Source organism: Xyrauchen texanus, chromosome 29, assembly GCF_025860055.1.
Source record: "Xyrauchen texanus isolate HMW12.3.18 chromosome 29, RBS_HiC_50CHRs, whole genome shotgun sequence".
Lineage (NCBI taxonomy): Eukaryota > Metazoa > Chordata > Actinopteri > Cypriniformes > Catostomidae > Xyrauchen > Xyrauchen texanus.
Window position 1 is genome coordinate 32,188,067 of NC_068304.1, and position 72,089 is coordinate 32,260,155.

The window sequence follows — 72,089 nt, forward strand, 5'->3', positions numbered from 1 at the left end:
GGAAAATACGACAAAGGGGTTTACCGTGATAACAGACACCTGTGGAGCACATATACCAGTACAAAGTAATTAGTCCCCATAGTGGGTCTGATCTGGAATTCCTCTACCGAATTCATGAGCCAGAGGGCTAGGGAGGAAGGACATCCAGGGAGCACACGTTTTGTGAGCTCGCCTGGGAGCAAGAGCGCACGTGTTTTCCTCAAAGGAGGGGAAAGGAGCTATGTGCAAGTGGTACAGCCGGTCAGCTGTTCCATATTACAGAGTTCTACGTGCTCAGTCCACTGCTCTACAGATGTCTGCTAGAGAGGTGCCTTTGGCCAGTGCCTACAAAGATGCCACACTCCTCGTAGAATGTGATCAAACTCGCAAGGGGGTGGGCACGGCCTGGGTCTGATAAGCCAATGCAATGGCATCAAGGACTCAGTGGACAAGCCTCTGTTTGGAGTCAGCGTTCCCTTTCCGCTGTCCGCCAAAGCAAACAAAGAGCTGTTCGTAGTATCTAAAGCTCTGTGTGCGGTCCAAATAGGTACATAAAGCATGCACCGGACACAGCAACAATAAGGCTGGGTCTGCCTCCTACTAGGGCAGCGCTTGCAAGTTCACTACCTGATGAATGAAGGGGGTCGTTGGAACCTTGGGCATGTAGTCCGGTCAAGGTCTTAGGATGACATGAGGATCTGTCGGACCGAACTCCAGGCAAGTGTCGCTGACAGAGAATACTTGCAGGTCCCCAACCCTCTTGATGGAAACGAGCGCAATCAGGAGGGCTGTCTTCAGGGAGAGGCTTTTAGCTCAACTGACTCTAGCGGCTCGAAGGGGGCTCTCTGAAGGCCCGAAAGGACAACAGAGAGATCCCATGGGGGGAACAGGCATGGCCTGGGAAGATTCAACCTCGGGCACCTCTAAGGAACCTGATAGTCAGGTTGTACTTCCCTAAGGACATACCGTCCACTGCGTCGAGGTGAGCCAATATAGCGGCTACATAAACCTTCAAGGTGGAGGGGGACATCCACCCCTCCAGCCTCTCTTGCAGGAATATGAGCACTGACCAGACCGTATACCTCTGTGGGTCTTCAGATCGGGAAGAACCCTAATTTGCAAACAAACACCCCTTTAGGGCACAAAGCTGGTAGAGGAAGCTCTGGCTTGGGTGATTGTGTCTACTACGGCTGGTGGTAGACTACTTAGATCTTCCGCATCCCATCCAGGGGCCAGACGTGGAGGCTCCAGAGGTCTGGGTGCGGATTCCAGGGGGTGCCCCAGTTAGAATTTTCCAGGTAAGTGCTGTTGGAAGGAGCGTGAGATCTGAGCACGAAGTCTGAGTGGGCCAACAAAGGGCTACAAGAGTGATTGTTCCTCGCCCTCCCTGGCCTTCCACAGGGATTGTTCAATTAGGCTCACTGGGAGAAATGCGTACTTACGCAGCCCCCGGGGCCAGCTGTGTGCCAGCGTTTCTGTCCCGAAGGAAGCTTCCAACAGGGAGTAACAGAGCGGACAGTGGGAGCAAGAAGAAATCTGAATAAACAGATGCACGATTCCCTCCTTTTATACACGTATGTCTGGGGGAGGGACATGCAATTTCTGTTCGCCAATTTTCATTGGCCTTTTTTCAAGTTCAGAGGTTACCGAGGCTCTCAGAAGAGACGCCTAGTGTCACTACAATTGACACAACATCGAGAGAGTGACAGAAGGGGAACAGTAAGAGTATAGTGGAGTCTGTAGCAGTAGTACTGACTGACCTAAATATAATCTCAAAGGATGACTTCAAAGCTGCATGCCGATCCTGACCAGAGCTCACAGAACTCCGTACCCAGATACAGACACAGTGGTTGACATGGAATTCAGGTAACCATAACCTCAGAGCATATTATCCGATTTGAGATTAACTCACTGATTTGTGTTATCAAAGTCATTCACCGCCTGATAGTTCCACAGACAATGAGAAATGTATGATAGATCTTGCTCATGAAAGCCACCAAGGCATTGTTCGCACTAAACAATGCCTCAGGAAAATGTACTGATGGCCTAAAATGGACATACAGACAGAATCTTATATCAAGCATCTGCAGACAACATGATAAAAACTCAGTTAGTTATACTGATCCACTCACACCTGTTCCCCTTCCAGATGCATGTGAAAAGGTGGGCATGGATATTGTGGGACCCTTTTAACTCCACATGACTGTAGATATGCAATCACTCTGGTGGAATACTATAGTAAATGGCCAAAGGTTGCTTTTTGCTCTAAATTAGATACATCTGCTGTAATTAAAATGCTTACCTCAGTCTTTAGCCGAGAAGGAAAGGAAAGATACACTAAACCACTGACAGTGAAGGAAAATTCAGGACCAAATACCTATCTGCTGGAGGATGGCAGAAACTGTAATGCCTCTGGCCTCTCAGCACTTCCAGACTGTATTCCTGTGGCAAAGCCAGAAGGGCAACAGAGAGACTCTCTTCATTCCTCTGGGCATGTGACTGCTGGCACTACGTTCACATGAACCAATAGACATAGAATCCCTCCTGCATGGATGACAGATTTTGTGACTTAAATTTGATTTTGATAAGTGCAGAAAATTGCAAGGTTAAAATCCTTCATTCAAATGAAGTGTGTCTAGTGATAGAAGCAGAGTATCAATAAATGTTTATCTTGATCTTTCTTCTTTAAATGTGATTTTCAAATGTGGTGCCTGTTGTTAAAGGTTCAGTAATAACATAGGACATTGTATTTTTTTTAAAGGGGGAGATTTGTGTTCTGCTTCTATTACACTAGCCCTTTAAGAAGTGGGCACAAGTACGCATGCTTCAGGGTAAGAAAGAGAGAAAGCACAATGTACTGTCATGTTGAAAAGAGTTCAGTCAAGTTTGATTTTATTACAAAAATTTGTTTTTTTTTATCAAATATCTTTATTGATTTTGCTCAACCAATACAACAACTATACAAAAGGACAAAGCAACATTTTAAATAAACATCCAAAATTGTAACAAATTTGTGAATCTTTCTAAATAATAAACCTTATGAATGAAAATGCGTGCACTGTGATTTCAGATCAGATGGGCTCGGTCTTAACTCAGTTTGCGGCCTCTGTTAATTGTGCGCATCTGGGCTTGTACAAATACAGCTTCACCTGGTAAGAAAAACGTGATTCATCTGACCAGGCCACCTTCTTCCATTGTTCCATGTCCAGTTCTAATGCTCACATGCCTATTGTAGGAGCTTTCGGCGGTGGATAGGGGTCAGCATGGGTACTCTGACTGGTCTGCGGCTACGTATCCCCAAACGCACTGTGTGTTCTGTCACCTTTCGATCATAGCTGAGGTTTTTTATCAATTTATGCTACAGTAGCTTGTCTGTAGGATCGGACCAGATATATATATATATATATATATATATATATATATATATATATATATATATATATATATATATACATACTTTATATATTGTATATATTAAGGCCTCGCTAATTTCAGCATCTTATTTGGCATGTTTTTTAGTATATGTGTCCAGATAACAGTAGTTGAAATTTTTTAAATAGTGTCTTAAGATTCCTGCATTCTGTTACACTTTGTCCTGCTGTTGAGGAGTCAGGGGTCATAATCAATTGCACTTTTTTTTTCTTACTTGCTATTTTATTTTATTTTTAATTTGTTTTATGTTAAATTTTAAGCCCTAAATTATGATTACTAAAGTACTAAACTTTGGTGCATAACTCTTCCTGCACAGTTTTTGCAGCAGATGTGTATAATATCCCAAATACGGCTTGTTGAGGAGAGATGTGCTATTCCTTTTCTAAGAGATCTTACCTTTTTCACATGGTGTACAACAACAGGAAAAAAAAAAAAAAAACTCCCATAGACTTGATTGAAGTAGAGGGGGCTAGGGTCTTTAGACCACCTATTTTCCCCTTAGCAACCACCAAGAACACCCTGGCAACTGCATCATGATGCATCATAACTTTTGCATGAGCAATCACCACTCACATGTTTCTACAGAATATGTGTATTTATCTCTGACTGCTGTTACTAAACTCTGATTTAGGAAATCAATGACACATACCTTCTGAATTTATTTATGAATCTCTTTTCTCTTCTTTAGCTTTTGATTTTTCGTTTGATACATGCTTTATTGTGTGTCATTTTTCTTCATTTTTCTTATCTTCCTTTGTGTAGAATAACGTGCGGACCATCCCTGATTATGCCATATGTAATTAACGAAATGTCAGCTGCAAATATAAGCACATCTGACAGATACATGATTGTTCTCCTTACATAATTTCAACACTTTTGTATGTTTCATGACAGTGTGTAATTCTGGGCTGTGCCATGTTCTTTTCTAGAATTACTGCACGTAGAGTAGACGAGGAAAAGACATATTACAATAGGAAATCTCAAGATGAAAGACTTGTTGTTAGGAAAAAACTATACAGACAATCTTTTTACATTTGACAAGTAGTGGGAGTGGATGGTAAGGACTTTAACTCAACTCTATTTTGGAGCTCCTTCACTGTTCAGTTAGTTCATGTTGTTTGAACATTTATAACACAACTATGTAAAAGAGTTAGAGCTAGAAAGAGAGCGAGAGTGAGAGAGAGAAGTGTCAGGCATCAAGAGCATGCGTTGAAAGAAACACGATGGGACATAATAACAAATCTCTGGCTAAATGAAAAATTCAGATAGAACGAGGCGAACGCAAAAACTCAGAAGTGTTAATGTCTCAAATGCAGATTTTTCCTCAGAGGAGGCCTGACATGTTTGATTGATTTCAGACCAAAATGCCCAGCAGACTGGCAGCTTTACTCTGGTCTTAATATTTATGGCTGTTCTTCAGTTACCCTCACAAAAGTTATTTTAAAATGCACAGTTGTTAAAATTGAGCATTTCATGAATTATATGATAGCCGGAAGCACTTACATGGCAACAGTGCTCAACAGCAAATCTAGATACCTTTCCAAAGAAATACCTTTTAAAAGCTCTTAAAGCCTCCATATCTTTGGCTGAATGCCGGCTGTCCCTATTATATCTCACTAGCTGCTCTCCATCTGCCATTTGTGATATTCAGATAAGATCTTCTTGTTACGTATTTGATGAAACACTACAGCTGTGAAAGCAAATGGTTTTCATGCTACAGCAGATCACATGATATTAACTCGGCTGCCAGTGAAATAGTATAGTCACACTGGGCTTCAGCAGTTACTGGCGATGTTAAGAATATAATATTAACTTACAAGTTACAACTGAATACTGCACAGTATACACTTCTCTCTGTTCTTGTTTGTGCGTTTAACTATTTCTATCTAAATTAGCTGATTTTGAAAACTTCAATGTGGTTTAATGTTGCATATGACCTCATCATATGACAACAAGTGGCATCCAGTTATCACCTTAGAAATAAAACTGTTATTTTATTATTTAATTCAAGTTAAACCTTTAGATGTGCCATCAAATAATGGGTTAAATGAAAAGTTTAGTGTATTGCATTATATGATTCAGTCCTGTGTGCTGTGTGCTTATTCAGAAATACTGCACAAATAGTGAATAGGTTGTCATTTTGTTATTTTGAAAGTAGCTAATGAAAGCACCTTTAATACTGCATTTCCAAATCTAATATTTGGCACAACAAACTAGCAATCTGACATTTAGAATGCAAAAAGTTTTCCGTCTGAACATGAAGCTAGAATTACAAATAATTGCACATCAGCTCTTATGATGATTATGTTATTACAATGCAACTGGATGATCTAATACAAAGGGCAAAGTTTATTCAAGTGGGTGAATTATTTTTAATGGCAGCTTCAGGCTGCTTGCTATTAAGGGTTCAGGTTTCATGAGAAAGAGAAGGAGTGAGATGTACTGGTGCAGTGACCCACGAGCTTCCAGGCAGTCCGGGAGACACATGAAGGTGCTGAGGGCAGAATGTAGTTATGGGAGCTCTTTGGATAAACAGCTTAGTTATATTAAAGCAATCTTCAGTGCTAATCACTCTGACAAGAGGGAACTGGATGTGCATATGCACAACACACATCTGAAAATAAATAGTGGTTGAGACTGATTATCCCCATCAAACAGCCTCATGATAGCAAAATGGCAGGAAATCAAGGTTGGAATGATTGTAGTTTGATTGGTCCTTGAGGTGGGAATAAGACAGCTGGGGTGAGATGCAGCTAGAGAGGGAGAGAAGATGAAAGAAATCACACCAAGAACATATCTCCTCAGACTTACCAGCAGATTCAGAGTCATGCCACATCACATCAATAAAAGGGACTACAACTGACAAATGTATTGATAACTATAAAGAGGTAGATCGCTAGATTGTTTAAATGATTGATTGATTGATTGATTGATTGATTGATTACTTTGTTGATTGATTGATTGAAAGTTTGATTGGTGTATTGATTGATTGGTTTGTTGGTTGTTTGGTTTGTTTATTGACTAATTAATGATTGTGTAATTAATTGACTTAATGTTAGTTTCTGAATTGGTTGGTTTCTTATTGATTGTTTGGTTCATTGTTTGTTTTTTTTATTGATTGATTGATTGATTGATTGATTATTTGCTTGATTGCTTACTTGATTTTTATAGATAGGTAGGTTGGTTGGTTGAAAAGAGTACAAAAAGTAATAATAATTATTTACTGTTTGCTGCCTATAATAATTTAGGCAACAAATAAAATACATTTTTGGCTTCTCTTTAACCCTACTAGACTGTTCGGTCATTTTTGACTGATTTCATTTTTGTTTTCCCAATCTGATTGGTTCAAAATTTGGGTTACTTTATTTAAATATGCAATCTAAGAGTCTAAGTGGTCATAAAAATTAAAAAAAAAAAAAATGCAACACCTTTGCTGTAAGTGCTCAAAATTGACCAACCATAGTAAATTAATGGGAAAGACCCTAACACAAAGCACTTTTTTTAACGTGTTGAATACAATCTATATATCAGCCACAATGCTGAACAAACACACATAGAAATGAAGGGGTGAGACTATAAAACATCCAGAGTGCAAATGATTCACACACGCACACAAACTCTTACACAGAGAGTGTGCATGAGAGAGAGAGAGAGAGAGAGAGAGAGAGAGAGAGAGAGTGAATGAATGAATGGGTGTCACACATACACACAAAGAGAGAGAGAAATAAATGGGTGCCCCACACACACACACACACACACACACATCCAAGGTGTTGACTATTTTTGAACAGCTTAGGAGGGTTAAAGGTATTATGACACTACAAAATAGATTTAATGATAAACTAATCCCAAACTTATTTTATCTCAAATTTTCAACTTTTTAAAGTTGCTCTATGTCTATTCCCTACTGCTGGCATAAAACTGTCTACACCTGTTCAGAACTTTTATGCATTCTAAATTAGCAAAGAGATATCAGCTACATCAAATCATGGCAGCTTCATAATGATGAGAAATCTCACTTTTAAAACCCAACTTTCATCTTTGTCCCACTTGTGAGTGGATAAAAAACAAAACAGGGGAAAGGAGAGAGAAAAAAAAATTAACATAGAGTTTAAGCCTCATCTCTACAGACTGTAAAAATGTGATTTGGTCTTGTTTTCATTCTATTTATCTTGCTTTTTTTTTTTTTTTTTCACTGGATAATGTTATTATTACACTATATGAGCGTTGTCATCACTGTGGCCCAGTTTCTACAAAGCACCTACACCCACACAACCTACACCAAATAGATAAATTATGGCCCCATTTTTGTACAAACACATGGAGACACACACACATGCATTATAAAATGTATCTAAAAGCTTTAAGACTGTGTGGGCTTGCACAAAGGAGTCCTTCCTCCCACGGCCAGTAGAGAGAAAAAGAAATCAAGCTGACTCAAAGAGCCTTCCGAGTGCCGAGGGGAAGTAGGGAATCATTTCCCCCCATCGTTACAATGCAATGTGAGATTACTGTTGGGACCCTGGGGCCACATATTCTCTCTCTATGAGTGCCGGAGAGTGGGGGAGTCCATGATTTCTGTGTGTGTGCATGTGTGTGTGTGTATGTTAAAGTGCACCAGTGTTAATATCCACTTTTCCACCTACCTTAAAGCTTCAGACCATACATCATCCACTTCTACTTGTTGCTTTGACACTTTCATCATGAAGATGTTAGAGAGATGTGGGCCTGCAGGAGTCAGGCTGTTCAAGGGAGCAGCTTTCATCTCCGGCGCCCTCTGCCTGCATGAATCAGCCCCTGAACGAGAGGGAAATAAACTGAAAGCTTTCTGCAGTAGTAAGAATGACAGGGAAGGCTTTTTGGGGAGGGTGCAGCTCATGATGGACATATATTTTAATCCTCTTTTCATTTGTTTGGTTCTGGTATAAAACCAGATAATCTGAGTAACTGAACATGTAGAGCATGAAGAAATAGTCAGACAGCAGGTGAAATGGTAGCAATACTCAAACTGTTTTGTTTCTAACTTGAAATAGACCAGAAAATCCTTATTTGGGACTCAAGGTCTTTGGCCACCGTCATTATTGTTCACTTTTTCTATGTACTCTTTTTCTCTCTGATCCATGTGAATTTTCCCAATTCCATCAGTGTGCAACTGTGTGTGTGTGTGTGTGTGTTTGTGTGTGCTTGCTTTTGATTAAATCCAGGGCAAATGCTACCGCGCACACAAAAGCGAGGCAACGGCAAGGAAATCTTTCAATCTGTCGACATGGCATGATAATAAAAAGCCATCCATCAGACCCATATTGGCAGGAACAAATTGGGTTGGGGAAACAAAGACAGCCTGGTTATGCCTTTGCCCATTTGTGTGAGAGTTTTTACGAGAATGTTTGTGAGCGTGTGTGTTTATGTGGATGCTCCCGTTTTGGAATAGTAGGCAGAGACAGGAGAGGTGAGAAAAGCTCTTTCCTGTCAGAGGCGGAAAAGCAATAGCGAATTGAGTTTAGCACAGAGAATGCAAAGCGGTCACACCAGCTTAGCCATTAGCCGAGGTGAGCCCCATGCATGAAAGTGGAACATTAAGATTTCTCCAGCGTCGGGACTGACATCTCTAACGCAAATGGGTATGTGAGTGTGTGTGGCGCAGTGCTATTTTCATAAAGGTTGCATTTGAACATTAAAAAGTGTAGAATAAGACATAAGGCTGACACATGTCCACACATTTCACAACATTTTGCCATGAACGCTGGCTGTCAAACATATTTCACAAGAACTTGTTTGAAAATCTGGATATCACTGAAACATTTTAATATGTTGCCCTGTATGGATTTTAGGACTCATCATTTCTAAAGTCTCACATTAATTTGCTTTCATTGGGAAAACTAAATTAAAGATGCCTAACAAGTCTTGTGTACAGGGATTCATGTTCTAATCCTCTTTTTCCCCATTTCTTTATTTCCATGAACCATTCTTTTGGCTGTATTTCCATAAAGCTTTGCTTTGGCTGTACTGTGTGCCTCTAATCCGAGCATAATTCCTGCCACATGTCAAACAAGCAACAACTCCTCTGCCCTGTAATCTCTGAACATTTTCCCTGTCTGTAATCCAACTAAGCTCACATTTAACCATGTGGTCATCTGGCTGCCTGCACAGTTGCCCATTTTATCATCTCCCACCACAGGCACAGCTGGGTATCCGGAGTCCTGACAGTTTTTCTGCTTAAAATTCCTGTGTACTTTGATGCCGTCCTGCCCTGGCCTAACACTCTAATCCAGTCCAGTAGTCCAAATCAAGTCAACTGGTTCTGGAGTGAAGGAATGAATTAGATTTCTGTACAATGTAACCTCACCCTACCCCAGGCTAAATGTCTCTTACTTCCTCTTTACCCTACAAAAAAAGTTAGTTGTTGAATTTGTTTTACAAAACAATATTTTGTGACTAAGTATTGAAGTAGTTCCTATAGGTGAAATGTCCAGTGTAATGCTAAAAGTGTGTTGAAGGTTTTAAAGGTTTATGCTCTATTGAGTTTTAAAACAACAAAACCTACTTAACCCTAAACCCTAAACCTAACTGATAGTGTCATAAAAAGCAAACGTGACAAGGAAAATTACCAAAAGCATAGTTTGGGGCAGGACTATATTATTATTATTATATATTTTTTTTTATCAATGGCAGACAGGGGAGCAGTTAAACTAAATGAAAATACTTTTGCAATCCGTTGACACTTCAATTCTTGTCTTACTAGTTGAGAAGAAATCACACACTTCATCTTTAAATGCTTTTGTTAGTGTTCTCTCGCGTCATCACTTCTTTTTTCCCTTTTTTGACACGTCTCTTCTTTAAATGTAAATTTACATTACATGTCACCTGCCAAATCATAAAACAATTACTGAATAATTACATACAACTTTTGAACAATGGGTATTTTTGAGGTAAAATAAAAAAGTGAATAAAACATAACCCACCAAACAAATTGGTACAACCTATTTATTTTATGGCATTCTGTGCAGTTGGACAGTGGATTACTTCCATTTCACAGGCAGGTGGGCACCTCAGCACAGTCCAGAGGAGGACAGAGGGAGCAGGACGTTGTAATCATGGAGGGTGAGAGGCGATGGGGTGGGACTGCTCAACCAAAACACTTTTACAATCTCTCAGGACAGAAGAAAACCATTAAAAGTCAGTGTGACAGGGAAAGAAACACCTCAATACAGTGCTAGAGCAGTGCTTGAAGTTGCCCAATACTCACTGGTATGACCAACCAGCAATTCTGCACTATTCTCTGAACAGTACCAGAACATTTTCTTAAATAGTGACAGCTCATAAACTGTCGGTGCTCTGTTTTGCTAGAAAAGACTAGACAAATTAAGTAAAAGTGTCTAATGCATTAAATTAATTAAATAAACATTCAATATCCATCCGTCCATGTGTGCACTGTGCTATCCATGTACTGAGCGCTATTAAGTAGCCATGTAATAATTGCTCTTAATGATGGTGTTGGTTATCTGCGCTGTGAGATGGGCAATCGAGGTGTGATTACATTCTGTATTCTGTCCTGATGGTGTGTTCTCAGCGCCAGTAGATTAGACATGATGTGATCATGTAATGTTGTACATGCCATTACAGTAATTAATTAATGCTTATATTACTGCTGAACCAGCCAATATATGATATTTACAGCTAAATTTCCATTGACCTGGTGTTTTGTGATATCTGATGTGTTTTAATATGTTGTTTGTAGAGGGGTGTCATGCACCTGTTTATTTACGTGAAATTTATTTACCAGTCCTAACACACTTAAAGGGATAGTTCACCCAAAAATCATTATTTACTCAACCTCATTATATCCCGGTGTGTCTGACTTTCTTCACCACACATTTGAAGAAAAATAGAAAAATATCTCTGCTCAGTAGGTCCTTAAAAGGCATGTGGATGGTGATTCCTCTTTTGAAGCTCCAGAAATCACAGTCAGAATAAACATCATTGATAAGACACAAGCTGTTAAATTAATGTCTTCTAAAGCGACACAATGCTTTTGGTGCAAAAAATTTAAGTACTTTTATTTTCTACTCTAAATCATGCTTCCGTTCAGCAGCAGTAAGTGCATATGACGTAATCGCATTGGCATGTTCACATGAAAACTGAGGCACAAGCGACACAGCCGGAAGTTAAGCACTGTTAACAAGTGAGAAAGAGGAACCCTGTACAGCAGCTTGGTTGGTTTTGATTTAGATCTGTTTCTTTACTCACAATGGTGCTTTGTGTGCTTACTCTGGATGTCTCAACTGAGTGGAGAATGTGAGATTACATCTGTATCATGGCAACATGAATACATCGCACAAGAGACCGCTTGGACTCCACATTCTTGTGAAGCTTACCCGAAGTGTTGGATTAGTGAAAAAGTACATAAATATGTATCTTTTTTCATACCAAAAGTGAGCGTATCATTTTAGACATTAATTTAATCACTTGAGTTGTATTAATGGCATTGATGCTGACTGTCTGTGACTTTTGGAGCTTCAAAAGAGAAATCACCATCCACTTGAATTTTAAGGACCTACTGAGCTGAGATACTTTTCGTTTTTCTTCAAATGTATTCTGGTGAAGAAAAAGTCATGCACACCTGGGATATCATGAGGGTGAGTAAATAATGAGATAATTTTCATTTGTGGGTGAACTATCCCTTTAAAGCCTTTGGACATGACAGTTACCAGCTCTTGCAGCATTGTATGTATCCTTCCATGATTATACATATACATGTAATCCATTCACTACTGAAAAGTATCGATAAATAATAGTTTAATATGACATAAAACTGTCTATTTTACCCAAAATGTGTGTGTACTGTGTATATTTATGATCATTAGTGTATTGCGGCATTTCTCTCGCGTCACCTGTATTCAAATCAGTTGTGAGTCAAGTCTCGAGTGCGCTGTGCACGAGGAGCGCTACTTGAATGATGCACGGAGCTGCCACCTATGTAGAGCTTTCCAAATCGCTCTCTTATGAGACATTGTTTCAATAAGGATAATGCCATAGAAGACAGCTGTCTATGTAGGCAGGAGACAGCAAGGTAGCTTACTATGTTTCTGAACAGACCCATTGTGTATATATACAGTATATATATATATATATATATATATATATATATATATATATATATATATATATATATATATGTATGTATATTCAACTACAGTTACAGTCCTTGAATTTAATTGGAAAAGGGGTGTTGTAGAGATTTGATATTTTATATAAGAGCACTGGGACCCTTCACTGGTCATATTGTGTCTAAAATGCTAGCTACTTGATATAACATTTTTGTTCATAAAAATATTGAATTAAACCAATACAGCAAACTGATATTCAGTACAACAGCACTATTCCTCATGTGAAATATGTCTTTAATGTTTTCTCATTTACAATTGCATGGCAGGCATCAGCCCTCATTACTGTTTTATATATGTGGTGAAACTGCATATTTATTATTACCACAGAGCCTCTAACCATTTATTAACCATTCATTCCGTGAACATGACAGGAACATGCCAGACATGTAATTCTGCACCGTAGTCCCAAGACCCTGAAAACACCAGAGAAAAGAAAATTGGATTCTGTGAACTATTTGAGATAGTTTGGATATTTGTTAAAAGCTCTTGTTCTTTTGTGTGTCTCTAAGGAATGCTTGGATTCATATGCTGTTGTCGTTGCTTAATTAGCCGAATTCCCAGGCTGAGGTTGCCGAGCAAGCCACCTGTATGGTAAAACTAAAAACAGACATGCTTTTTGGCGTCCCCTCCCTCAGCGTCCCATGCTCATCACAGAGTAATGCCTGCTCAGCTGGGATTGACTGGCATTTACACGGAGAAGGGCAAAAAACAACAGCAGTCGTGTAAACACCCACTCACATAAACAAACTCACGCACACACAAACAGATACATTCCTTTGACAAATGCTTGCACATTTACATTCACATCCTCACAGACATTCCCTCGTGCTTTGTGGAAAATGACATCCGAATAACAAACAAATCAAACTAATTCCTCGCTGGGCTGTTAAACACAATTAATTAAGAGCCACAATCATTCACTAAAATGAAACCTTAATCAGTTTTATGGTATTTTTGCACAGATTATACAGTACATTTCAAGGGATTACATGTTACTAACATAAAAGAACAGCTTGTTGTCCCGCTTAACGGTGGTAAAGTAAAGCTGCTGATATAATTTGTTATTTGGAAAAAGCAGCTATACTCTAATTTCAGGAGATTGCCATCTGCTTATTTGATTTTCCTCGTTCAATTCTGGTTTGGCTTGGGTAAATTAAAGAGCACCCAAGTCTAAACATAATTTTAGAGACTGCATTACAATCTAGCAAAAAAAAAAAAAAAAAAAGGCCAACAATTAATTTGAGGTATATTAGGATCAAAGTTTGAAAACTGGTTACAGCCTCTCCATTATAATCCTATAGGCCACAGCGAAATATTTGTTAAAAGGTGCTGTGCACTGTAGTATTTAAAGTATTTTACCATTTAATGTCCTTAATAACATCTAAATTAACTAGTTAATCTAATCTATCCTCCTTTCCATTGATCACTTTACACTGGTGCCTAAGCCCGGGAAGGAGGAGGGATACGCCGTAGTAGAGTTCTCACCACTACTGTCCACCCAAAAGGAGCAGCCGTGGCCATCTGCCGGGGGACGAGGAGCCCAGCCGCATGAAAGAGGACGATGGCCGCCGACCACGAAGGGAGAAGGTTGCTCCTAACCGAACGCCTGGAGCAGTCAGGGGCGGAGGAGTTCCCTACCAGCCGCTGAAACGCGGTGGGGTTTAAGACCGCCGACAGCGAGCGGGGAGGGGCTCACTGCCGACCGCCTGGAGCGGGAGAACCGCTGCCAGGGGCGGGGGAGACCCCTTCTGTTCCCCGAAAACACGGCAGGCCGTTCCGTCCGCCAGGGGCTGGAGGACTACCTCTGATCCGCCCGGAGAGGCGCGGCTATCGTCCGATAGAGGGTGGAGGAGCGGCCGAGGAACAAGCTGCAGCGTATCGGAGAACTGGCGAGTAAGAGTTTTTTTAGTCTCCTCTCTCTCTCTCACTGTCGCACTGCGTTGGCCTTTTCCCTGTTTTAAATTTTAGAGTGTTTTTTTGGGGGGTACTACACTGTTACAGGAAGTACCCCCCCATTTTAATTATTTCTGTTTCCCTCCCCTTGTCCCCTCCATAGTCCAGGTAGATGGGGATGACCTGCCGGCAGACTAGGATTAAAGCACGCCCTCCCCCAAGGAAAGGGGGGGTGGTGTACGTCAGGCCAGGGGCTCCCCAGCCTGAGAGAACGAGGGAGGAATGTGGCAGGTGGAGGGCGGGGCCGGGTCATGATCGTACACACCCGGTCCCGTATTAGGCTAATCAAGCCTCCCTAGAGGGATAAAGGTCAACTGCAGAAGATCGTGAGAGAGAGATCGTTAACTGACATGTCCGTCATGTGTGTGTTTGTTTAAGTTTTATATTAAAACTATTATTTATATTATCAAGCCGGTTCTCGATCACTTTACAGGGTCCTTTGGAGGTGTTGTTAGTAGTAGAGCCCGAAGCCATTTGTTTTGAGAATAATGGCTGGCTGATGAAGTTATTGGCTGGCTAGCCGGCTCAGCCAAAACCTAAATGGCTGCTGCAGCCGCCAAACTTTTCATAGCTGCAAATGGCTGAAGCTGCCACTTCATGTCTACAGATGTCTATGTTCAGTGGTGGACAGTAACGAAGTAAATGTAATTCGTTACTGTACTTAAGTAGCTTTTTTGTGTATCTGTACTTTACTGAAGTATTTAAATTTGGGGAGACTTTTACTTTAACTCCACTACATTTCAAAGTCAAATATCTTACTTTTTACTCTACTACATTTTCAAAATCAGTCGTTCCTTTTTATTTATGAGTGGATAAAAAGTAACTGGTCAAACGAGCCACCAATCACAGTACAGCTGCACGCTTTGTTTTGAACTTGCCTTGGCGGCATCTACTAAGCGCTGAACCAGGGGTGCGTTCCCAAAAGCATCGTTAGCCAACTATGGTAGCAAGTTCCGTCGTTATCATCATAGTTCAACGAGTCGGTGTTTCCCGAAACCATCGTTCCAACGAACATTCGCAAACAGCATCGCAGAGTTGTGTGGTTGGATTGACAGCTCTCGACCTGTGGTTAGAAGCAGAGTTTCTTGTTATTATAACATGTGGGCTTAATAAATTATTATCTTGAGCCAAATAAGCAAGATGACATTCAGTACAATCAGTATCTTTTATTTAGAAGACATACAAATGTCCTTTATGTCTTTTAGTTTGTCAATAGATTTAAAGCACCGTTTTTGAAGAGTGCGCATGTGTGAACGTGCTCTAGTGCGTAAGAACGAGCCTATGATTGAATCTGGAAATAAAGCAAATAACTGAGAAAAATATGAGAGTCCTCAGATGACATGTCCATAATTTATAGCAAAACATCTAGCATTAATTCGATCATTAATTCGAACAGATTCATTAAAAGTAGCTTTTAATCCACCACATGTGTGACATCATTAACCAACGTGGTTGAACAACCAATTTGCGACAATACGGTTTTGGGAAACAGTCGTGACTAGCAAGTTGATTTCTTCAACAGTGCATCGTACTACGGTAGTGGAGCAGCAAGTTACGTTGTTGTACGGGAAACGCACCCCAGAGCCGTTAAATATGAGAGTTGCGAACATAGACGGTTGCGACAGTGATCTCGCCGCCGCGTGTCACGTGATTCGTGTAGCTCTCAATAGTTCCAAACAAATTGCGTTGCCAATGATTTTAAGCGGGGCAGAGAGCAGCAGCTATTATTGCAGCAATTATCGGTAAATATTGACGCATAATGTACATTGCTTATTATGTTGACACTAAAATGACTTGCATATAATAGCATTGTTTTTCTGGAGAGTAGCAGAAACACTGCATTAATACGTTTTTGTGTTTAATTTTGGAGGAAATTGGCTGCTCCCATAACATAGAATATATATATATATTCTATGTATGTGTGTTCTTGTAGCATGTGTGTATGTATGTATGTGTGTATATATATATATATATATATATATATATATATATTTATATTTAATGGCATTGTGCAGGTTTATGTGAATGTATCATAACATTAGGATGTTAATAATTATGACCATAGACGCTCGAGAAAAATATATACAGTAAATACTGTAAATGTATTATACCTTATGGGAACAGTCCCCTTCCCTCCAAAATTAAACACACAAAAAATGTATTCAATTCAAATATAATATATATATACAGTGAGGAAAATAAGTATTTGAACACCCTGCTATTTTGCAAGTTCTCCCACTTAGAAATCATGGAGGGTCTGAAATTGTCATCGTAGGTGCATGTCCACTGTGAGAGACATAATCTAAAAAAAAAATCCAGAAATCACAATGTATGATTTTTTAACTATTTATTTGTATGATACAGCTGCAAATAAGTATTTGAACACCTGAGAAAATCAATGTTAATATTTGGTACAGTAGCCTTTGTTTGCAATTACAGAGGTCAAACGTTTCCTGTAGTTTTTCACCAGGTTTGCACACACTGCAGGAGGGATTTTGGCCCACTCCTCCACACAGATCTTCTCTAGATCAGTCAGGTTTCTGGGCTGTCGCTGAGAAACACGGAGTTTGAGCTCCCTCCAAAGATTCTCTATTGGGTATAGGTCTGGAGACTGGCTAGGCCACGCCAGAACCTTGATATGCTTCTTACAGAGCCACTCCTTGGTTATCCTGGCTGTGTGCTTTGGGTCATTGTCATGTTGGAAGACCCAGCCTCGACCCATCTTCAATGCTCTAACTGAGGGAAGGAGGTTGTTCCCCAAAATCTCGCAATACATGGCCCCGGTCATCCTCTCCTTAATACAGTGCAGTCGCCCTGTCCCATGTGCAGAAAAACACCCCCAAACCATGATGCTACCACCCCCATGCTTCACAGTAGGGATGGTGTTCTTGGGATGGTACTCATCATTCTTCTTCCTCCAAACACGGTTAGTGGAATTATGACCAAAAAGTTCTATTTTGGTCTCATCTGACCACATGACTTTCTCCCATGACTCCTCTGGATCATCCAAATGGTCATTGGCAAACTTAAGACGGGCCTTGACATGTGCTGGTTTAAGCAGGGAACCTTCCGTGCCATGCATGATTTCAAACCATGACGTCTTAGTGTATTACCAACAGTAGCCTTGGAAACGGTGGTCCCAGCTCTTTTCAGGTCATTGACCAGCTCCTCCCCTGTAGTTCTGGGCTGATTTCTCACCTTTCTTAGGATCATTGAGACCCCACGAGGTGAGATCTTGCATGGAGCCCCAGTCCGAGGGAGATTGACAGTCATGTTTAGCTTCTTCCATTTTCTAATGATTGCTCCAACAGTGGACCTTTTTTCACCAAGCTGCTTGGCAATTTCCCCGTAGCCCTTTCCAGCCTTGTGGAGGTGTACAATTTTGTCTCTAGTGTCTTTGGACAGCTCTTTGGTCTTGGCCATGTTAGTAGTTGGATTCTTACTGATTGTATGGGGTGGACAGGTGTCTTTATGCACCTAATGACCTCAAATAGGTGCATCTAATTTAGGATAATAAATGGAGTGGAGGTGGACATTTTAAAGGCAGACTAACAGGTCTTTGAGGGTCAGAATTCTAGCTGATAGACAGGTGTTCAAATACTTATTTGCAGCTATATCATACAAATAAATAGTTAAAAAATCATACATTGTGATTTCTGGATTTTTTTTATAGATTATGTCTCTCACAGTGGACATGCACCTACGATGACAATTTTAGACCCCTCCATGTTTTCTAAGTGGGAGAACTTGCAAAATAGCAGGGTGTTCAAATACTTATTTTCCTCACTGTATATATATATATATATATATATATATATATATATATATATATATATATATATATATATATACACACACATCTGACTAATTAATGTCATATTATTAATAGATTGGTGTGCCAAGAGTGACATTAGTCTTCATGTAGACTGAGTTAAGCAAGAGCCTTGTGACAAATTATAATAGGACATTATGGCCATAAAAAATCATAGTACTTGGATACTTAAGTACATTTGAAGGCAAATACTTTTGTACTTTTACTCAAGTGAATTTTTAAAGGCAGCACTTCTACTTTTACTTAAGTAATATTTTACCTTGAGTATCTTTACTTTAACTCAAGTACATGGTATGTGTACTTCGTCCACCACTGTCTATGTTATACTGATTCATTAGATCTCAATATTTCCAAGCAATGCATGGCTTACACTATATTTCTACAAAATGCAATACAATGTAATAAAGAAAACACCAGATTTTACTTTCACAACGTATGTACATATTTATTTTGTAGTCTGTATGCTACTAAACATTTTCAAATAGCCTACAATGTGTTGTGTTTAGGCTAAATGTATGTAGGCTAAGTTGTATACAATAACTTGGCATTATCATGGATGAAGCTTATCATATTACACCTTGATTAAGAATGCAAACTTTTGTTGAATTTTATGAGAAATCTACAGACGTAAACAGACGAAGTGTAGTAAAATAAAGACCTAAATGTGTATTTCGGACTTTTTTCACCACAAGTCTGAAAGAAGACATGTTATTGAAGACAAATATCCAAAAATCTCAAAATTGACCAGTAAAAAAAAAACTATGTTTTTGCCTGCCGTGTCTCGCCTTAATATAAACACACACTGTTATCAGTAGCCTATTATTTTGGACAAAGTTTTGCACATTTCACTTCAATGTACACTGAAGCATGCGTCGTGAATTAGCAATGTGGAAACGGTGGTTTGTTACTGCAGTAATATCACGTTCAGTGCTATAAATCTCTCCGCTCCAGAATATTTGGTTCATAACATCAATCTTTGATTCAGGTGTTTGTGCAACCGTGCCCTGAAGATTTAACAAAAGTCTGGGTAGGCCTAAGTTAAGAAAAAAGTAAGTAGGAATTAGGAAAGTATGTGAGAAGTGAGATCAAAATTACCTTGCTTGCTTGCTTCTTTCCGCCATTTCACCTCAGTGCGAGAAAAACATGCATCGCTTCTTCTGTACGGAAAACGAGCAATTTTAATTGGTCGTCAATTCACTGTGAGTCTGTGTATCGTAGCAACGGGCACAAGACTGCGCTGTTATGAATCCAGTGGGAAAATAGATCTCGTGTATTGTTTACATATTTCGTGTGTGTATGTCTCTATGTGATATAATTATTATTTGATGCAAATAATTCTAGCCGGCTCAGCCAAACTTTATCAGATGGCGGCTCAATTTGGCTTACGAAATTATTGGCTGGCGGCGGCTGACATTCTAAATGGCGCAAATGGCGGCGCCTGGCGGCGGCTTCGGGGTCTAGTTAGTAGTAATTGTGTTGAGTAATGTGTTTGTTCTGGAAGCTAATCAATGTGCCCAAAGCTTCCAATACAAACTATAGATGACACACACGGAGGTCACACAGATCTATATAGTCTCATGAATTAAATATATGACTCTCTACCCAAACTCACACATAAATACTGTACATGTTATCTCTTTACGCTATCTTTCACAGACAAAAATAATCGTATTATTAAATATCTTGCTTATGTGATATGGCCTTGTCCATGAGGGACTCTATCTGTTGGAACATTTCCACACCTGCAGGTGAAATTGTTGTCACATTCGGCAGTTATGTCAGCTTATACACAATAAACTCCAAGAGTAATAAACTCCAAACCTCACATAATATGTTTTATGAAACTCTGAAAACAAAATAGCTGGCATCCATCTTCAAAGATTATATTCTGACAGGGGAAACATGTCTAAACAAGTTTAACACCAATAAAAGCTCAGAATATATATATATATATATATATATATATATATATATATATATATATATATATACATACATACATACAAACACACACACACACACACACACACACACACACACACACAACAGTTAGTTCCGGTCCTTGAATCTGACTGGACGAGAGACGTTCCATGAGTCATGATGGTCTCACACCATCAGCACTCGGACACTTCACTGTCTGTATCACTCCGCTTGTGTCCATACAGATGTGATCCTCATTATTCTGCAAACAGCAGCTAAAAGGGAATGAATCAACACTTCACACAATGTCCCAGTATTTGTGATTTAATCCTATACAATATACATCATACCTAACTTTATATCGATAATTCTGAAAATGACTTTGACTTGTGATCAATTGTATAACTGACAAATTAATGATTATAGCCTGATGTACCTTTTAAAATATGTGTAGTGATTTGTAATCACATCTAACCAAAAAATGCATGATTATAATCTTTAATTTTGTATGGTATCTATTCAAGGCTTAACTTGAGATTATACCCCGACAATCAGGTTTCTCATAACGTGTAATATATTATCCATGTTATAACACCAATTAATTAACCAGTATGATCTGTAACCAGGGATTTTCATGTTTTGTTACTTTCTCATGTAATATTCATGAAAGCATGACACATTTAGTATGTAAATTCTTGCTTGTTTACATAGAGAATGTTGATGACAATGAATGTAATGTCTCTTGCACTGTTTTCAATATAGAAATGTTCATATTTACACGAGAACTATTTTGTGCGGGAATTGAAAGAATCCTCCACACAAACTATTGTAAATCAACTGTGAAAAGGACAGACAAGTCGACCATGTGACTCTGAAAACCATTTCTGATTGGCTCAGGACACCTTTGGGGTGCAGCCAATTTCAGTTCAAAACTTTCCTACCAAGAAATAAATCGCTTAGAATTCTCTCTTGCAACGCGCTCTTGGAACAGTCGCTTGGTCTCCTCTCTTCAGCTCTCTTGCGTCTTCCTAATCCTCTGTGCCATGTAGAGTCCAAGAAAACTCAGGACACAAAAGTTCCTAGGAAGCCTTTTACTCTCTGCTCTACGTTTCTCACACACAACGGGAGTCACGAGTCTTCATTGCAGAAGGCCTCGCTTCAAAGCCCACTTCATCAGCCATCCAGACAATAACTATCCGTGATCATAACAGAGTCCAAGACATCGACGGAATGAACATTCGAAAAAAAGAGCCAAAGAACCAAGCAACACAAGTACATCTCCAGACTTTTGCTCAAAGTGCTGGTGTATTAATTAAATACTTTTGGTAATCCGATTGCAAACTGATTTAGACTCAAAGAAGGATTAATGGTTCTTAAGGCATTGTCAACAGACTCTTTAAAGTTTTATCTGTATTGATCATTTATTTCACATTCTGTCACTTTACTCACCAACCTGTTTCCTGTTGTATGTGTTAGATTAGTTCCCTTCCGAGGGAACTCACACTGCGTCGTTGAAAACGACTCTTTGGGGAACGCTCCTTAGCGTGCGCCTCTGAATTATGAATGAAACTATTCCAATCTTGATTGGTGTTGCGTCATGACGTAACATGTGACGGCATAACCGGATGCATAAAAGTGACGCCGACACACAAACACATTAGCCTAGCGATGAAGCAAGCGCTCTATGTGTATTGTTTGTCTTATTTGGTGTTGTTTGTCTGATTTAGAAATATTATGGCCACCCAACAGTTCATGAAGTGCGTGCACCCCTGCCCTCGTTTCATTACGGGTAGGGACACGCACGCTTTATGTGTGAATTGTTTGGGAGCGCAGCACGCACAGGCAGCTCTCGAGGGATCTGCCTGTGAAAGTTGTGAAGCACTACCCATGAGAGTGCTGCGCCCCGGTTGGCGTGCTTTGATGATCACGGTCAGGCTCGCGTTCCCCACGGATCTGGTCCCGCGTCTGTTGAGGCAGCGGCGGTTGAGATCGTGGGGTTCGCAGCGGATCTTGCAGATGAGAATGAGACTGCTGCGGCACTTTCTCATTTCTTCGTTTGAGGATCCCGAGCCTACTGTGAGTGGTGCAGAAGCCCGCGTCGCGGCTTCTTCTGCCCACGATCAGGTCCCAATGCTTGAGCTCTCTGCTTCCGAGGAAGTGGATATGCTCAGCATTGATGCGGACGACCGTGAGTCAAGCACGCCAGTTTTCGGCCAAGCTTATGAGGAGCTGATTGAGGTTGTGACGCGTGCGTGGCCAGACTTGATATCAGCTGGCCACAAAATGAGCAGGAAACGCAAGTTGAAAGACAAATTAGACGAGCGTTTCCTGCAGCACAGATCACAACCTCAGTGCCGGGGTTTGCCATTTTTCCCGATCTCCACAAAAAAAATATATATAAATATATATCTCGAGATCGTGGGGTAAACCGCATTCGATCCCGTGTCTCCAGCCCCAGTGTGGTGATTACAGACGATGTTTTGGGGGCACGGGATATGGGCTAAAACCCGGCGCTGCCTAGTAAGCCCAGCAGGGATACATCTGCTTTAATAAGTAGGGCTTACACGGCGGCAGGTCGGGCTGGTTCTTGCCTGCACTCAATGGCTATTGGCCGCTCTATGGCAGCTATGGTGGCCACAGAGAGGCATCTGTGGCTGAATTTATCGGGGATAAAGGAAAAGGTTAGATCTTTTCTGCTTGATGCTTCCCCCGTAAGGTAAGTCTAAATCGAGTAGGGCAAGCAGATCAGCCCCAGCCATCAGTCAGCTCATCGCACCACAGAGTTCCCCCCCGTTGCAGAGCAACCGAGGTTGTTCTCGCAGCGGCGTCCTCAGGGAATCGGTGTCGGATTCCCGCCGTCTCTGACGCTTCGGGCCACATCAATTTCCAGCGAACACACACCGTGCCGTTCATGTCAAAAAAAAATAAATAAAAAAATAAAAAAGTATCCATTGTGGTCACAAGAACCGTATCGACTAAATCCTGCCGGTCTTTCGCTTCAGGAAGTCGAGAACAGTGCTCGGGAAACACCCGAGACCAGCCTCGAGAGGCTGGTTCCCTTAGTAGAAGCTTCGGGAAGGAGGTCCTACCAAGGTGGTAGAACCTCGGAGGGCTGTCCCCCCCCCGCTGCAGAGCAACCGAGGTTGCTCTCGCAGCGGAGTCCTCAGGAAATCGGTGTCGGTTCCCGCCGTCTCTGATGCCTCGGGCCACATCAATTTCCAGCGGACGCACGCCGTGCCGTTCGTGTCAAAAAAATATAAATAAAAAAATAAAAAACAAGCATCAATTGTGGTCACAAGAACCGTGATCGACTAAATCCTGCCGGTCTCTCGCTTCAGGAAGTCGAGAACGGTGCTCGAAAACACTCGAGACCAGCCTCGAGAGGCTGGTTCCCTTAGTAGATTTTGTAGAGGCATGGAATCATCTTCCCAACATATCTGCATGGGTCCTGCATATAATAAAATCAGGGTACAGACTGCAGTTCGGGCACCGCCCCCCCAAATTCTCTGGGGTGGTGCAGACTACAGTGGTTCCGAAGCAGACTCAGGTGATGGAAAAAGAAGTGCAATCTCTGCTGCTAAAGGAGGCCATAGAACGTGTTCCTCATGCAGACAGGGAGTCCGGATTTTACAGCCGGTACTTTATAGTTCCAAAAAAGGATGGGGAGTTGAGGTTTAGATCTCAGAGTTTTGAACCGGCCTTTGAGGAGGTTCAGGTTCAAAATGCTTACTATTCCTGCCATCCTGAGCCAGATCAGATCCGAGGACTGGTTTGTCACGATAGATCTAAAAGACGCCTATTTTCATGTATCCATCCTTCCATGTCACAGGAGGTTCCTGAGGTTCGCTTTCGGGGGCGAAGCTTACCAATATCGGGTTCTTCCGTTCGGCCTAGCACTCTCTCCCCGCACATTCACCAAATGTATGGATGCAGCTCCTGCTCCTCTGAGACGTCAGGGCATCCACATACTGAATTATATCGACGATTGGCTCATTCTGACCCAGTCTCGAGAAATGGCGGTTCGGCATCGAGATGTCGTCCTTGGCCACATTCGAAGTTTGGGGTTGAGACTCAACACAAAAAAGAGTGTGTTACAACCATCCCAGTGCACAACGTTTCTGGGTGTTGTGTGGAACTCGGTTACGATGCAGGCACGCATGTCTCCTGCACATATCGAGTCCGTTCTGGCGATGGTGTCCGGGTTAAAGCTAGGCCAGGCCATCACTGTAAAGCAGTTTCTAAGACTGCTGGGCCTCATGGCAGCGGCATCCAACTTTATACCTTTGGGCCTTCTACACATGAGGCCCCTCCAGTGGTGGCTGAAAGCCAAGGGGTTTTTTCCCCCAAGGGGAATCCATTTCGTAAAATCAGAGTAACGCGCAGATGCCTTCGTTCTCTGCTAATATGGAAGAAACCTTGGTTCCTGTCCCAAGGGCCAGTGTTGGGAGCGTCATGTCGCCGGAAACCATTTCGACAGACGCCTCCCTCACTGGCTGGGGCGCTGGTCATGGACGGCCGCTTTGCCAGGGGTCTGTGGCAGGACCATCATCATTCTTGGCACATAAACTGTCTAGAGATGTTGGCTGTGTTCAGGGCTCTGAGGAGCTTCCTTCCAGACATCTAAGGTTACCATGTCCTAGTACGTCCGGACAATACATCAGTGGTAGCTTATCTGAACCGACAAGGGGACTCAGATCGCGCCCTCTGTGCAGACCGGCGCATCAGATAATTTCTTTGGTCCCAAGGGAAAATACTGTCTATCAGAGCATGTATGTTCCGGGGTTCAGAATCAGGGAGCAGACATCCTGTCGAGGCAGGGGCTGAGGCCCGGGAATGGAGACTTCATCCAGAGGTGGTGAAGTTGATATGGGACAAATTTGGACCATCGAAAGAGGATCTATTCGCGTCTCGAGAGACGTCCCACTGTCCATTTTGGTTCTCCCTCTCACATCCAGCCCCACTGGGGTTGGATGCCATGGTACAGGCCTGGCCGAGGCTTCGCCTGTACGCATTTCCCCCGATCGCTCTGGTCCCGGGAGTCCTGGAAAGGGTCCGCCAAGAGGGCATCAGTCTACTTCTGGTTGCCCCGATGTGGCCGGCCCGAGTATGGTTCTCAGACATAATCTCACTCCTGATAGCTCCGCCATGGCAGATTCCTCTGAGGAGGGATCTGTTGTCTCAGGCAGGGGGCACAGTTTTCCACCCTCGTCCAGAGCTGTGGAAACTGTGGGTCTGGCCCCTGAGGGGGTTCAGTACCTAAATGCTGGTCTATCAGCGGGGTGGTTGAAACCATACTTAACTCTAGGGCTCCGTCTACTAGGAGATTATATGGCCTCAAGTGGAATGTGTTCTCCACTTGGTGTAGAGAACATGAAGTAGATCCAGTTAACTGCCCGGTGGCTTCAGTTCTGGAGTTTCTTCAAGATCGTTTCTCTGCGGTCTCTCCCTTCCACACTTAAGGTGTACGTGGCTGCCATTGCAGCTTTCCATGCACCATTGAGTGCTGGGCCTCTGGGGAGGCACCAGCTGGTCATTCGTTTTCTCCGTGGTACATGGAGGATGAGACCGACAACCAGGTCCAGGGTTCCTGCCTGGGACCTGGCGGTGGTTCTCGAAGGGTTATCCCTGACCCCCTTCGAACCCCTTCAGTCGGCCTCGCCCAAGGACCTGACGTTCAAGATGGCTTTTCTCTTAGCTATTACCTCTCTAAAGAAGGTGGGAGATCTTCAAGCCCTGGCAGTAACACCAGCTTGCTTGGAGTTTGCCCCTGGCGGAGTTAAAGCCATTCTGCACCCGAGACCTGGCTTTGTGCCTAAGGTGCCTTCTAACACGGCACGGTCTACGGTCCTGCAGGCATTCATCCTCCACCTCATGTGTCGGCAGAAGAAGAGAGGCTCCATTTGCTCTGCCCTGTCAGAGCTTTGAGCGTTTACCTCTAGAGGTCCTCTTCTTGGAGGAGGTCGGACCAATTGTTAGTGTGTTTTGGGTCACCTAAGAAGGGGCTCCCTGCTTCGAAACAAACCATTAGTAATTGGATTGTTCAGGCTATTATCTCGGCCTATAAGGTGCGCAATTTGCCTTCACCTTTGGCCATAAGGGCTCATTCAACTAGAGGCATGGCGTCCTCTAGGGCTCTCTTATCGGGAGTGCCCCTCCAGGAGATCTGTAAGGCAGCCGGTTGGGCTACCCCGCACACTTTCATCAGGTTTTCTGCACCTCCCTAGTACGCCTGGCGCACGTGTGCTCTCGTCCTAGCTGAGTGCCTGAGTTCAGTTTCACTCTAGGGCAGGCGTTTTTCGGCGCGTGACCTAGTGGGCATTCGTTCCCCAAAGAGTCATTTTCAACGACGCAGTGCGAGTTCCCTCGGAAGGGAACGTCTCGGGTTATGACTATAACCCTTGTTCCCTGAGAAGGGAACGAGACACTGCGTCGTCCTGCCATGCCCCTCAATGCCTGAGAGCGGCTTGCTTCATCGCTAGGCTAATGTGTTTGTGTGCCGGCGTCACTTTTATGCATCCGGTTATGCCGTCACATGTTACGTCATGACGCAACACCAATCAAGATTGGAATAGTTTCATTCATAATTCAGAGGCGCACGCTAAAGAGCGTTCTCCAAAGAGTCGTTTTCAACTACGCAGTGTCACGTTCCCTTCTCAGGAAACAAGGGTTATAGTCATAACCAGAGACGTTTTATGTTTAGAATAGCAATAAAATTTGTCTGTATTCAAAGATAATTTGACTGTGGTATATTTTGATAAATAACTTATCTCTGTTTTTAAAAGATTTCACTTCAAATCTGTACCTAAAAATTTGTAATATTATTTGCGATAAGACATGAGAATAATATTACTTCAATCAGTGAATTAATCATAATTCCCTAATCGTAATTCCCATGTTTGAATTGCTTACGAAGGCTTGGATGCATCATTTGTTTTGAACCAGCAACAGCAGATTCTGATCCATCGCGTAATAATGTAGTTCCATGCACAAATGCATTTTTTATGACCGTGCTCAGTTTTGCCCCCCAAAAAATGTATTTCCTTGTTCATTGAATTGTTGTATTTAAGCAATATCACACTTGCAGTCATGCTATATGGGCCTAAATCAGTGCTGTAATTACCTATTGCACTCAGCCTCGTGCCTGCAGCCGAATCACAGCAGTGCTGTTGTAGGGCCATATCACACTCTTGCTTGTGTAAACTGTATATATATATATATATATATATATATATATATATATATATATATATATATATATATACTGTAGGTCAAAAATGGTGAAAAAATAAACAGCTTTCTCTAGAAACCTATCAGACAATAATTGTTTTGAGGAATGAAGGCTATACAATGCTTGACATTTTTAATACAAATGTGTACACTACAGTCTTCAAAGACAAATGACAACTGGCTCTAACAAAGAAAGAAAGAGATGTGGAAGGCCAGATGTACAACTAAACAAAAGGATAAGTACATCAGAGAGTCTAGTTTGAGAAATAGATGCCTCACATGTCCTCAGCTGACAGCTTCATTGAATTCTACCACAGATAACTGGAAAAGAGTGTTATGGATCTTAACCCCATTGAGCTTTTATGGGACTGTAAGGTGCGTGAGAAGTGCCCAACCAAACAGCCACATCTATGGAAAGTGCTACAGGAAGCATGGGCTTAAATGTCATGAGTATCTGGACAAACTGACTGCTAGAATACCAGATCTGCAAAGCTGTCATTGTTGCATGTGGAGGATTTGTTAATGAGAACTTTTGAAGTAGTTAAAGATTTTTTTTCAAATTATAATAGAGAATTTTCAGGTTATTAATGTCCTGATTATTTTGTAAATTAATGACACATTGTGATCAGTTGAATGCCACTTTGGTGAATAAAAGTACCAATTTCCTTTCCATAAGAGCAAAATCTGTACATTATTCCAAACTTTTGGCTGCCAGTTTATATAAGCTTTGGCTATAGAATTAATATAAATGTATTGCTTTTACATTTCTGTCCTTATGTGGAAAGACAATTCCATTTAATCAGTTGGTAAATCAAAGACCATCTCACAAATAAATAATACAAAAATAGATTTCAGCTCAGAATTTTTTTTGAGCCAAAGCTTTTCCTGCATGAACACACATATGAAATTGATCCATTTGGAATCAGATACTAATGCCACCTCTACGCTGATGCTCTGTGGTGTTAATCCCCTGGATTGCAGTAGATTTGAGAGTGGAAAGCTAATTTCCCTCGCTGTAATTGATGAAAGAGTTTGAGAGGCACTGTTTCACAGGCTGGGTGATGGAGTGTTATCGTCTCAGCGTGACCGGATATCTATCGCCCCATCTGATACCAGGGCACACACACTTGGCCAATAGTAAGACAGCACAAATTTGGGGCAGTGTTGCTTATCTGTAATATCTGATCAATAGTATGACATGTTTCTTTTTTTAAATCATACCAAACATTTTGTCCCTCTAACAGTTGAAGCATAGAACAGCAAGTAACATGCAGAGGGACACTGTTAATAATTATGTGAGCTGGGCTTTGGTTCTGCATGGATAAATCTGATGGTACCGGTGTACCCATGGTTATAGGGGATCAACTTATCAGAGCGAATGTCACTAACGATAACAAAACTCACCCCCTCCCCTCAAAAATATTACAAATAGCAAAAAGAAGAAAAAGATGGTCTTATTAGCAGGTAAGTACCATATATTATGCTGTTGTTTTGACTATTTGAACAGTTGTTTCAGAATAAATAATGTTACAAAAGTTTGGCAACGCTGACATTAGACTATGATTGCTAGTCATATAAGATAAAGTCAAATGACGGAAACTATTATAACTTAGCTAGCAAGCATACAGACTAAGGTAGTAACTGGTTTAGAGATTGGCATTGTTACTAACATGAAGTTTTTTTTCCCATTGTCCTTCCATGAAAATGAAATTAAGCACTGCAGTACCACAATTCATAATAAAATGCCACATTAGAGTGGCTTTCGCTATCTGCAAACTACAGTGTTAAGACAGCCACCTGTCTAATCTATCGGTCCAATAAAATATCTTACCTGTCAGGCAAGAACAATTCCATCTCTGGGTCGGTTTTAAATCCTTTAAGATCTCAAGAGTTGTCGCCACCTCTGAAAAAGCCAATGTTGTTTTGCTTTTTATAATGGGCTCTTTCTCTTTCCTTTTTTGCTTGCAGACGCATCTCATTTTGAAGTTTCTTTATTTTGAAAATGGATGATTCCCCAGAGGGTTGCCTTTTCCAATGATCCATGGTCAGTGTTGCTCATATTTTGTGGCTACAAGCAACACTGAACAAAAGAAAAACACAGACAAATCTAAAACCGAACATCAAAATAGGCTTACATACAGAGAAGCTGGTCACTCATTTTACCATGATTAGGGTCATCAGCAAGTGTGAATAATGCAAATGAACTGGAATCCACAGGTATGCTAGCTAAAACACAAAGCATAAACAGCTAAGCCCTACTACGGCCTCAGGACACTAACAGTTAATTAAAAACACCCATAAAACATACCTGGGAGTAAGCTGGCGGTAATTAACGTGCGGTGAAGCACATGGATGTCGCTGAATCCCACACAGATATATATAATATAGCCAACGTGCCAGGAACTGGAAATGTTAGGTCCCAGACCGTGGCGCATTCCCAGGTGACATGTACCGGCCTTAAATAGGTGGGCCGTGAAGGCTGATAGGCTGTCAGCAATGTCATAATGATGTGACACAAGTCACTAATACAGGCAGGGTTTAACCTGCCTGCCACAAATGATTGGATGACTGATGGAAGTATGCAAATTCCTGCAACATCAATCCCGACAGCTCTAAAATATAAATAATTATTATAGTGAATCGGGGTAAGGCAAAAACATGGTTTGGAAGACGGATTGTTGGTGTAAATGCTAAATAATTAAATTTTGTTCATTTCTAACAAAAAAAATCTTTAAATGTTTAAACTTTTTTTTTCCCACCCTCTCTCAAAAATGTGATGCTTTTTTCTGCAGTGCCCTTAAGACTTCTATGTAAAAAAAAACAGTGCTCAAACACAAACCTGGATTGCTGTCAGGTCTAATATAGTTTGCATTGCTCTATCCTACAATAACAGGAAAAACTGTGAAAAGTGGTAACCTCCATTTTATACTTTACAAAGTTGCTTCTGCCTGATATAGACTAACTCTTACAAATCTCTTTTTTTTTTTTTTTTTTGGGGGGGATGAAATCAGGGATGTTAAATAATATTTTAACTTGAATGTAGCCAGTTAATTTAGATGTTACCACATGAAGCACACACACACACTCACACACACACACACACACACACACACACACACACACACACACACACACACACACACACACACACACACACACACATATATATATATATATTTGTGTACCAAAATTCTTCACACTGAAATGTGCAGCTCAAATTGACCTTTTAAATTTCAGCCACAGCTTCCTAATATCTGGTTCTTTAAAAGGATATGCAGAACGGCAGCTGCTACACACAGCCACTAACAGCAGCAACAGGGTTTTTTTTTTACACATAATGTTAGTTCTTCTGGTGTTTAGGAAAAAGTGTATGTACAGTTCTGTCAGATGTTTACTCTATTTGGGAACAGTAACAGTGCAAACATCGCTAGCTTGAGTGCTAGCAAGTGCAATCTCATGAACACACATACAGTAGCAATGTGTTGGCCTTAAACGAACACTAACACAAATGTGTAAATGTGGGCGGCTATAAGTTTCAGGTTTCTGACATAAGAAATACAATAATTTCAGAATAAGCTATTTTTGCAGCTTTTTTCCTGTCTTTCTTCTGTCTGTCTGAACAGCAGTTAGGACCTGAGCTAAGAAGACCGACAGCAGGTATGAGGGTGTGACTTTTTGAGGCAACACACTAATGGACATCCCACTGGGTCAAAGTGTCACGATGCCGTGAGGAGGAGGGTGCTTGAGTAATTGGCCCACGTCTCAGCCTTGCCGAGAGCCTGGGGAGTGAATCAGCACAGCTGGGAAGCAGCCATCAATCTCAGTAGGCCTTCGGGATGGACCACTACACCTAGTCTTGGGAACCATTCTTCCCTCTGTCAAAACCAGAGATAAATACATGCATGTGAGAGTTGGAGAATGAGAGATTGAGACAGGAGGTAAGAGGTTCCAACTCCCAGATAAATGCTTCCTTGATTTGCTTATTTAGTCTTTAATGGTTCTTGCTTTGGAAGGAAGCTGAGTTCTTAAATTTGTTTCCCCTCCCTAAATTCCTCTTTAGTCTGTTAAAGAAAATAAAGCGCTTTACCCAGAACTTTGCATGTAATGTAAAAGCTGTGGTTTTTCTACTAATATCTTTGTAATTACATAGTTTTTTTTTTACTAATACCTGACATATTTCCCCATCGTACCTGTAACGAAGCAAAATTACTCCCCTCAGGATTTCCGCTTAATCAATAACAACAACAACAACAACAAAAATAACCCCAATATCTTCAGCTGCTACAGATTCAAGTAGTTTACAATACCATTATTTGTAATGTCTTATAATACATTTCCTAGGAGAAAACTATTTTCTTCCTTAGTCTGCCGACAATCCAGATATATTACAAATACATTAAAGATTCTTTGTTTAAGTTTTATTGGTCACATATAAATTGGTACATTATGAAAAGGAAAGGCAGTAAAACATTTTTATTGGGTAAGTTGTCACGTGTTTTATTGTATTATATAACATAATATTGTGCACATTACTGTTTACATGTTGCAATGATGAGTTTTTTCATTGTTTACTGTTTAAATAAGTATTGCATGCCATTATAAGTCTGTTAGCTGAGAAGAACTACTTTAAATCAAAGAGCAACTGATGTTATAAGCAGCATTTTCAGAGAAGGTGAGAGCGATGACAATGAGGCAGGAACATGGACAGGTACAAATGTGACGATAATCTGACGCATATCTCCTAATCAGCCTGTCTGTCTGAAAGATGAGAGGAGCGAGGGAGATGATAGACAGCTCTGTGGCATGATGTTGCTTAATGCTCTTTCACTGTGCGGCACGTCTGCATTAACTGATGAGAGTGCACTGCCACTCTGCTGATTAAGAGAGTCTTTGTATTAAACTTCCTCATCAGGAAGAACAGATTTGCCCCACTCTGTCACCCCAGTAGAGAGTTGTATAAACTCTAAAGATTTACTGGCTCACTTTGCACTCTATTTGTCAGAAATGTAATCTGTAAAATGCTGTGAACTGAATGTATTGTAAAACTTGCAGCAGTTGCTGGAGTTTGTTGTTTAACTGTTTAACACTTGCATATGTAGCATCACATAATTGTTAAGGTCAATGAATGGCCCACACAGAGGAGCATCACACATTTTTGTTTCTGCATTAGCAAGTGATGTCACAATTTGCTAGATTTAAACTGGCTTTTGAGCTTACACACAGAGATGCACTGGCAGAGCACATTCATTTTAGCACACACAATTACACATACAGTCTTTTCAAGCAAATGATAAGTTCATTTTATACCCAGACACTAAATAGCCACAAATATATCACAATAAAAAAAGTTTACAGCTTATCTACGCACAGTCAATGCATCAAACACAATCATCCACACAGCCATGTCTACTTATTAGGTGGTCATGCAGATGTTATGAGTCACATAAAAAGCTACTCATATAGTCTGTTCAATCACATGATACATTTATTTTTTTAAACAGACAGCAAAATTGTCACCAAAGTAACATAACAGTTTACATCTCATATACAGTTAACACATCTATGAAAGCTATAATCTGGGGTAGCAGCCATGTCTGCTTATTAGGTGGATATAAGTCATTCACAAAAGCACAAGTTTATTCAATACATATACATCAAAATGGTCTCAAAGTACCACAATACAAGTTTACAGTTAATATAACAGATAAAAATAGACCATGATGTAAAATTGACGAACTCAGTTCATCAGCTATTTGTAGCGCAAACTCTTTATGTGACCTGTAAAGCTAGAACCTGCGTATCAATGGCAAAAAAGTCTGAAAATACAATAAACAAGAATTAAGGTCAGACCATGTGGGGGAGAAATAAGCACTGTCTCTCTATTCACATACAATCAAACTAAATATAATGTGAAAAGCACAAAACTGTAGTCAAAGGAGTTTGTCATAAAACAAATTGATCGTCAGGGGAAAAGGCTACACCAGGGCATAGCAGAAGGACTGAAAAGTGTGAAGTGTAGTAGTATGGACCTTATTCACAGTAGCTTCATCTCTGACATTTAACAGGAATTAAAATGAGGCTGTGACAAATAGACTTACCATCTCTTCATTGGCATGCACAGTATAAAGCTGTATAAAGTTCCTAGATACCATTTGATTTTTCACAACTTATGTCATGTGGAGTTTTTTGTCTACTGAATGAAATTTGTTTTGTCCGTGGAATGATCCAAAAACACTTTAAACTGCAATACAGCCCATTGAAGAGACTGTACATCCGTTGTCATTCCCATCAAAAATAAAAGATGGCGCTGCTGTGAATAAGGCCTAGTCAAAGGCAATGATAAAAAACAATGCACAGGCAGACCGTACTATTGGTCAATTATTGTATTTAACTATAGATAAAAGAAATAAAACAAACACAATACAATAGAGACCATATATGAGTTCATATGTTTATTATAGCATATACAGTATTTCATGTTTTTATTTTTATTTTGTTTTTAATTAAATCAAGAAATGAAGAATTAATAAATGACTACTCTCTGCCCCCTCTAGTGTGCTGGCTGTGAAGTGTCAAGTTACTGCGTCCTAACAGATTATATACATTGCTTGCATTATTTTGAAATTTTACATGTGGAAATAACTCACTCTGGGGAATTTAGACCATATTTATATAAAAAAGTTAATTTAAATGGATCTTATTTTAAAATGTAATACAGCACCATTTGATGTAATACTCAACATCAAATATTGAGATCAACAACATTTTCAAAGGAATGGTAAACCCAAAAATGATCAAATAATTCACAGATTTGTTGTTATTTCAAGCCCATACTAATTTATTTTGTATGCTTAAGAAAGAGAATCAAATATCCCCCCTCTTGAAGAAGACCCAGAAGTATAATTTTAAGTAGTCCAATATCAATGCTATTCATTTGTTTTGGGGAGAAGCAATGGAAATTGTTGATGTCTGTTGAGTGCACGAGAGAAGCTTGTCCAGGCGATAAATTGCATTGTTTTTTTCCGCTAAACAACACGTTCTCATATGAACACACACACACACACACACACACGTTGTGTTTCCATGTTTTATGGGGACTTTCCATAGACGTAATGGTTTTTATACTGTACAAACTTTATATTCTATCCCCTAAACCTAACCCTACCCCTAAACCTAACCCTCACAGAAAACATTCTGCATTTTTACATTTTCAAAAAACATAATTTAGTATGATTTATAAGCTGTTTTCCTCATGGGGACCGACAAAATGTCCCCACAAGGTCAAACATTTCGGGTTTTACTATCCTTATGGGGACATTTGGTCCCCACAAAGTGATAAATACACGCTCACACACACACACACACACACACACACACACACACACACACACACACACACACACACACACACACACACACACACACACATTTGTGAACAAAGCTCTCTCATAGCACCTATAAATATGCAATTGACACCAATGTTTTGGAATTTTGACTTAGAATATGATGCATGAGTTGCATGGACTAATTTTATGATTCTTTTGGAGGCTTTTTATGAGATTTAAAGTGAGGCACTATCAAGTTCCATTGTATTGAGAAGACAGTCCAATATTCATTAAAACTTTAGTGTTAAGCAGAAGAAAGAAAGTCATACAGGTTTGGAATGGCAGAAGTAAATTATAACATAATATCCATTTCTGGCTGAAATATCCCTTGTGACAAAAATGCAAAAATGATCCCTCTGACATTTATAAAACAGAAAGTCATTTTTAGATATCTCATGACTATCAAGTTATTTACGACATTTGCTCCTTTACATTCTGACTTTTATTATTTTAGATTGTATCCAATTTGGGAGGACCAAAAAAGATCTTACTTGTGTATTATCCCAGTCTTGACACTGGGATGCAGTTCTCAAACACTCACGCTAACTAGCTCATTAAGTAGGAAATGTGTGTAGCTGGCAAAACGCAAAGTGTTATTTTTTATAACAACATATACAGAATTGCTTTTGAACACATACTGTGAAAGAGTCTTTAGTATTCTCAACTTCACACATCAAAAACATCTTGGTATGTATTCATTCCTTCATTTCAGAAGCGTCGTTAACACTGGCTTATAACATTGGCCACTGACACCTGTTGTTGACATGAATCCAAAGTTTTGCTGGTATTGTTCCTGCATGATCTAAACATGCCACAGAGCCTGTATAAATATAAAATATATAGATCACACAATACAGCTTTTTTTTTTTTGGTTATATCTCTCCAAAAAATCCACACTGGTACCATGCATAGTGAGACCAAACCTCTTACATAGATGAGGAGCACAAACGTTGTATCTTATGTGCTCAAATAGCTGCTGCTTCTCTGTATTGGTACACAAGTAACTTGTTAATCTTTTAAATACAATTATAACATTTCACATCACACTGCATTATGTTAGCTGACAGATCCACAGCTTAAATTACAGAGACTTACAACCCTCAGACAGGGTAAAGGCATTGAAGACCTGTCTCTGTGCGAAGTGTAGCATAGCTATTTATGTTACGTCACATAGCCCTTTGTTTTAACCCTCGTGATCATGTAGTATGTTTATATTTTTAAAATCAGCAGAATTCACAACAAATATGTTTAATGTGTTATAGAATTTGGTAACACTTTACAATGCAGTTCCATTTGTTAACATTTGTTTATGCATTAGGTATCATGAACAAACAATTTACAATATAATTTAGCAGTATTTATCAGTCTTAGTGAATGTTAGTTAATAAAAATACAATTGTTCAATGTTAGTTCATGTTAGTTCATTGCGCATTAAGTAATATTAACTAGGGCTGTCGGAAAAAATGTGCGCAATTAATCACAATGCCCCTGGACCGTAATAAGGAAGATTCCTGAGAAATGCAAGCTTGTAGTACCACCTGTTTACTCAAGAGGGCAGTAAGTGAAACATCAGCTGTATGGGCAACACGTAGGTTATACAGTGAACAAAACAACCATCCAGAACAACACAGACATGCGTTACGTTCTTGTGTTCAAAACACTCGATGGAATGCAAATTCGAACTAAGGGATCTCAAGATGTTTTCTAAGTATTAAACTATATTTAGCTTGACACAGTGACCTAAAAATTTTATGTTTATGATTTAATGCACCTGAGATGCTACACAAGCATCTGCCTGACGCAGGTGTACATTGACGGGTCCTTAAACAAGCCCTCATAATAAATCTCAAACTGATTGACAAATTCACTTGTGAAATGGATTGCTGTGAACTGTATGCCATTGATTGGCTTATGTTCAATAATATGGTAGTAAACAATACATTGTATTTCTTAAGCCGCTTTTTGTATTGCCTTATCAATGATTAACTCTTGTGCCACAAGAATGTAATGCATTTTAATTATCTGAATATTTTATTTAATCTACCCCCCGACCAAAACCCAAATCAAACCTTAACCTTTAGTAGAGACAAAATGCAACCTCCTTATTATGCTTGTGATTGTTTATACAAATGTGATTACTTTTTGTTTGATTGGGGATTGAACTCTGGTCTCCCATGCAACTGACGCAACACACTACTAGTCGAGCCACGAGGGAAACAGCATGCCGTCTTCCCATGTGATCATACTGATTTTCACACAGGGATTGTGTGAAGAGAGAAAAAGTTATCAAGAACTAGCCGAGGAGTGCATTCTTTTTGTGTGCTGGAACGGTTGAAAATTTGGAGGCTAGGGAGTGAGGAAATGGACCAACATGAGGAGTCTGCACTCATGATGAATCTGGCAACCTCATGAGCAGTTTGGGAGCTCAATAAAACCCACATATGCACTTAGCATTCAGGGCTCTGAAATGATTCACATGAATCATCCATTGCACTGTTGTTCAAAATTCACTTGCTTATGATTCAAGTACGTGAATCATCAGAAAGCAACATGCTGTATCGTGAAAGGGTTGACACCATGAATATGAATCATAAAGGTCATGAGAACATCACGAAAACTATGAGGAATTCTGTTTGCAAGGGTGGTATTGATAATTTTGCCAGCTGATTCACATTTTCACATGATCAGATGGCTGAAAGTGACTTTAAGAAATTAGTGAAAGTGAAATGAACTGAGGAGGAGTTTTATCATAAAGTGAATGATGAAAGGGAGGTTGGTGATAGATAAAGAGATAGAATACATGTAGGGCACAACTGGGCTAAAATGCCCCCTGGAGTGACGCATGTTTTATTTTATTTTCTCCCAAAACAGAATGTGGGATCACATTGACTGATCCAATCACAATGTAGATTCATTGGTTTATAGAATGCACTTTTTCAGAAATGGTTATTTAAATAAAATTATCTTAATTGAAAAAATATTTATAAAGTATTTGCATAAGTTTTGCCCTAAAATTTTTCTTCCTATAGTAGGTATATGTACAATATGCTATATTACTGACCCATCAATACTTTCTTTTTAATTAATTTTAATCAAAACAACCTTCTGTTACAACCTTCTTTTTTCAATCTTGATATATTTTGCACATTTTTCAAACAGACTATGTTTAATTTACCACAAAGCCACTGTTTACACTTCATTTGGGTTGCGCTGTTTCCAATGACACTCTTACATGCTGCCACTCAAAGAGGGAGAACATAATCTTCACTTCTGCATGAGTCGCATGAACAACAAGGAGTGAAATATAAAATTGTGCGACTGAAGCGTAGATAATCTGAGAGGTAGTGTCATGCGGGTGCTTATAAGGAGCCCATAACATAGGGCTTCAGACCTCATGACCCACATATGCATTTGCCATAGTGTCATCTTGATGCAGCGTCTTGTTCCTTACTCAAGGAACCTGGATTACATATGTAAATTATACTTTGTTTCTGCATATTAAGACGTGAAAGGAGAAAGTATTTTAATGTGGAAAAAATATATAGACATTACATGTCTATTTTCTAGCGATTATGATTTAGATGAATCATGTTGAATAGTATTCCATGTATTCCATTATGAATAGCATTATACAGAGGCAGAAGGTTAGAAGAATATATCTTAGTCCAAGAGTCCTCTTCAGGTCTCTATTATGAATCATTAATGCAGCCAGTTTGTTGATTAATTTTAATGTGGCTAAAGGTCACAGGAAATGGTTTCTCACACCACTGTAGGGTTGATTGACCAAACTTACGTGGCTTAATTTAAGAAGATGCTTTTGTGCTGTGAGTCATCAACAATGTTTCTAATATCTTCTTCAGCACTGTTTTAAATAGATCTGATAAGTTCAATTTTCTACTCACAGAGCCTCAAGCACATCTGTAGATTTGGCCGAGAAAGGAAATGAGGGAGGGAAAGAGAATGAGAGGTTTAGTACGAGAACGATGGTTAAGTAATGTTCTGTAGCTCAAAGGGTTGTCCCAGGCAAATAACCTCAAAGAAACCACATGCTCACACTTGGGCTGGAAAGCACTCCCAGAGTCTGTCTACTGCTACATCTCATCCCCTCATCCCAGGCTCATATTTTAGCAGTATTGTTAATGAAAAGGCAATGGCCCAAGTGATAGCCCCTAGTTGTAGTTCGGACTCATAATTCCCCATGTTGCAATATGTCTGCATTGCCACTGTGGATCTGGGCTTGAGTTACATTATATGTAATCTTTGGCACCAAACTGCCACCCTTGGCTGGCACCCTCATTTTGCTCTGAGGTTTGAGCTAGAGGGCTTATAGAAGATGGAAAGAAAGACAGAGAGAGAGAGAGAGAGAGAGAGAGAGAGAGAGAGAGAGAGAATGGATGGAAGGGAGGTAGGGTAGATGGCGACATATCATTGGCAGTTTACTGCTTCAGAAACTGTTTAAAAACTCTTTTATTTTCTTTTTTAGAGAATGGTCAGAGAAATTGCATAGAATGGTCAGTGAAATTGCTAAATCTTCAAACCATATATATATATATATATATATATATATATATATATATATATATATATATATATATATATATACATACATAAGTGGCTAGAAAAAGTATGTGAACCCTTTGGAATTAGCTGGTTTTCTGCATTAACTGGTAATAAAATGTTCATCAAAGTCAGTCAAACCACAATGTGCTTAAGCCAGCAACACACAAACAATTATAATCTGTCATGTATTTAACACAACCCTCTAAACATTCATAGTCCTGTGGAAAAAAATAAGTGAACCCTTGGATTTAATAACTGGTCGATCCTCCTTTGGCAGCAATAACCTCAATCAAGTGTTTCCAGTAGCTGCGGAATAGACCTGCACAATGCTCGGAAGGAATTTTGGACCATTCTTCCTTACCAAACTGATTGATCTTAGCCATATTTTTAGGATGTCTGGTGTGAACTGTGATGCCACAGCATCTCTATTGTGTTTAGGTCTGGGCTCTGACTGGGCCACTCCAAAAGGTGGATTTTCTTTTTTTGAAGGCATTCTATAGTGGATTTTCAATGTTCAGGGTCTTTATCCTTCTGCGTGACCACTCTTCAACGGAGCTTCATCTGGCACACCTATACTGTAGGATATCTTGATAAACTTGCTAATTAATTTTTCCCTTCAATGATGGCAAACGTTCCAGGCAGCAAAGCAGCCCTAAATTGAACACAGTTGGGATGATGTTTTTAGTGCTGCATTTTCTTCCCAAGCAATTATTCTTTTGTTTCAGCAATTCAACCTTAGTTTCAGCAGTCCAAAAAACATTTCCCCAGTAGCGTTGTGGAATGTCAAGGTGGTATTTGGTAAACTTCAGGCACCCAGCAATGTTTTAGGTGGAAAACAGCAGCTTCCTTCATGGTGTCCTGCCTTGAACACCATGCCTGTTTAATGTTTTCCATATAGTGAATGGAGATGTTAACCAGTTCCAATGATTCCACCAAATCATTAGCTGTCACTCTAGGATACTTTTTGACCTCATTGAGCATTCTGCGGTGTGCACTTTCAGTTATCTTAGCAGGATGGCCATTTCTAGGGATGAAAAGATGAATATCTAAGCTCTTTGAGATAACTTTGTTCCCCTTTCCAGATTTATGCAAAGCAACAATTCTTAGTCTTCTGAGATCTCGTTTTTGCAAGGCATGGTCCATGCCAGCAGATGCTTCTTATGAAATTTTTTGTGAAGTAGCTCTAACCCAAACCTCCAATCTCGTTTCATTAACCAGATTTTCTTGATGTCATTAGCCTAGGGGTTCACCTATGTTTTACAACCTACACTGTGAATGTTAGAATGATATATTCAATATGTAAAATAACAATCATGTGTGTGATATTAGCTAAAACAGATTGTGTTCATTATTGTAACTTAGTTGAAGATCAAACATTTTTAAACAACTTCCTGAGTGTTCACATACTTTTCATTGCCTCTCTCTCTCTCTCTCTCTCTCTGTCTCTCTCTCTCTCTCTCTCTCTCTCTCTCTCTCTCTCTCTATATATATATATATATATACACACATTTATCCCTAGTGATCAAGTGCTTGTGTTGCTCGTTGTAGGACCTTATACCATAAGGTGTCAGAACAAAATTATATAGTTTCAACACCTGACTGTAAAAGATCCACACAGGATGATAAACTGAAATGAACACTGTTGCATTGGCCACAGGAAATGTGTCCACCTCTTTCTCTCATGCGGTGGCATTTTAAATTCTGGACAACACAGAATTTGAAGATATGTGTCGGCATTTGTTGAAGGAAAACCTTGATAAATTGAAGTCTCTTATTTCTGAGATGTGGCATGGTCATGTGTCTGTCTGCGGGAGAGGGAAATTGGTAAGGCTCGTCACCTGGGCTGTAATGACTCTAACACCTGTCTCTCATTATAGTGATGGTGGAGTAAGACCAGATAAGGCAGATAAAGGCCCCTTTATTAATCCCCTGGAGCTGTATGGATTTCTTTTTTGATGGATGAATGTGCTTTTTTCGGCTTCAAAATCTAAGGCACCATTCATTTCCGATTATAAAGCTTGGGAGAGCCAGGATTATTTTTTTATATAACTCTGATTGTGTTTGGCTGAAAAAAGAAAGTCATATACACCTAGTATGGCTTGAGGGTGAGTAAATTATGGTATAATTTTCATTTTTGGGTGAACTAACTCTTTAAGTGTCTTTTAAATAATGACTTAAAACAGTTTTACTTGAGCTGGGCATCACCTTGTCTTTTAGACACTAAGCCTGATCAAACTTTTAGGTTTTGTTACAACGCCTGATTTGTTCCCACTTCCAATCATGATAGATAGTGTGGATAGCATGGGTTCATATAGGTTTGTAAAAAAGATCGATCTCCACAAAGGATATTGCCATGTTCCATTAACGCCACATGCCTAGGAGATTTCTGTGTTTATAACATTGTCGGGGTTATACTGTTATTTTCTTTGCGTAGCCCAAATCAGCACATTATTCACTGGGCTTTGTTTTTGCATTGAACCATATGGAGATCTGTCATATTCATGGTGTGAAAAATGTTATGGCCAATACGCTGTCTCATTCCCTGCCTAAATGATGTTTCCATTTTGTATGTCTTATCTCTCTCCTCTTGCTTTCCTATGTCCTCTTGTTTCAGTATTTTTCAAGGTGCCAGAAATTGCTGGAAGAATAGGGTCTGTGGATCTACAAGTTGTTTGAGCAGGTGTTGATGCAAGCTGTTTGTAAAAAAAAAAAAAAATCCTATCGACTGCACAGCAGCTTTGGATAAGTAGCCTTGATGAATTACATAAATGCTTAGGGTTGCAAATTCAGCCTAAATAAAGCTGTCACTCAGTAAGGGCTAGCTAGTTTGGGACAAAATATATTAAAGAACATTTTGTAAAAATCCAAATAACTTTACAGATCATAATGTAAAGGGTTTAAACAATGTTTTCCATGTTTGTTCAATGAACCATAAACAATTAATGAACATGCACCTTTGGAACAGTCATTAAGACACTAACTGTTAGGAATTCCTTGTCTTGTTTCACTGTTGCCCTCTGTCTGCCATTTTTGTCACCTTTGCATTCCATAGTTTTCACTTTTGTCCCTTGTTTAGCTCCACTGTCTCACTTGTCATTGTTTAGAACTACACTTCCCAGAATCCACCTGCCATCATCACTGCCATTTTGTTCATTGTTTTCACCTGTGTCTCATTCTGTCATCACTCACTGTGTATTTAAGCCCTGCTTTTTGTTCACTCCTTGTCGTTCGTTGAATGTTGTTAGCCTGGTGTGTGTTCCCTGCCTGTGTTTTCTAGTTTTATGTTTATTTCCCCATTGAGGGTTTTTCTTTGTGTTTTTTCTTGCTTGTTTATTTAATAGTGTAACTGCATTTAGATCCGCATCTCCTCGTCTGCCTTGCTGCTCAATCGTGACACTAACAGCTAACGAAAGGTAGGCAATTAAGGTCACAGCTATAAAAACCTTGGACACTAAAGTGACCTTTCTACTGACTGAAAACCACAAAAGAAAGATGCCCAGGGTCCCTGCTCATCTGTGTGAACCTGCCTTAGGCATGCTGCATGGAGGCATGAGGACTCCAGATGTGGCCATGGCAATTAATTGCAATGTCCGTACTGTGAGACACCTAAGACAGCACTCCAGAGAGACAGGAAGGACACCCTATTGTCCTCGCAGTGGCAGACCACATGTAACAACACCTGCACAGGATCGGTGCATCCGAATATCACACCTGTGGGACAGGTAAAGGATGGCAACAACAACTGTCTGAGTTACACCAGGAATGCACAATCCCTCTATCAGCACTCAGACAGTCCACAATAGGCTGAGAGAGGCTGGACTGAGTGTGTGTAGGCCTATTGTAAGGCAGGTCCTTACCAGACATCACCACAACATCGCCTATGGCAGTGTTTCCCAACCTTTTTTCTGCCATGGCACACTTTTTTCTTAGTAGCATGTTCAAATCAAATCAAATCAAATCACTTTATTGTCACACTACCATGTACACAAGCGCAACAGTAGGTGAAATTCTTGTGTGCAGTTCCGAGCAACATAGCAGTCATGACAGTGACGAGACATATACCAATTACAGTAAACAACATTCTTGCACAACACAATAATTATACAATGTACATTAAACAATACACACAATATAGAACACACAATATACAATAAGTAAAGAGTATATGAAATGTATATATTTCATATACTAAGTAGTTGTATTGAGGAGAATATAGTTGACAGTCTAGTGTGAGATTATAGATTAATAAAGTGCAGTGATAATTATTGATCCTGATAGATCAAGTGTTCAACAGTCTGACTGCTTGGGGGAAGAAGCTGTCATGTAGTCGGTTGGTGCGGGTCCTGATGCTGCGATAACGCCTGCCTGATGGTAGCAGTGAGAACAGACCATGACGCGGTGTTCACTTGTAATGTTTGAAATTCAGCAATTTAAAAAAAAATAAATGAATAAATAATAATTAATTTAAAAAAAAATACACATACAGTGCTTGCATTAGACTTTCTTATACATCATTTTGACGGACAGGGTCGTAAAACTTCCGTCAAAATCTATTATTACCCGTCATTTTAATTTTCCTATTTTAACAAGATGGGTACTAGCTTTTTTATTTGTTTAAATTTTTCTTTTTAATCATGAACTTACAGGACAAGCATATAGCAGATTGTGCATTTTATTTATGAAGAGAACAGATGAACAACAGCGACACCACACGAAACGGATGAATGTTTTTCCCCTGCAGTTACAGCAGAGGCCACTAAAATATGAACAATGCGATTTTACAAAAAACAAATACGATTAAAATATGAACAAAACACGTAAGCTTTGAACAAACTGAACAGAACTCAATCGACAACTCAAACCTGCCTCCTTTTCCGCATCGACTTAAACTGGGTGCTCGTCTGTGAATAATCAAATGCATCAAGGGAGACTGATTCTGAGGCAATTGACGGACGGCTTCTCGTGGCACTTTCAATTTTGTTCTGGAGGCTAACCCAGCATCAAGCGCTGCATTGCCCTCAACATGACAAGATTTGTAGAAAGCTTCACAGATGGGCAATTTTACGGGTTTGCCATGTAAAAAAGTGGGAGGTGTGCACAATAAACTTTGAAAACATGTATTTGGAAGAGAGAAAAAAAGATTGCAGTTGCTTTGATAGACCTAAACAAGTCTTTTTTTATTACTTTCTGCTAAGCATTTTCTTGGTGAATTCAAATTAATTCAATAACTGGGCTTTCAGATATTCGTAACGATAAGGTAATATTTAATTAATAGAAATTGAGACATTCAATGTCTTCACAAATTTGGTCAGTTTTTAAATATTTATTGTTGCCGAGTTCTCTCAAATACATTTTTGGTGAAGCAAAAATATGTGTGTGAAATAACACTTTGGTGTAAATTCACTTCATAGACTTCAATGTATTCTGCAGCACTGACACAAGTCAAGTTAAAGACCCTTAACGCGTATAAATATCGCTCCATTTTGCACATTAGTCATTGCTATTCACAATCACAAAAGTGACTGATTATGGTTTCAAAATGGCGAATTTCTCCATAAGGTGAGTAGTTTGGATCCTTGAAATATTTTATTTTTTCATGCATTCATTTATTTTGTGGAATTTGATAATTTTCCACAGCACACCTGACAGTCTTTCATGGCACACTAGTGTGCTGCAGCACAGTGGTTGGGAAACACTGGCCTATGGGCACAAATCCACCTTCGCTGGACCAGACAGGACTGGCAAAAATTGCTCTTCTACAGTCGCGGTTTTGTCTCACCAGGGGTGATTGTCAGATTAGCGTTTATCATTAAAGGAATGATCGTTTCACAGAGGACTGTACTCTGGAGTGGTCTGGGGTGGTGTTTCACAGCATCATCGGACTGAGCTTGTTGTCATTGCAGGCAATCTCAACGCTGTGCATTACAGGGAAGACATCCTCCTCCCTCATGTGGTACCTTTCCTGCAGGCTCATTCTGACATGACCCTCCAGCATGACAGTGCCACCAGCCATACTGCTGAATCTGTGCATGATTTCCTGCAAGACAGGAATGTCTGTGTCCTGCCAGGGGACCTGCACGTCTGGGACCTGTTGGATCAGAGGGAGAGGGCTAGGGTCATTCCCCCAGAAATGTCTGGGACCTTGCTAGTGCCTTGGTGGAAGAGTGGGGTAACATCTCGCAGCAAGAACTGACAAATCTGGTGCAGTCTATGAGGAGGAGATGCACTGCAGCTGGTGGCCACACCAGATACTGACTGTTACTTAGATTTTTTTTAATTTTCTGTTAGTCACATGTCTGTGAAACTTGTTCAGTTAATTCCGTTGTTGAATCTTTATGTTCATACAAATATTTACACATTTAAAGTTTGCTGAAAATAAAAGCAGTTGAAAGTGAGAGGAATTTGAATTTTTTTTTTTTTCTTAAAATAACGAGTAACAGGGTTGAAGTATGAGCTTGATTACATTTAATACTATAATTTGTAAATCTACTTCTCTATATGGTGTTGAAATATTCCATATAATGTTACTTATTGGGTGTCACAATTATAATGAATGTTATATTTTGGTAATGGGGAAGATCTATTCAATCAACTATTTCAAAATTATAATGCTGTATTTTAATTGATGGATGAAGTTCAATGAAGACCTCTGATGAGAGATCAATCACCAATTTAAGGTGTCTAGGGGGATGTATTTAAACATAGGTACCTTTTTAATACTAGGATAATTTTGTGTTCATCTAACAGTTCTAAACAAAGCTGAGTTTCAGTTTTATTCCTACTAGTTAAGAAAAGCATCATGGAATAATTATATGAAAGGTTTAGAAGGCGGGGATTAAGCCATATAAATTAATTGGGCAAAAAAAAAAAAGTCAACTAGAGTCAATCCAATTTGTAAACCCCTCTTTGGTTACCAGCAGCACAGGAGGGAAACTGCGGACATAAAAAAAATGTGATGGACCGATCAAGAGCGAGAGACCGAAAGAAATAAGAAATATGCTTTGATCATCAGGGGGTGACGGTCCCTCAGGATACTAACAACTACAGAAAAGATAACATTTTAGAAAATAATTTTTATATATATAAAAAAATTTCTCTCTTCGAATCCTATGGTATATATTTCTGTGAAACACCATTATTGTGCATTGAGTTTTTGGTGTGGCCAAATGGTAATAATCTGACAGATAAAGGAGATGCCCTCACAGAAAATTGCTCCTAATCCAGACAGATCAATAGTACTCTCAGGCAGGGCTCCAAGCTCCCTCTGTGCCTACGTCTGTTCACTGTCAGCTGGGCCTTCAAGGGTGCTGTCGCCTACAGGCTTAAATGCCTGGAAATCCCCAAGCGTGTCAGTAGGTTAATTATTATGATGATCAAGGCCCGCTGGGGTCAGCATTGAACTTGGAGATTTAAGAAGGGCAAGCAAGACTGAGAAATGTGGAGTGTCCGGACCAAATGAGAGAAAAAGTCTAATTGCGCTTTCATGGAAACAGACGAGCCAATTACCCACAGGGGCCTTGATAACACAACTTTTGCTGTCGCAGAAATTAACCAATTTCAAAGAGTCAATCATAATGTTTTATTAAATATTAAATGTATTAATATTAGCATTCATAAATTATAATGTATAATATGTATGTTATGTTATGTCTTTAATATATTATTTGATATTATATTAACATCAATGAATACATAATGTTACAGCAACAAAACATTGTTAAGGGTTAGATCAGGTAGAATAAAACTCAACAGCTCCTGCAACAGTTGCAGGTTAGCATTTTATTTACAGTGTATCATTTAAGAAAGAATGGATGGATGAATTAATTAATGAATTAATTAATTGTTATACCAATTTCCCATTGTTTTATTTTAATTTAATTTTTTCTCCAACTGTGTCTGAATTGCATACAGGGGGGACTTAATGGATCTCATTGATGACGTGATCAATGGATTTTGGAACCATTGATAAGACTGCAGGACATGTCTACCTCCAGGATTTTACAACTAATAGGATGGGGGGGGGGGCAGGTCTCCCCAATGTATTAGTAATTTACACTCCCACCGATCATGTACATTTAAAGGTGCACTCAGATAAAAAAGTGAAATGTATGTAAACATTATGACCACTCATTAGATGAAGACTCCAGTAATATCAGCAACTTATAAAGCTGTTTTATTCTACATGGATAGGGTCCCCTCATGGGGGCTGCTGTGTTAGGATGACATGACCAGCCGAAAACTACTCGCTTAATCTCAGTAACCAGCCTATTATTGGAAAATGTCACTCATGGATTAAATTAATTATGTCTGACTGTGATTAGATAGTTTCTACAATGGCATCTTTAACTGAAAACAATGCATCACGCGATATCTGTGTAACGTAGTTCAAGGGAAAGGAGGCGAGAACCGGCTTGACCATGTAAATAATTTTTTCATTAACAACTTAAACAAAAGTCGATAAATATAAATACAATCATCTCCACCGCTTCTCACGATCTCTCTCTCCCTCACGATCCTCTGCAGTCGACCTTTATCCCTCTCGGAGGCTTGATTAGACTAATACAGGACCGGGTGTGTAGGATCACGACCCGGCCCCGCCCTGCAACAATCTGCCTTTGATCTCTTGAGTGGCTGATCCACTAGGAGAATAAAGAACTGTCCGACTTGACAGTACTTTTTACACACCTCGTACATTGCATTTAATTCTTGTGAGATCAGGTTGGACATTTTTGGAAAAATTCAAATGAGTCTACATTTCCACTTTGCCACACAGTTTCTGGTCCCATGGAAATCAAAAAGTAATTGCATTCACTTAAAAATAGAGAGCGGAATTCTGAGGTTGCATTTTTGCTCTAAAACTATGCTTTTACTCCACTGAAGGTTAGGTTTAGGGTTGGGAAGTAGTGTTAATAAACGTTGCATTCTGAGTCATGTGACGCCATGCAAGGATCGGACGTGTGAACGGTGAGGTCTGCGCACTTTGCTAGTTTTAATACTTTTAATGATATAAACTGGTGAGATTTAATACACTCCGTTCCATAACTATTGTAGGAGGACAATGTGTCAAAGAATTCAAAATCCTCAGGCTCTGGAGACATGAAATGACACTTATGTGATCAAGTTGAAACCTCTGAGCAGGCCGCGGGCTTTTTGGAGTCGATTTGGTCAGAGAGATGTGGGAAATGCGGCAAGAGATGCTGAAGAGGGTCAGAGTATGGTGAAATTCCTGGATGGGCTCCTTCCAAGTCTGCTCAACCTAGCAAGCCATAAGCTGGAAATCGAGCGAGCTCACAGGGTTCCTGATCTGCGATCCATGGAAGGAGACAGGCCCCAATCAATTCTGGGCAAATTTCTGAGATCATCTGATAAAGATCTTGTGTTACGTGAGGCAAGGCATAAAGGAAGGCTATGTTAGAAGAACCACAGCATTTTCTTGTTTCCAGACTTTGTGAAATCGACAAGAGAGAAATGTGATCTATTCAAGTTATGCAAGAAAATTTTACATCAATGGAATGTTGCATTTGCACTGATATTCCTGGCCAAATTGAGAATTGATGCTAAGGATGGCTGTAAAACATTCACATGCCAACAGCAAGCGATGTCCTTCATAAAGTCAATGGAGTGAGTCATTGTGTGATACGTTGGAAACGAGTGGACCGGCTCACTGAGCACTGTTTAAAGTATCTATGCGCTCTTTTTGTGCTGGTTCTTCCTAGAGGGTTGAGTTTATTTTGTAGAGCAACACAACTTTGGGACAGTTTTGTGGATTAATCTATCGCTCTTTGTGCTTAGTCCACCTATAGTCTGGAGTTTATTTTGTGGAGTATTTCTGTCATTGGAGTAAGTAATTTGCTTTCACTCATGTTGCAGCTGAGTGGACTGGATCACTAAACATTCGTTTGATAGTCTGAGCAACCGGTGCGTTTTTTATTTGTTTGTTTTTTGGGCTGGTGCTGTCTATCGGCTGGAGTTTATTTTGTAGAATAACACCTTCAGAACATTTTTATGGATGAAGCTACATGCTCTGTGTTTATTCTGCATTTTGGCTGTTTTATAAATTATGTTTTGCTGTGTAATTCTGTCTCACAAAATTTTTATAGAAACACTAGACTTGAACAATTCGATGGCAATGTTGTCGCGGGAGCTCTCGTAGGTGTACATGGACTGTTTGAGTTTGGAGGGACGGACACCAGTTGGTGTCATGCACGGGGTTAATGTTGGAATGAAGATGGACAAATTTGGAAAGATATGGGGTGGGCATTTTTTTATAGTGCTGGCCTGAGTTAGAGCAGGGGAGTCAGTACACTGATAAGGAAACATTTACCATTCAAATGTCTCAAACAGTGTAAAGATAATTAAGGAAGAGTCATTATTGTTTTAACTGAAATTCTGGGACAAAGTCTTATTTTGGCTAATATTTATGCACCTAACATCGATGATCAGGGCTTTTTTATAGATCTTGAAGGGATGTTTTATGCTGCTGGCACCTTTCATGATATAATATTGGGAGGAGACTTTAATCTGTTGATGGACACAGTCCTTGATCATAGTCAAGCAAAAGTGTGCAAGTCCCCTAGAGCAACAGTGATGCTTCACAGGATGTGTAAAATCTTGGTCTTACAGATACTTGAAGACTTTTGAATCCATCAGGTAGAGACTATACATGTTTTTCATCAGACCATAAGCTTTACTGTAGAAAATATATATATATATATATATATATATATATATATATATTATTATTATTTTTTTTTTTCCCTCATTTTTTTTTCCCTCATTTCATCTGTTGTTGATTGCTCAATTGGAAACATTTTAGTCTCAGATCACACTCTGGTGTGTTTAGAGGTGTTTCCACATTTAGAGAAAAAGACATCATATAGTTGCCGCTTTAATGTATCCCTTTTGCAAAATCCTGAATTCCAACAAATGCTAAAAGCTGAAATCAATGTCTATATGAAGACCAACTGGTCCTCAGTATCCTCTGTTGGCTTGGCTTGGGAGGCACTTAAGGCAGTTCTTAGGGGCTGGATCTTTCAGTATACCTCATTCATGAAAAAATCCAAAACACAAGAACTCATGGAATTGGAAGTGAATTTTAAAAGTGCCAAGGCAGAGCTGAAGCGCCGAATGTAGTCTAATAGTCTCAGAGAATTGACCCGACTTAAATACAGATATAATATTATTTTGTCATGGAAGGTGGAGTTTTGGCTATTCAGGGCAAGACAGTCATACTCTGAGTCGGGGGACAAATCAGGGAAGCTCTGGCTAGATATATAAAACAAAGTCTTTTTTCTACCATTCCCTCAGTGAAATCTGCTGGTGGTGAAATATTTCAATCAAATCAAATCACTTTATTGTCACACTACTGTGTACACTAGTGCAACAGTAGGTGAAAGTCTTGTGTGCAGTTCCGAATAACATAGCAGTACCAATTACAATAAACAAAATTTACATAATACGCACAATATAGAATACACATATAATAAAATAAAAAATATGGGTAAGGGTATATAAAAATATAAATACAGTCAGTCGTTGAATTGGGGAGAATATATTGACAGTCCAGTGTGTGGTACAAGATGATGATTAATAAATGGCAGTGCTGATTATTGATCGTGAGAGATCAAGTGTTCAAAAGTCTGATTGCTTGGGGGAAGAAACTGTCATGTAGTCGGCTGGTGCGGGTCCTGATGCTGCGATACCGCCTGCCTGATGGTAGCAGTGAGAGCAGCCCATGACTCGGGTGGCTGGAGTCTCTAATGATCCTCCGGCTTTACATATGTTCACCTGTCGGAAGGATTGGGTTACATCCGCAACCGAGACGGAGAGTGAACCGACCTCTGCGTCAGCCGCGAGTGCTCTCTCCGCGAGGGCGGTGTTGTTGTCCTCAAAACGAGCATAAAATTAATTAAGCTCATCAGGGAGAGAGGCAGCTGTGTTCATGGCGGAGTTTTTATTCCGTTTATAGTCCGTGATGATGTTAATTCCCTGCCACATGCTCCTAGAGTCTGTGGTGTTGAACTGTCCTTCAATTTTGTGCCCGTACTCTACATCTTCGTCTACTGATAAAGATATTAGAAATTTTATAGAACCATTAGAACTTCCTAAACTGACAACTGAGCAAAACAATTTCTTGATTCTGAGATAACCTTGGAGGAGCTTTACGAGGTAATTAAGGCCTTGTCTACAGGCAAGGCTCCGGGCTAGACGGCTTTGCTGCTGAATTTTTAGATCTTATGTTACAGAACTTGCTCCACTTTTGTTAGAAATTTAAATGGAATCTGTTGTGACGTGTGTAAACAGGAGAAGGCAGACGGGGGTGTGGATCCAAGTGCGGCTTTTATTGACACAAAACAAAAGAAACCAAACACGGGAACAAATCAAAAATCCACGATGGGAAAAGGCAAATCAAATACTGGAGGATACAGAGGGTGGAGAACAACAGGGTAACCTTGGATGGAACAGACAGGGAACAGGGTAACCACGAGAGAGCGGACAGGCGGACAGACTGACAGGGAACACGAGCAGCGAGAGTGAAACCTGACAAGAGCGTGACATGGAACTTCAACGAACGACAAAGGGAAGGGGAGAAAACGGGGTTTAAATAAACAGACAAGGTAATGACAAAATAACAGATAGGTGCGGACAATAACTCAGTGATCAGGGCTGGGAGTGTGATCCGGGAATTGTGGGAAGTGCAGTTTCACACACGGACAGAGAGACTCAACAACAGGGAAAACGTGACATGGAACAGGATCGGTGAAGAAAATATTCTGCGGGCCATTAAAATTGAGCGAAAATCGTCAAAAACCCTGGCGGTGGCTGGCAACTTTTTTTTAAAAACGCTGGCGGGGAAAGAGTTAAAGAATCGAAAGCTTCCACCAACCATCAGTATGATTCTTAAAAATGACATAGATCCAAGCGAGTGTAAGATTTTCCGTCCAATTTCCCTGTTCAAGCTAGACCTTAAAATATTGTCAAAATTGTTGGCTAACAGATTAAGTAAAGTTATGACATCTGTCAAACGTATAGATCAGGTGGGGTTTATTCGAAGCTGTCGCTCTTCTTATAACATTAGAAGTTTCATCAATATCATGTGGTCAGTGGTGAATGATCAGACTCCGGGTACTGCCACCTCACTTGATGCTGAAAAGGCATTTGATATGGCAGAATAAGATTATCTTTTTAAGATTTTGGAAATGTATGGGTTTGGGAATATTTTATTGGATGAAAAAAATCTATTAATTTGTCTTTCCCCCTTATTGTTCTGTCATGGCCTGCAACCATTAGCAGCTGCAATAAGAAAGGAAGAGGATTTTCCAGCAGTGGTGGTGAGAGTCATGGCGCATAAGCTTTTGCTTTATGCAGCTGATATTTTATTATTCGTCCCCAACCCTACTAGATCTCTGCCTTGCCTCCACAGAATTATTAATTCATTTTCTAAGTTCTCAGGATACAGAGATAATTGGTTTAAATCTGAAGCTTTGGCTTTTCAGCCAGGTACCTTCCAGTGGCCCAAATAGGCCAACTTCTTATTTTTATATATATATATATATATATATATATATATATATATAAAATAACAATAAATCTCAGAATCAGCTTTATTGCCAAGTATGCTTACACATACAATGAATTTGTCTTGGTGACAGTAGCTTCCAGTGCACAACAATACAAAAAAAACAATACAAAAACAGCAGAAGGACATAGATAATGATAAAATATTATACATATACGTACATACACACAGATACACACCTTCATACATACACACACACACACATATGTAATGAAAATCTAATACAAATCCGTTAAGTACAAATCTGTTATGTAAAGTACAAAAATAAAGTATTTTATGTATAGTGAAATGTATGTAATGGCAGAAGAGGATATGTTGGATAATATAAATGAATTAAACTGTGTATTGCACATAATTATTGCTCAATGGGGAGGCTTTAACTGTTAATGAGATTGTTTGCCTGAGGGAAAAAAACAGTTCCTGTGCCTGACGGTTCTGGTGCTCAGAGCTCTGAAGCGTCGGCCAGAAGGCAACAGTTCAAAAAGTTAGTGGGCTGGGTGAGTGGGATCCAGAGTGATATTTACAGCCTTTTTCCTCACTCTGGAAGTGTATAGTTCTTGAAGGGGGCAGGGGGCAACCCATTATCCTCTCAGGAGTCTGAACTGTCCTCTGTAGTCTTCTGATGTCTGATTTCGTAGCTGCAGCAAACAAGACAGTTATTGAAGGGCAGAGGTCAGACTCAATGACTGCTGAGTAGAACTGTATCAACACCGCCTGTGGCAGGTTGAAATTTCTCAGCTGGCAAAGGAAGTACAACCTCTGCTGGGCCTTTTTCAAAATGGAGTTAATGTGTGTCTCCCACTTAGAGTCCTGTGAGATGTAGTGCCCAGGAACCTGAATGACTCCACTGCTGCCACAGTGCTGTTTAAAATGATGAGGGGGGTCAGTATTGGGGTGTTCATCCAAAAGTCCACAATCATCTCCACCGCTTTGAGCGCGTTCAGCTCTAGGTTGTTATGATTGCACCAGTGAGCCAGCAGTTCAACCTTCTTTCTGTATGCAGACTCATCGTCATCTCGGATGAGGCCAATGACAGTGGTGTCGTCTGCAAACTTCAGGAGCTTGACAGAGTGGTCCTTGGTGGTGCAGTCATTTAGTGTAGAGAGAGAAGAGTAGTGGGGAGAGCACACATCCATGGGGGGCACCAGTGCTGATTGTACAGGTGCTGGAAACAAACTTCCCCTGTCTCACAAGCTGCTGCCTGTCCGTCAGAAAGATGGTAATCCAGCCAGATAGACATGGCAACAGGGAGTTGGTTTAACTTAGTCCGGAGAATAGCTGGGATGATGGTGTTGAAAGCCGAGCTGAAGTCCACAAAAAGGATCGCTTGCGTATGTGCCCGGTCTGTCCAGATGTTGCAGGATATGATGCAATCCCATGTTGACTGCATCATCCACAGACCTGTTTGCACGATACGCAAATTGAAGGAGATCTAGAAAGGGTCCAGTGATGTCCTTCAGGTGGGCCAACACCAGTCTCTCAAATTAGTTCATGTCCACAGATGTCAGGACGACAGGTCTGTAATCATTGAGTCCTGTGATTTATGGTTTCTTGGGAAAGGGATAATAATTGAGCATTTGAAGCAGCACTTCACACTGCTCCAGTGATCGATTGAAGGTCTTTGTGAAGATGGGGGCCAGTTGGTTACCACAGGATCTAAGGCAGGCTGGTGAGACGCAATCTGGGCCTGAAATCTTCCTAGTCTTTTGCTTCCAAAAGACACAGCACACATCATCTTAACAGATCTTGAGTGCAGGTTGAGTAGCAGGAGGGGGGAGGAGGGGTGTTGCAGGAGGTGTTAATGTTTGTGTGAATTGAAGGTCAGAGTGTGTGTGGGATGTGAGATTGGGCCTTTCTGAATCTGCAGTAGAATATATATATATATATATATATATATATATATATATATATATATATATATATATATATATATTATTATTATTATTATTATTATTATTATTATTATTTTAATTTATTTATGTATTTATTCATTTTTATCTGCGTTTGTATTCAGGCTTGACCACAGGGATGTATGCTTGGGATTGGAAGGGGGAGGAGAAATAATGGGCTTTAAAGGGGATAATAGTTGACTATGTACATGAATGTTTTGTTGTGTTATGTGTCATGCCAGATGAGAATGACACAAGAATATAAATACAGACATTCTAAAAATAAAATACAATAAAATATGCATTCCTGTTGACTGTGCTGTTTAATTTACAACTAAAAACTCTCTTTTGGCACCACTCTGTAGATGTTTTTACTGGAAACTGGAGCATACCTTCAACAACACTTCCTGCTTCTGTCACTAGGGGCATGGGCTCGAATTTTGGTAAATACAGATTTCAGCAGCAGACCTTCCGAATTCACAATGGGATCACAAATGAAACTGAAACAAGTGTTTGTTGTTATTCCCATTTATGAAGTATTGATATACTCATGAAACCTAAACCACACAAAATTTCAACAATTCCACAAATTTTGATACAATTTTCTGAAAATAAATAAATCAAATACTGTCCATTTAAGTGCATGAAGATCATTGTTGAACTTCAACAACTTTGTTGAAACCTCCAAAATAAACCCTTTCTCCACACCGATTCCAATAGATTCCTCCATGATGGAAATGCTGTTGTCAGAGAGATGTCAATGTCTCAACACATGCCAGATGAGCTCTTTTGTCTACCCTCTTCTTCCTCCTCCCATCTGTCCCTTCATCTGTTTTTATTTTAATCTCTCCTCCTTCCTCACAATTCCCCTCTTTTATTTCAACAATAGAGTCAGTGCACATCACCTCTTCCCTTGCTTCTCTCCTCCCTAACCTTGGCCCTGCTCTGTAATAATGTGAGTGGGAGGTTTGTGTTGAGTACTGTATTTACCAGAGACAGGCTACCATTGCTAGCTTGCTAGCAGACTGTGCAAAGCACTTCATCCATTCTATGTAATTAGCCATGATGTATGTTATGTTCTGTTTGGGTCACAAAGGACCCCTAAAAATACAGCGAACTACAAAACTGAGCTAAAATGGCTGCTTTTGGCAGAGTGGTTGTGGCTGAGAGCTTTTTTGTTGTGAGGAAGCTAGCCTATATCCTGCTGTCTAAGTAGATATAATTTTGTCAGATGGGGTTTGTGGTTAGGGTCAATTCCTCTCCTGGTTAATAGAGTTATGTTGCATCTGTTTTTATTTATGGATATGAATCAGGCTTTGAGACAACAAACAGGCCGCAAATGTAACCTAAAGGATTTTATAAACATATTCAATTATTAATTGGCATATGCTTCAGTGACACTTTATAAAACCAGATATGTATTGCATGCTTCATATGGATCAGAGTTTTTACTCTGAAAAGTTATAGAAACTTTGTAAAAACACCCCAAAAATAAACTTTGGCTGGAATAACCCTAACCAAACCCAAATCTTAACCCAAACAAATTAAAACTTTAAAAGATTTTCATTATGTATTCTCTACATAAATATTTTTTCTTTTTGAAGATGTTGCTAAAATGTTCTGGACAAACACAAACACACACACACACACACACACACACACACACACACACACACACACACACACACACACACACACACACACACACACTATCCTTATGAGGACTCTCCATAGACATAATGATTTTTATAATGTACGAACTATAGATTCTATTCCCTACCCCTCCCAAAAAACTTTCTGTATGTTTTTTAAGCGTTTTGAATTATAGGGACACTAGAAATGTCCTCATAAACCACATTTATTGCAAAATACCCTTGTAATGACCAGTTTGAAACCTAAAAAAAAAAAAAATCCTTGTGAACCACACACATACACACAGGTTTGTAGACAGCATAGAGTAATCTTGATCATGTGTATTTGCAGCTCACACAGACTGTTGCACTTTTCCTATGGAGCTGCAAAGCATCCAGGAATGTGTATAAACACATCTGAAAATATGTTGAGATATGAATTTTTGATTTGTAGCTTGAGGCAAAGGTTTTCATATGCAAGCGTATGCTGATCATTTTTGAATAATCACTTCATTACAAGTTCATGCCTCCAAGGCCTACTTCATTTCCTCCAAGTAAACATGTTTTCTTAGGGCACTATTTTTACATTAAATGAAATATGAAACTTGATCTGGCTATGATAATAACAGCAATGTCTGACAAGCAAAATAAATAAATAAATAAATATAAAATGAACACATCTGCTTGAAAGAAGTCCAACAGTTTTCTTTAAAGAGAAAAATAAAAACAACATTATATTATGATATACACTCACCTAAAGGTTTATTAGGAACACCATACTAATACTGTGTTTGAACCCCTTTCGCCTTCAGAACTGCCTTAATTCTACGGGGCATTGATTCAACAAGGTACTGAAAGCATTCTTTTGAAATGTTGGCCCATATTGATAGGATAGCATCTTGCAGTTGATGGAGATTTGTGGGATGCACATCCAGGGCACGAAGCTCCCGTTCCACCACATCCCAAAGATGCTCTATTGGGTTGAGATCTGGTGACTGTGGGGGCCATTTTAGTACAGTGAACTCATTGTCATGTTCAAGAAACCAATTTGAAATGATTCGAGCTTTGTGACATGGTGCATTATCCTGCTGGAAGTAGCCATCAGAGGATGGGTACATGGTGGCCATAAAGGGATGGACATGGTCAGAAACAATGCTCAGGTAGGCCGTGGCATTTAAACCATGCCCAATTGGCACTAAGGGGCCTAAAGTGTGCCAAGAAAACATCCCCCACACCATTACACCACCACCACCAGCCTGCACAGTGGTAACAAGGCATGATTGATCCATGTTCTCATTCTGTTTACGCCAAATTCTGACTCTACCATCTGAATGTCTCAACAGAAATTGAGACTCATCAGACCAGGCAACATTTTTCCAGTCTTCAACTGTCCAATTTTGGTGAGCGCTTGCAAATTGTAGCCTCTTTTTCCTATTTGTAGTGGAGATGAGAGGTACCCGGTGGGGTCTTCTGCTGTTGTAGCCCATCCGACTCAAGGTATGGCTTCACAAATGCTTTGCTGCATACCTCGGTTGTAACGAGTGGTTATTTCAGGCAAAGTTGCTCTTCTATCAGCTTGAATCAGTCAGCCCATTCTCCTCTGACCTCTAGCATCAACAAGGCATTTTCGCCCACAGGACTGCCGCATACTGGATGTTTTTCCCTTTTCACACCATTCTTTGTAAACCCTAGAAATGGTTGTGTGTGAAAATCCCAGTAACTGAGCAGATTGTGAAATACTCAGACCGGCCCGTCTGGCACCAACAACCATGCCACGCTCAAAATTGCTTAAATCACCTTTCTTTCCCATTCTGACATTCAGTTTGGAGTTAAGGAGATTGTCTTGACCAGGACCACACCCCTAAATGCATTGAAGCAACTGCCATGTGATTGGTTGATTAGATAATTGCATTAATGAGAAATTGAACAGCTGTTCCTAATAATCCTTTAGGTGAGTGTATAATAGTATCTAAATTATGAAAATATTGATAAACATACTGACCGACCAAATGACCTATAGACCGATAGATAGAGATTTATGAAATTAATTGATGATAAAATTTTAGCTTTAGCTTTGTACCAAATGCAGGAACAATGGAATTGTTCTGAAGAAAATTTGATTTACATTACATTAATAGTGAAAGTGTCACATTCCCTTTGTCTTTTGTTTTTGTGCTTTTATGTTGAAGTTCTTGTTTAGTTCCTTTTTCCTGTTAGGTTTTTGTAGTTTCATTTTATGATTGGTTTTCCCCTGATTATTTCTCATTCCCTGATTGTTTCCCCAGGTGTTCCTTGTTCCCTTGTTTGTTCCCTTGTTTATTTAAGCCCTTGTTTTCCCCAGATAGTTGATCTGTGCTAGGTTCCCTGTGTTTTTCTTTACTCTGAGTTTTCGTGTTTATTTTAATGATGCTGCACTAGATCCTCATTCTTTGCCTGCCTTGTCACAGAAAGTAGTTATGGGAAGTCTGATTCTTTTCCACAAACCAGTTGTTTTGGATAAAAAAAAATAAAAAAAACGATTCGCCAGTTAATTTACGTCATCACGTACTGACGTCACTATATATAATGCTAATACACCGGCGTCATAGAATGCAAACAGAAATATTTTCAAGAAAGCCATATGTAAGGTCATTTTGCTGATTATAAAATTGTATTTAAATAAGTTGTAATACTAAGGGTGTTTATTGTCATCAATGTTTCTTTCAGTGATCTTACAATACATCCTACATTAAAGTTTTACACCTAAAGCACACAATGCTGACAATGATATACAAATGTGGATGTTCTACACATGTTTAACTCAACTCAACTCAAAACGCAACTCACCCTTTTTTACAGAAACCATGATCCAGCTTCAACTTCAGATATAATCTGCATGAACAATACTCAACAGTAAAATATGTTTACATCTCTCGACGGAGACGTTTCACCCCCTCATTCAAGTTCTCGGTTCACACATGCTTAGCTGCTCACTGATGTCTGAAAGAGACAATTCTCAGCTCAGTGTACTGGTGACTCACAAACTGCTGTGATCTCAGTTCAGTGTACTGGTGACTCGCAAACTCAATGTACTGCTGATGCGAGAGCTGCTATCCTTTTGATCAGTGTACTGTTGACTCAAGAATTGCTATGAATGATTCAATGTACTGTTGACGCAAGAGCTGCTGTCCTCAGACCAGTTTAATGTTGACTCGAGAACTGAACTGCTGCGAACGACTCAATGTACTGTTGACTCGAGAGCTGTAGGCTGGATCATCTTAATGCATTGATAAAACAGTAATGCAATCAATTCATAAACATATTTACAGTATGTATTATTTGTTACACTCACTTTTGTTCAGCAAAATACACCTGAAACATAAATTTCTCCCCTTAATCACACACATGCACATTGTTTTGAGGAATGAATGCTACACGGTGCTTGAAATTGCCAAAAAAACTGAATATTTCATACAAAGGTGTACTCTACAGTCATCAAATACAAAGGACAACTGGCATGTGGAAGGTCAGATGTACAACTAAACAATAGGATAAGTACATCTTCTAGAGTCTCTAGTTTGAGAAATAGACACCTCACATGTCCTCAGCTGACAGCTTCATTGAATTCTACCCGCTCAACACCAGTTTCATGCACAACAGTAAAGAGAAGACTCAGGGGTGCAGGCCTTATGGGAAGAATTGCAAAGAAAAAGAAAATGTTAGAGTGGGCAAAGAAACACACACATTGGACAACAGATAACTGGAAAAGAGTGTTATGGATCTTGACCCCATTGAGCTTTTGAGGGATCAGCTAGACTGTAAGGTGCGTGAGAAGTGCCCGACAAAACACCCACATCTATGGCAAGTGCTACAGGAAGTGTGGGCTGAGTATCTGGACAAACTGACTGATAGAATGCCAAGAATCTGCAAAGCTGTCATTGCAGCATGTGGAAGAGTTTTTGATAAGAACTCTTTGAAGTAGTTTAATTTTTTTTTCAAATTGTAATTGTAATTTTTCATGTTATAAATACCCTGACTATACAGTACACTGTGATCAGTTGAATGTCACTTTGGGGAATAAAAGTACAAATTTCTTTCTATAAGAGCAAAAGTTTTACATTATTCCAAATTTTAGCTGCCAGTTTATATATATATATATATATATATATATATATATATATATATATATATATATATATATATATATATATATATTTATTTATAGGATTTATATTTTGGCTTTTGAAGAGTTTGTGGTTAATAGTCAGTTAAAATAAGAAAAATAAAATATTATTAAAGACTGCATACATATGAAGATAAAAAGGCTCTATTTTAAGAGGTAAGCGCAGCACTATGCAATAAGTCATACACTCAAAGTCAGTGGGCATGGCCATGAAGTTTTGGTATTTTCATGCAAGCAAGCACTAAGTCTAGGCACAAGTGGATTTGGCGAACCGCCCACGCAATGTGCAGATTGGCTTGGTCAAGTGCAATTTAAAATTGTTTTCCAGTTATTCCTTCGTCTGCATCCTATTTTATAGTCCAATACCTCAAGCACCAGCAATATAAAAAAATCCTCACATTCATAAGAATTTGTATGCAATGAAGTAGAAGAATAGAAATATGGACTTATGTTCTTTTGTGCATTAACTGTGTCCTAGTTGTATGTCTGGGATATTATAACAGTGATATTCTCCATTTATATGCATGGAAAATGTGCTTCTCGTCAAGATTTGTGTGTAGGCTCCGTAAAATTTTAGAGAATGTATGTATTGCTAACAATTTTCATCTACACAAATCATATCTAGTATTAACAGCGATTGTAATGGCATGCACTTCACTTTTACTGGTCAATTTTTAAAATGTAATTCATTTATTGAACCACGACAATCTTATAAATATTAAAACAAATATTTCTAAATCAAATTACACTTCAAACAAAACTAAAATATAATCTAAATATCAGTTGTCAAAAAATCATACCAGTTCCAAAAATATTTCCCTCTTCCAAAAATCACTCTATGACAATTGGTGGAAAAATACCAATTTAAATTAGATCATTACTACAATTGTAAATATAAACATAAAAAAATTACAAATAAACCATGACCTATAGATAGTTTAATGTAAATATCATAAACTTTTGTTTTATAAAATGGCTAACAGTGATTGTCAAGAGATGTCATTTGAGTTTGGACATTAACTTTACTACCATCTGCTGGTGGAGTCTCCAAACTGCAATTGCAGTTTAAACTTTGCTTTGAGCTAAAAAGTGCTTTTAAAACGTCTTAGCGCAATTACCTATTTCTCCGAAAAATAGAAATTTGCACTTTGTGCCAGTTCATTTACACACAGTTTGCACGCATACACCCACAAGTGCAAACACTCACACCCACACCTCTTGCGCTTTGTGCTTACATGAAAATTATGCTTAGAATTAGCGCTCTCACAAAAATTGGACAAGACATACCACATGGTTGTTACGCGTAGCACTGCGTTTTGCATGCTCACAGACTATAGAGCCCATAGACTATTTAGTGTGTGTGTGTGTGTGTGTTTTGTTAAACACAATTTATTTTGCTTCCCTATTGTGAAGGGTCTCTCTCTCTTTGACACAACACACACACACACACACACACACAAATAAAATAATCACTTTAAATCAGACAGAAAACATAAAGTTATTTACAATGTGTATTGTCAGACATTAAATGAAAGCAAACATCTCTTTAGGAGAAATCAAGGCCAAAATGACAAACAAAAATGTAAATCTAAGTAAACCCAACACCAAAAGTAGTAACTATCATGCAAAGGAATAACTGAAAAAAAAAAACTTCCATTACTCTCCTTCTAATCAAAAACAGATTCAAATCTGGTAACAATGAAAATGGCACCCTCTCCCTACAACTTCCCAAAAATAAAGATGTGCATATTATTTACAAAATGTTCAAACAAAAGTTACAAAAGACTGAATAAAAACAAACACAGTGTTTATAGTATCTGCAAGCTTTTTTTTACAACTTTTTTTTAACAACTCTGATTCACAACAGGTTTTCAACATAACTGATTATCAACAACAACTCTGGGTCTCATCAACAGATTTTACAACAACTCTGGTTTAACAACAACACTGGTTTGTATTGTATACATGTTTTATAAGAGGAACAATATAAAATAAATAGGTGAAATAAATAATTTCTCATATAGCTAACATATTGTTAGTTTTCATTTTTTTGCAGATGCTACTTAAAGAAAGAAAAAAAGTTGTAACCTTCACTTGTTACCTTAGGGAGCTAATTCTACCCTTAACATTTCCTTTGTTTGTGTTACCTAATATATTCAGTGATTGTAGCATCTGGACCAATCAGACAAACAATTATTCATTATTTAATGAATAAGCCAACAGATGTCTCAAGACTGTAACAAGCAAAGGTCCAAGTACGCCCAAGCAGACTTCATTATGTCTGCTCCCCCACTGATCATTATCAAGCCTTTACACTGTCTTTACAGCAACTTGTGGACATCAGTGACATTACAAGCGGGCGGAGCTGCATGCCAGAACAATCTTTCCCCCATAAACTCAAAGCCCAGAAAAACAGACCTTTCTTCACTAAATTATAGACAAACTGTCTATACACACTGCAAAGTGGTATATATGATTCCAGTACATGATTCCAAGATGGCGGCGCGGTAGCACGCAGCGGCCACTCCGGATCCACAATGGTGCTGTTTTTGTTAAAAAAGCCCGACTTTTGCAACACATGGACATCGGAGCAACCGGCGTTCGTGTCTACCATCGCCAGACACTACTGAAATATAAGACTCATGCAAAAACCAAGCTTCATGATGACCTGCAGGAGGCGCTACGCGTACTCGGCTTGCTGCGGAGACCAGGCCTCCAGCCCTCGGCGTCGCCTGATGCCGGTGGCCGGGGGAGAAGACGTCGTAAGCGGTGTGCGAGAAAGCGGAAGCTCGGAAAGAGGGCGGGGGTCCATGCTAGGCTAAAAACAAACCCTAGCCGGCCGGCTCTCCCGTCTATCCTGCTCTCAAATGTTTGCTCCCTGGACAATAAACTGGACTATATCCGACTCCAGCAGGCTACGCAGCGTGAGTTTAGAGAATGCTGCGTCTTTGTTTTCACGGAGACGTGGCTCAGCGACAGAGTTCCGGATGCCGCCATTCAGCTAGACGGGCTCACCTCGTTTCGTGCCGACAGAAATACAGCTCTCTGCGGTAAGACTCGCGGTGGTGGCTTGTGTGTTTACATCAACACGGAATGGTGCAAGAACTCTATACTAGTCTCTAGTTACTGTTCATCGCTGTTGGAGCTTGTGACTGTTAGATGCAGACCTTTTTATCTACCACGGGAATTCACCACTGTTTGCATAACCGGAGTTTACATTCCCTCCAGCGCTAACACTAAGTAAGCGCTCTGTGAACTGTATGGGGCTATGAGCGAACTGCAGAACGCTCACCCCGACGGACTGTTTATTGTCGCCGGAGATTTCAACCATGCAAATCTCAAGACAGTGCTCCCTAAATTCCATCAGTATGTGGACTTTGCAACGAGAGGGGCGAACGCGCTTGATCTTGTTTACACAAACATCCCAGGCGCGTACCGGGCGGAGCCCCGCCCCCACCTCGGCTACTCAGACCACATCTCTGTTATGTTAATTCCAGCATACAGACCGCTCGTCAGACGCACAAAACCGCTTCAGAAGCAGGTGAAAACCTGGCCAGCAGGAGCCATCTCTGCTCTTCAGGACTGTTTTGAGTGTACTGACTGGCACATGTTCAGGGAGGCTGCAACATATGGCGATTCTACCAACTTGGAGGAATACACAGCATCAGTGACCAGCTACATCAGCAAGTGCATTGATGATGTCACTTTCTCCAAGACCATCACCACACGCTCCAACCAGAAGCCGTGGATGACTGCGGAGGTGCTCACGCTGCTGAGGTCACGAGACTCCGCCTTCAGAGCAGGCGATAAGGCAGCCCTAAGAACAGCTAGGGCCAAACTGTCACGGGCAATCAGAGAGGCAAAGCGCGCACACGCCCAGAGAATCCACAGTCACTTCCAGGACAGCGGTGACACGCGGCGCATGTGGCAGGGCATCCAGGCCATCACCAACTACAGGACAACATCAGTTGCCTGTGACAAAGATGCCTCCCTTCCAGATGCGCTGAACGACTTCTACGCTCGGTTTGAAGTGCAGAACGACGTGATGGCGAGGAAGTCCACCCCTCCTCCCAACGACCAGGTGCTCTGTCTTACCACGGCAGATGTGAGGAAAACTCTACGTAGAGTCAACCCACGGAAGGCTGCTGGACCAGACAACATTCCTGGCAGAGTGCTCAGAGGATGTGCAGACCAGCTAGCAGATGTTCTTACCGACATCTTCAACATCTCTCTGAGCAGCGCCGTCGTTCCAACGTGCTTCAAGGCCACCACCATCATCCCCATGCCAAAGAAGTCTTCAGTGTCCTGCCTCAACGACTACCGTCCCGTCGCACTTACACCCATCATCATGAAGTGCTTCGAGAGGCTTGTCATGAGGCAGATTAAGACCCAGCTGCCCCCCTCACTAGACCCACTGCAGTTTGTGTATCGTTCAAACCGTTCAACGGACGATGCCATCACCACAACCCTCCATCTGGCCTGAGTTGCACTTTAATTACTGTCACTTTATAACTGTCTGCTACCTCAATAACTGCTATGTGCATAGAACATTATCTCATAGTATGTTATGTTTACATTTTTTGAAACTGTCATCTTTTTGCACTACTGAGTACTGGTCGGCGCTGCACTGTCTATTGTCCTGTTCATTGTCAGTAATTTGTTGTACTGTCCTGTACTTTTTGCACATGTTTGCACGTGCACTTTATATAGGTATATATAGGTAGTTTATATAGGTATTTTATTTCGTTGTGTAGTCTCACGTGGTCCTATGTTGGTCCTTTGTTGTTTTATGTAGCACCATGGTCCTGGAGGAACATTGTCTCGTTTTGCTGTGTACTGTACTAACTGTATATGGTTGAAACGACAATAAAAACCATTTGACTTGACTTGACTTGACTATATACTGTGTATATATATAATTCTGATAGCATTTATTGTATGCTTGCTACATTAATCAGAGCATAAAGGGGCACACATTAACAATTACCCCCAATCATGCAAATGAGTCAGCTTCCAAACAAAGGAACATTTCCCACTTGGAAATTGCACTTTTCTCATTGGTCAAGCCAGACTCGAGAGGAGGGATCTTCATCAGAAGTTAAAAGACATGTCCCGCCTCATACTTTGGCTCTTTCCCCTGACCCTCTGCTGCTGGTGGTGTGGAACCGGGATAACCGGGATATCCAGCAGGCCTCAACACTTCAAGTCATGTGCAACACCATCGACCCAAGGAACCATCAAGCTTTTCTCCTGCAACAGCATCCGGCGCTCTCTCAACAGCCTAGGCATTTGCAAGTATCGTACCAGTAACTAACTGAATGTAGTTTTAGTATAAATTGAAAACCCCATTGTAACTAAGGTGCTTTTAAATTAAGAGCTTGATGGTTCTCTCAGATGGTCAAAATGGCTCTTTTCATAACTACATTTCCCCTATTCTGTTCCAGTTTCATTTTATTTTCACTTTTCCCTTTCCCATGTATGAGTGATTTTGTGTGTATGTCTTTGTTTAGATTAGTTATGTGTTCGTATGAATGCTTGTGATTTCTTGTTTACACTTATTTGACTTTAGTATGTTTAACCAATTAAATAGACACTGAATCTATAATAAAATAAGTAAAAGCAGATTAATAGAAGTCTAGAAAATAGGCATACTGTTACGATGTGGGTAATCAGAAGAAGGCAGACTGAAGGTAGGATCCAAACGCGGCTTTTATTGTGACAATAAAAATAACAAAACACGGGAACAAAACAAAGGTCCACAATGGGAAAACAGAGACATAACCTTGGAAGGACACGGGGACATAAACAAGGGGAACAGGAACCACGAACGAGAGAGTAGACACAGGGAACTCGGGCTGGAAACAGGGAGCTAACAATAACATCCATACACAAACAACGACTGACAGAGACTGAACAAACAGACAGGGTTTAAATACAAGAATGTGGGACAAAGGGGCCAATGAACAAACAGGACTCAAACAAGATAACAAGGTGATCGACAGAAACCAAAGGCAAACAAATGAGGGCAGGTGCAAACAATGAACGAAAGCTAACAAGGAGACAGTGGAGCTAAAAAAGGGCCAAAAGTGAAAACTAAGGAGTACAAAAGTGACAAAAATGGTAAACAAAAGGGCAATGGTGGAACAAGACAGGGTATACATAACACATACATAATGAAGCAGACTTGATAACAGAAGTATTAATGTGATCGCTAAAATTACTTTAAAAATTAATAGACATAGGACAAATTATCTGGACTAGAATCATGCCAGTGTATGATGAAATGTTTTAATTCTAGTTTCACAAAGGTTTGATTTTAAGATTAATAATTTTAACCCAAGGGCACCCAGCAATAGGCAGAAACAACAACATCTAATTTTTAATCAGGAAAAGTTACTACTACTTGAATGCTTCTTGACTTATTTATTCAAGTCTTCAGAAGTCAGCTCTCATTTGCATTGTAGCTGACTCAAAACTATAAGCCCCACATAGAGTTCATAAAGTTCCTGTAGTTCAGCTGGAAGAGCATCACAGTAGCAATATCAGTAGCCAATGTCATGGCTTTGATTTCCAGGGAACATGTACAGCTAAAATGAATGCCTCAAATGTAATCTAATGCAGTCACTTTGGATAAAAGTGTTTGCCAAATGTAAATAAGCAATTGCCAAAAGTACAACAATTAATCTGCCTTTTAGCAATGAGGGAATTTAAATATATATATTTTATTATTATTTTATATATTTAATTTGCACAAAACTAAAATGAAAAGAAAAAGAAAATGAAAGACTGAAAAAATCATAATAATAATCATTCTATGAGCTATATATCAGTGTCTAAAAGCCTGTAGAGTTTATACATTTAGATCCAAATTAATCCAACATATTCTCTTCCAGCTAATCAACATTTTTTACTTTTGGAGTAATTATTAAATTATTATTTACATTCGCTACTTACAAATAACCAAGAAGTATAAAATTAGCAAATACACAGTGACTTACAATGTTCGCAAGATTCAAAATTATAAATTTTATTAATGTATTAATTTATTGGCCACACTGGCCATTGGTAGGAGAACTGGCCTTGAAACTGTATCTTGCATTATTGTAATGCAATTTTATTTATTTATGTTTGCACTATGATATTGGGATATTTTTGCTGTTTTCCACATTTTGTGACAAACATCAAAGGCAACTGAGTCACTCACAGCATAATGTACGCGATGACCCAGTCTCTGTAACACAATAAAACTTTGCCTGTCACAAAAAAGATCAAATCCTTTTACTTTACACCCATTTACTTGACTTTTACATTACATAATGTAACTGTTATGGAGGATAAGAGTAAGCTTATCCTGGTTATTGTAGCTTGTCCCACTTTGGCCACCCACTGTACACTTCAACAACAAAACTGTCTGTTTCTTCAAGGTTTAAGTGTTGCCTTCATCCAGTAGATGCTTCAAGATATCTACAGGTTTTCAGCTGGATTTATATGAAGGCTCTTTGACAGGCAATTCGAAGCAGTCCAGTATTTGTTGTTCAATCATTCTGTGCGTACATTGGCATGTGTGAGGATCTATTATTCCGTGGGAAGATGTTTTAGTTGCAGAAAAATAAGCTGAAGGTTTTGCTAGATTTGTACAGTTCATGTTGCCCTGGACATATTTAAGCACCATAATACTAAAATAGCAGCTGAACACTCTCGTTAGAATGTGAATATTGTTGGCTTTATTTTAGCACACTGTTAGAGCTTCATTTAAATATGAACAGTAAGAAACAAAACTCCCACCAGAATTTGGCTAAAACTTGTACCAAATAGCGATGTTGGCCATCTGGGAGTGTGTGGTGTTCTGTACACAATAGTACTGTATTATACAATAGATCTCTAGTTACTGTAGATATCTAGCCTTATACAGCATGCCCATTCATAGTTTACAGACCTTCTGATGGCTATTTTACACATAAAATGGCAATGATGGCAAATCTGCAATTTCCAATATGATTGACTAGTTTCTCATTAATTTACTTTCAAGATGCAAAGGTTTTTAACACTGCTCTGGGAAACAAAGTTGTGTTTATAAGGTACCAGGATGTTACAACAAGCAATTTTAAGGGAAAATGGCAGGATTTGTCAAAATTTGCAAATTTCAAGATTTAATTAGGCATCAGATGCTTTCTAATTGGGTGGTTTTGGGCCAGAATAAGATGATAACTAGATCATAAAAAAGCTGCTGATAGAAAAAAAAAAATAACTGGCACTAAAAGATTACGAGACCTTTTTATTAAACCAGGAATGTATGAATCTTCTCAAAAATGAAGGGCAATGAGTTCTTGTGTAAATGTAAGAATGCTAAATATAATCGTATTATTTATCTGTATCCAGAGCCTTAACAAGTCAGTTTAGATGCTACTGATATTATCGATTACCATCCAAAATCCCCACTTGACTCCCCGAGTCCCCATTGACAAGAGAGGAAATGTACAGGTCCTTCTCAAAAAATTAGCATATTGTGATAAAGGTCATTATTTTCCATAATGTAATGATAAAAATTAAACTTTCATATATTTTAGATTCATTGCACACCAACTGAAATATTTCAGGTCTTTTATTGTTTTAATACTGATGATTTTGGCACACAGCTCATGAAAACCCAAAATTCCTATCTCAAAAAATTAGCATATCATGAAAAGGGTCTCTAAACAAGCTATTAACCTAATCATCTGAATCAACTAATTAACTCTAAACACCTGCAAAAGATTCCTGAGGCTTTTAAAAACTCCCAGCCTGTTTCATTACTCAAAACCGCAATCATGGGTAAGACTGCCGACCTGACTGCTGTCCAGAAGGCCATCACTGACACCCTCAAGCAAGAGGGTAAGACACAGAAAGAAATTTCTGTATAAATAGGCTGTTCCCAGAGTGCTGTATCAAGGCACCTCAGTGGGAAGTCTGTGGGAAGGCAAAAGTGTGGCAAAAAATGCTGCACAACGAGAAGAGGTGACCGGACCCTGAGGAAGATTGTGGAGAAGGACTGATTCCAGACCTTGGGGGACCTGCGGAAGCAGTGGACTGAGTCTGGAGTAGAAACATCCCCGCATTCCCCAGGTCAAGCCACTTTTGAACCAGAAACAGCGGCAGAAGCGCCTGACCTGGGCTACAGAGAAGCAGCACTGGACTGTTGCTCAGTGGTCCAAAGTACTTTTTTCGGATGAAAGCAAATTTTGCATGTCATTCGGAAATCAAGGTGCCAGAGTCTGGAGGAAGACTGGGGAGAAGGAAATGCCAAAATGCCTGAAGTCCAGTGTCAAGTACCCACAGTCAGTGATGGTCTGGGGTGCCATGTCAGCTGCTGGTGTTGGTCCACTGTGTTTTATCAAGGGCAGGGTCAATGCAGCTAGCTATCAGGAGATTTTGGAGCACTTCATGCTTCCATCTGCTGAAAAGCTTTATGGAGATGAAGATTTCATTTTTCAGCACGACCTGGCACCTGCTCACAGTGCCAAAACCACTGGTAAATGGTTTTCTGACCATGGTATTACTGTGCTCAATTGGCCTGCCAACTCTCCTGACCTGAACCCCATAGAGAATCTGTGGGATATTGTGAAGAGAAAGTTGAGAGACGTAAGACCCAACACTCTGGATGAGCTTAAGGCCGCTATCGAAGCATCCTGGGCCTCCATAACACCTCAGCAGTGCCACAGGCTGATTGCCTCCATGCCACGCCGCATTGAAGCAGTCATTTCTGCAAAAGGATTCCCGACCAAGTATTGAGTGCATAACTGAACATAATTATTTGAAGGTTGACTTTTTTTTGGTATTAAAAACACTTCTTTTATTGGTCGGATGAAATATGCTAATTTTTTGAGATGGGAATTTTGGGTTTTCATGAGCTGTATGCCAAAATCATCAGTATTAAAACAATAAAAGACCTGAAATATTTCAGTTGGTGTGCAATGAATCTAAAATATATGAAAGTTAAATTTTTATCATTACATTATGGAAAATAATGACCTTTATCACAATATGCTAATTTTTTGAGAAGGACCTGTATATGCCATCCTGTTATTTGGCTGACTCTGGATTTGTAATAAATAAATAATAAATAAATAAGTTTACTTATTTACACTGTTAATTCATAAGCATTGTGCTATTAAATTGAAATAATAATAATAATAATAAAACTTCACAGTTGTGTTTTAGTGTACACCAAGTTGAAGTCAATATGCAATGTGACCACACTGAACACATTTGCAGGTGTTGTGATCCAGAGTACCCTGTAGTACAATGAACAGCAAACATCTGTGAACATGCTTCAAAATTCACAAGTCACAAATTACATCTACCGAGAGATTCTCCTCTGAACTGACTCCTTTCCTAGTTCAGTAGACTGACATGAAGCATATTAATATGAGATGCTTTCCATTTGTTGTCATGATTGATAGGAGTGGGGAATGATTAATTCCAGTAATACTTCTCAACTTCTGTGAAAATGTTGGAATATCTAAAGAAGCTGGGAGGCAGAAGGACAGCTATCATCTGCCTGTATCATGTTATTGAGGGAACATATTTGCCCAAATGCATATCATAGCTTCATTTACATATCTCTTTCTTTGATTTTCAAATATTAATATTGCTGGGTTAATCAAATTTGCATTACTGAAGCTATCAAACAATTTTATCTGTCAGAACCGCTGTGAACTTTCTAAAAGGCATTTTTATTTGTTTGGTGGCCAGTTTAACCAGGCACATCAATGTGATAGAAAAAGGTAACATTGTTGCTCTTCTCCAGGAGCGGCACAAGTAAATCACAAAGATGGAGGTTGGTATCTATGCATACACATTTTGACACCAGTTTCTCCCTGCAACCCTGTGGTCCATACATTACTGCCCCCCCAAAACAGCATGGCAATTAAAAGCAACAACATGAGCATAAACAAAACACAGTGGGATTTGTTTCCACAGCTTTGATGCAGCTAATTTACTAAGTAAAAGGAACCATTTTTCTGGAAAGAGTGAGTTTAATTTTTTGTTTAAATTATGCAATGTAGTCAAAAGTGTAGTGGATAGCAAGACTAAGGCATTCCAAAGCCCTTTCATCCACTAATTGAAATGAAACTTCACCTTGATGTGATCAGGTTTCTACTAGCAGACTCAATAAATACATAAATAAATTAATAAAAGTAAAAATGCAACATTTGAATTGAACTCACTATTGTTTAATGTGAACACAATTACTTCCTAATACTCACAGGACCAGAACCTGTCTTTGAGGTTGCTCATTCTACTCACAATCAGTAGCACTAGAAGGATAGTGTTCACATTTGAAATTATCCATAAATGTCTGATGGGGATGCCACTTGTCAGTAATTTGTCAGA